We start from the raw sequence: 69,573 nt of genomic DNA, 5'->3' as shown, positions 1-69,573 counted from the left end.
GCGAGCAAACTACTTGAAGATACGCTGAGAGGCTGGGGCCCGAGCTCCGCCCAAGATGCAAGCGATAGCATGTGGCTCCTGGAAGCCCCCAACCCCCTCGTCCTGATGATGGTCGTCATTCCTTATTGGCGGCGGCGGCAGCGGAGGAAGGCCTGCGTTACCCTGGGGGCGGTCCTCGCGAGGCTGATCCCTCCTGGCGCCCTCGCAAGGCTGGTCCCTCCAGGCGCCCTCGCGAGGCTGGTCCTGCCAGCGATCCTCACGAGGTCAGTCACGCCACTCCTGGCGAGGGCCACGGTCGTCCCATCGTCCTCTGCCACGTCCTCCTCCTCCTCGGTCGTAGCCTCGGTCATTGCGCTCGGGCATCGACCGAAGCGTCCTTCTCGAACGGCCCTGAGCTCCTGGCAATCGTTGGTGTTGTGGGTGTGGAGGTTGTGGTAGGTGCAGAACGGTCGGCTGCCCTTGGACGACTCCGGCTGGTCCCTGCCGCGCTTCGTGTCTGGTTCCGCCGCGAGCATGGCTACTCCCTTGCGCTTCACGTCCTTGGCCTTGGTCTTCTTTTCTTCAGGGTCGGCAGCTGGGAGCTCGAGGAGGGAGAGGCATCCTGATACGTCTCCGTCGTATCTACTTTTCCAAACACTTTTGCCCTTGTTTTGGACTCTAATTTGCATGATTTGAATGGAACTAACCCGGACTGACGTTGTTTTCAGCAGAATTGCCATGGTGTTATCTTTGTGCAGAAACAAAAGTTCTCGGAATGACCTGAAACTCCACGGAGATTATTTTTGGAAAATACGAAAAATACTGGGAAAGAATCAAGGCCAGGGGGCCCACACCCTGTCCACGAGGGTGGGGGCGCGCCCCCTCCCCCTGGGCGCACCCCCCTGCCTCGTGGGCCCCCTGGATGTCCACCGACCTCAACTCCAACTCTATATATTTGCTTTCATGGAGAAAAAATTAGAGAGAAAGATTCATCGCGTTTTACGATACAGAGCCACCGCCAAGCCCTAATCTCTCTCGGGAGGGCTGATCTGGAGTCCGTTCGGGGCTCCGGAGAGGGGGATTCGTCGCCATCGTCACCATCAACCATCCTCCATCACCAATTTCATGATGCTCACCGCCGTGCGTGAGTAATTCCATCGTAGGCTTGCTGGACGGTGATGGGTTGGATGAGATTTATCATGTAATTGATTTAGTTTTGTTAGGGTTTGATCCCTAGTATCCACTATGTTCTGAGATTGATGTTGCTATGACTTTGCTATGCTCAATGCTTGTCACTAGGGCCCGAGTGCCATGATTTCATATCTGAACCTATTATGTTTTCATGAATATATGTGAGTTCTTGATCCTATCTTGCAAGTCTATAGTCACCTATTATGTGTTATGATCCGACAACCCCGAAGTGACAATAATCGGGATACTTCTCGGTGATGACCGTAGTTTGAGGAGTTCATGTATTCACTAAGTGCTAATGCTTTGGTCCGGTACTCTATTAAAAGGAGGCCTTAATATCCCTTAGTTTCCATTAGGACCCCGCTGCCACGGGAGGGTAGGACAAAAGATGTCATGCAAGTTCTTTTCCATAAGCACGTATGACTATATTCGGAATACATGCCTACATTACATTGATGAACTGGAGCTAGTTTTGTGTCACCCTAGGTTATAACTATTACATGAGGAATCGCATCCGACATAATTATCCATCACTGATCCAATGCCTACAAGCTTTTCACATATTGTTCTTCACTTATTTACTTTCCCGTTGCTATTGTTACAATCACTACAAAACCCCAAAATATTACTTTTGCTACCGCTATCATTACTATCATATTACTTTGCTACTAAATACTTTGCTGCAGATACTAAGTTATCCAAGTGTGGTTGAATTGCCAACTCAACTGCTAATACTTGAGAATATTCTTTGGCTCCCCTTGTGTCGAATCAATAAATTTGGGTTGAATACTCTACCCTCGAAAACTGTTGCGATCCCCTATACTTGTGGGTTATCAAGACTATTTTCTGGCGCCGTTGCCGAGGAGCATGGCTCTATTCTTTGAGTCACTTGGGATTTATATCTGCTGGTCACTATGAAGAACTTGAAAGACGAAAGAACTAAGATTTTTCCCTCAACTATGAGGGGAGGTAAGGAACTGCCATCTAGCTCTTCACTAGATTCTCCTTCTGTTTTGAGTAAGCTTGCGACACCTAAACCTGCTTCTGCTATTAATTCGGATATGTTGCATGTTATTGATGATGCCAGTTCTGCTATGCGTGATACTTATGATGAAACTACTTCTATGCTTGATACTACTGTGCCACTTGGTGAATTTCTTGATGAACAACTTGCTAGGGCTAGAGAAAATGAAATTATTGAAGATAGTGATGATGAAGGTTCTCCCCCTAAATATGAATTGCCTGTTGTTCCTGAGGGTTATGTTATGGATGAAGAAACTGCTAGAGATCTTCTTGCTTACAATGATAGATCTGATATTAAGAAGTTATTAGTTAAACTTAAATAGAAAACTCTAAATGCTAGAATGAAATATGACCCTGCTTTTGCTACTTCACGTATCTTTGTTACTGATAAGGATTATGAATTCTCTGTTGATCCTGAGATAATTGCTTTGGTTGAATCTGGTCCTTTTTATGGCTATGATCTGAAACTGTTGTGGCGCATCTTACTAAATTGAATGATATAGCCACCCTGTTCACTAATGATGAGAAATCCCGCTACTATTATATCCTTAAGATATTTTCGTTCTCATTAAAGGGTGATGCTAAAACTTGGTTTAATTCTCTTGATCCTGGTTGTGTGCGTAGTCCCCAGGATATGATTTATTACTTCTCTGCTAAATATTTCCCCGCTCATAAGAAACAAGCTGCCTTGAGGGAAATATATAATTTTGTGCAAATTGAAGAAGAGAGTCTCCCACAACCTTGGGGGAGGCTTCTCCGATTACTTAATGCTTTGCCTGATCATCCTCTTAAGAAAAATGAAATACTTGTTATCTTTTATAATGGACTAACCGATGCTTCCAAGGACCACTTGGATAGTTGTGCTGGTTGTGTTTTCAGGGAAAGAACGGTCGATCAAGCTGAATTGTTATTGAATAATATGTTGACTAATGAAAATAATTGGACTCTTCCTGAGCCAACTGAGCCAACTCCTGAACCTATTTTTAAACCAACTCCGAAGAAGAGGGGTGTTCTATTTCTCAGTCCTGAAGATATGCAAGAGGCAAAGAAATCTATGAAAGAAAAAGGTATTAAAGCTGAAGATGTTAAGAATTTACCTCCTGTTGAAGAAATACATGGTCTTAATCTACCACCTGTTGAAGAAACACATTGTCTTGATAACCCGACACAGGTAGTAAAGGTAAATTCTCTCTATAGATATGATAAAGTTGAAATCTCGTCTACTAAGTTTTCTAGCCAATGTTTAGATGAATTTGATGACTTTATGGCTAGACAAGAAAATTTCAATGCTTATGTTGGTAGAGAATTAAAGAGTAATGCTTACATGATTGGACACTTGAGTGATTATATGGCTAGAGTTAAGGGTGAACTTAAACTCATTAGTAAACATGCTTCTATGGTTAACACTCAAGCAGAACAAGTACTTAAAGCCCAAAATGATTTGCTTAATGAATTAAATAATAAACATGACTTTGTTGTTAGAGTGGCTACTAGAACGGGTAAAATGACTCAGGAACCTTTGTATCCTGAAGGCCACCCTAAGAGAATTGAGCAAGATTCTCAGAGAAATAATGTAGATGCACCTAGTCCTTCTAAAAAGAAGAAAAAGAAAAATGATAGGACTTTGCATGCTTCTAGTGAATCTGTTATTGACACACCTGAGAATCCCAATGATATTTCTATTTCTGATGCTGAAACACAATCAGGTGATGAACATGAACCTAGTGATAATTTAATGATAATGTTCATGTTGATGCTCAACCTAGCAATAATGATGATGTAGAGATTGAACCTGCTGTTGATCTTGATAACCCACAATCAAAGAATCAACGTTATGATAAGAGAGATTTTTTTGCTAGGAAACATGGTAAAGAAAGAGAACCATGGGTTCAGAAACCCATGCCTTTTCCTCCTAAGCCATCCAAGAAAAAGGATGATGAGGATTTTGAGCGCTTTGTTGAAATGATTAGACCTATCTTCTTACGTATGCGCTTAACTGATATGCTTAAAGTAAATCCTTATGCTAAATATATGAAGGATATTATTACAAATAAAACAAAGATACCGGAAGCTGAAATTTCCACCATGCTTGCTAATTACACTTTTAAAGGTGGAATACCTAAGAAACTAGGAGATCCAGGGGTACCAACTATACCATGCTCCATTAAAGGAAACTATGTTAAAACTGCTTTATGTGATCTTGGAGTCGGTGTTAGTGTTATGCCTCTCTCTTTATATCGTAGACTTGAATTGAATAAGTTGACACCTACTGAAATATCTTTGCAAATGGCTGATAAATCAACTGCTATACCTGTCGGTATTTGTGAGGATGTGCCTGTTGTGGTTGCAAATGTCACTATCTTAACGGACTTTGTTATTCTTGATATTCCCGAGGACGATAGTATGTCGATTATCCTTGGTAGACCCTTTTTGAATACTGCAGGGGTTGTTATTGATTGCAACAAAGGCAATGTCACTTTTCATGTTAATGGTAATGAGCATACGGTACACTTTCCGAGGAAACAACCTCAAGTTCATAGCATCAATTCTATTGGAAAAAGTCCAACTATTATTATTGGAGGTTTTGAATTTCCTCTTCCTACTGTCAAGAAGAAATATGATATTCTTATTATTGGGGATGTGCATATCCCCGTTGAGGTAACCTAGTGTTATTCGAAATTTCTTCGATTCCATGTTATTCGGAATGAGTTTGTTAACAAGACTTGATCAACCTTGTTAGTGGATTCCTTTTGATGATCATTAGATGGATGAAACTAGAAGGCACAATCTTCTGTACCCTCTTTTTACTTTCTGTTATTTAGAATAAATAAAGCAAAAATAGTATTTTCTGTCTGTTTTCTGAATTATCCATGGAATAAAAAAATATCCTGAAAATAAAAGTTCTCCAAATGCCCTGCCAATTTAATATGATTTTTTCTGGAATATTCGAGAATATCTAGCACTGAGAACACAGCAGGGGGAGCTGGCACCTGGCCACGAGGGTCCAGGCGCGCCCCCTGCCTTGTGGGCCCATGGTGGCCCCCCTCCACTTATTCCTGCACCCACACACTTCATCTTCCTCCCAAAAAAATCACCATCCAGCTCAAGCACGAGTTCTAGCTCATTTTGCTGTGATTTTCGATCTCCTTGCTCAAAGCTCCATTCACAAAACTGCTTTGGGAGATTGTTCCTTGGTATGTGACTCCTCCAATGGTTCAATTAGTTTTTGTTCTAGTGCTTTATTCATTGCAAATTTTTGCTGCCTAGGTGACCCTGTTCTTGAGCTTGCATGTCAAATTTATATGGTCCCAAGTAATTCCAATGCATGATATAGGCTCTAGGCACTTGTGGGAGTAGTTGCTATCAGTTTTGTTGAGTTTGATTCACTTTTATTTTAAGTTACTAAAAATTTCAGAAATTTTCAGAAAATGATTAAGAGATTTTTGAGGGGCTCTTCTAGCCAAGGCTCCAAGGATAAGCAAGCTAAGGAGAATGAAAAGCCCAAGTATAATCTCCCTCGTGTGGCGGAAGTGCGGCCGTGTGAATGGCCTTGTGATAATTTCTTAAGAGAAGTTGGGATTTATGATGACTTTTATTCATTGGCTGATAATGCGGGCCTCAGCGACTTCCTCCATGACCGGATCGAACAGTATCTCTTACTCACCAATACTTTCGTGCAAAACTTCTACTATTATCCTAAGAAATCACCTCCTTCAGTAGCTTTTCATTTATATGATGTGGCTAGGGAGATGTCATTACGTAATTTTTGCACAGTTTTCAAAATACCCTTCGAGGGCAGCTTAGAGGAACCACATTGTAAAGATGTGGATGGCTTTATTGATACTATTACTGTAGGGGAAACGAGGAAGGTTTCGGATGCGAGAATTACTAGCATACATTTTCCTGTTCTATGCTACTTTGCCATATTTGCTAGTCGATGCTTAATTGGTCGCGGAAACTGTGGAAACCTCAGTGTCCCTGATATCATTATTTTGTTCCATGCCTTATTTTGTGACAACTCTTTTAGTATGGGTGTCGTTATTGCTAAACGGTTAAGTATGAACCGTACAAAGGGCCCCATCTTTGGAGGTGTCTATGCTACACGCCTTGCTAAACATTTTAACATACCTATTAGGCATTATGAGAAAGAAGAAAAGTTGCTACCTTCTGTTTTTCTAGATTATAAGAGCATTGTAGCACATGAGTTTATAGTTAGCAATGATGATAAGATGCTTCTGTATAATTTGAGATTTAATAAGAAACACAATGAGACTATTATCTTGCCAGCGCCCTCTTTGTTTGATTTAACTGCAGGCCCTTATCTCGTCTTACCGGAGGCTGTCTACGCGCTCTGTGGCCAGACGTCAGCTCCAGAGCCTGAGCCGGAACCACAACTTGATCCTTATCGTCCATCATCTTATCAGTGGGATCCGGAGGAGATCGCCAGGCAGTGGCAATATGATGACACTCCTCAGTACACCGGAGAGAGTAGCTATGATCCATGAGCATAGACCAACTTAGGCCAAAAGCCTAAGCTTGGGGGAGTACGTATTTCTCACCGACATTTCATTTATGTTCACACACTTATTCTAAGTTGTCGGTGCTCATACTTTTTCATTGTACCATCCAAGCTAGTTTAATTTCTTTTTCTAGCTTTCTTCTTGTGTGTTTAATAAACCTTAAGAAAAAAATTAGTTAGTTTAATTTCCATGCTTGTAGTAGTAATTAAAATGAAAACCCAAAAAGATTTCTCATTCTTCTTTTGCTTATTGGGAGCTTTCCCGTATAAATAGTTTTATTTCTTTTCTTTTCCTTTGGGGGTCGAGAGGAGAAGACCATAATAAAAAAATTTAGTGGCTCTAATATGCATGATTGTTGATTTAACCAAGAGCCCATATTACCTTGTCTTCTCCCTTGAATTGAATGCTTGCAGATTCCAGCTTAGTCCAATGCACGTGCACTATTATTATTATACCCACCATTCGGTCGTGCAAGTGAAAGGCAATAATGACGATATATGATGGACTGATTGAGATGAGAGAAGCTGGTATGAACTCGACCTCTCTTGTTTTTGTAAATATGATTAGTTCATCGTTCCTGATTCAGCTTATTATGAATAAACATGTTTGCAATGACAATTAGAGATTATAGTTGCTTATGCCATGCTTAATTAGCTAGGAGTTTATAATGGTTTACCTTGCGTGCCAACATGCTATTAAAATGGTTGTGATGTGGTATGATAGGGTGGTATCCTCCTTTGAATGATTTGAGTGACTTGACTTGGCACATGTTCATGCATGTAGTTGAAACAAATCAACATAGCCTTCACGATATTTATGTTCATGGTGGATTATATCCTACTCATGCTTGCACTCGGTGTTGATTAATTTTAATGCATGTTCATGACTGTTGTCGCTCTCTAGTTGGTCGCTTCCCAGTCTTTTGCTAGCCTTCACTTGTACTAAGCGGGAATACTTCTTGTGCATCCAAACTCCAAAAACCCCAAATTTATTTCATATGAGTCCACCATACCTTCCTATATGCGGTATCTACCTGCCGTTCCAAGTAAATTTGTATGTGCCAAACTCCAAACCTTCAAATGAAATTCTGTTTTGTATGCTCGAGCAGCTCATGTATCAACTAGGGCTGTCTGTATCTTCCATGCTAGGCGGGTTATTCTCAAAAGGAGTGGACTCCGCTCCTCATTCACGAGAAAATGGCTGGTAACCAGGATGCCCAGTCCCATGCTTTATGCAAATCAAATCAAAATAATTCAAACAAAACTCCCCCGGGACTCTTGTTAGTTGGAGGCACCCGTTGTTTCGGACAAGCCATGGATTGATGTTTGTTGGTGGAGGGGGAGTATAAACTTTACCATTCTGTTTGGGAACCACCTATAATGTGTGTAGCATGGAAGATATCACCATCTCTCGGTTGTTATGTTGACAGTGAAAGTATACCGCTCAAAATATTATTTATCTCTATTTTAAAATCGAGCTCTGGCACCTCTACAAATTCCTGCTTCCCTCTGCGAAGGGCCTATCTATTTACTTTTATGTTGAGTCATCACCCTCTTATTAAAAAGCACCTGCTGGAGAGCACCGCTGTCATTTGCATGCATTACTATTAGTTTATATTGGGTATGACTTGACTGGATCTCTTTTACCATGAATTACAATGTTTAGTCAGTCCTTGATCTTTAAAGGTGCTCTGCATTTATGTTTTGCGGTCTCAGAAAGGGCTAGCGAGATACCATCTGTCATATCATATTAGGATTGTTTTGAGAAAGTGTTGTCATCCAAGATTTATTATTATTGCTCGCTAGTTGATTATGCCATTGATATGAGTAAACATGAGACCTAAGTGTTATTGTGAATATGGTTAGTTCATAATCTTTGTTGAAAACTTGAATGCTGGCTTTACATATTTACAACAACAAGAGCAAACAAAGTTTGTAAAAGTTTTTCTTTATCACTTTCAGTTTGTCAACTGAATTGCTTGAGGACAAGCAAAGGTTTAAGCTTGGGGGAGTTGATACGTCTCCGTCGTATCTACTTTTCCAAACACTTCTGCCCTTGTTTTGGACTCTAATTTGCATGATTTGAATGGAACTAACCCGGACTGACGCTGTTTTCAGCAGAATTGCCATGGTGTTATCTTTGTGCAGAAACAAAAGTTCTCGGAATGACCTGAAACTCCACGAAGATTATTTTTGGAAAATACGAAAAATACTGGCGAAAGAATCAAGGCCGGGGGGCCCACACCCTGTCCACGAGGGTGGGGGCGCGCCCCCTGCCTCGTGGGCCCCCTGGATGTCCACCGACCTCAACTCCAACTCTATATATTTGCTTTCGCGGAGAAAAAATCACAGAGAAAGATTCATCGCGTTTTACGATACAGAGCCGTCGCCAAGCCCTAATCTCTCTCGGGAGGGCTGATCTGGAGTCCGTTCCGGGCTCCAGAGAGGGGGATTCGTCGCCATCGTCATATCAACCGTCCTCCATCACCAATTTCAGGATGCTCACCGCCGTGCGTGAGTAATTCCATCGTAGGCTTGCTGGACGGGGATGGGTTGGATGAGATTTATCATGTAATCGAGTTAGTTTTGTTAGGGTTTGATCCCTAGTATCCACTATGTTCTGAGATTGATGTTGCTATGACTTTGCTATGCTTAATGCTTGTCACTAGGGCCCGAGTGCCATGATTTCAGATCTGAACCTATTATGTTTTCATGAATATATGTGAGTTCTTGATCCTATCTTGCAAGTCTATAGTCACCTATTATGTGTTATGATCCGACAACCCCGAAGTGACAATAATCGGGATACTTCTTGGTGATGACCGTAGTTTGAGGAGTTCGTGTATTCACTAAGTGCTAATGATTTGGTCCGGTACTCTATTAAAAGGAGGCCTTAATATCCCTTAGTTTCCATTAGGACCCCGCTGCCACGGGAGGGTAGGACAAAAGATGTCATGCAAGTTCTTTTCCATAAGCACATATGACTATATCGGAATACATGCCTACATTACATTGATGAACTGGAGCTAGTTCTGTGTCACCCTAGGTTATAACTATTACATGAGGAATCGCATCCGACATAATTATCCATCACTGATCCAATGCCTACGAGCTTTTCACATATTGTTCTTCACTTATTTACTTTCCCGTTGCTATTGTTACAATCACTACAAAACCCAAAAATATTACTTTTGCTACCTCTATCATTACTATCATATTACTTTGCTACTAAATACTTTGCTGTAGATACTAAGTTATCCAGGTGTGGTTGAATTGACAACTCAACTGCTAATACTTGAGAATATTCTTTGGCTCCCCTTGTGTCAAATCAATAAATTTGGGTTGAATACTCTACCCTCAAAAACTGTTGTGATCCCCTGTACTTGTGGGTTATCACATCCCTCCTCAGCTCTTGCGCACTTGGTCGCCAGGTTGAACAGCTCCACGGATGTGCACAACTCCTCGTGGATGGAAAGCTCCTCCTTCATCTTGACATCACGGACGCCATCAGAGAACGCTGAGATGATGGCCTCGTCCGTCACCTTGGGGATCTTGAGGCGGACGTTGTTGAAGCACTGGATGTATTTCTGCAAGGTCTCTCCGGGCTACTGCTTGATGCGGTGCAGGTCACCCACAGCCGGGGGGCGGTCGCGAGTGCCCTGGAAGTTGGCGATGAAGCGGCTACGCATCTCGTCCCAGGAGGAGATCGAGCCGGGAGGCAGGTTCAGGAGCCACGAGCGGGCACCGTCCTTGAGTGCCATGGGAAACCAATTCGCCATGACTTTCTCGTCGCCTTTGGCCGCCTCGATGCTCAGCTCGTAGAGCTGCAAGAACTCCGCGGGGTCGGGGGTGCCGTCATAGCGAGGAGGCAGGTCCGGCTTGAACTTGCCCAGCCAGGCGACGCTACGCATCTCGGGGGTGAAGGCGCGGCAGCCTGCTGTGGTCATCGGGGCCCTTTGCTGACACAGAGCCTGCTCTTCATGGTACCCGCGCACCGCTGCCATAGGCAGTACGCGATCTTGTCGCACCGGTGCAGGGAGCACGGGGGCGCCTTCTTCAGGCCGGGGGATTTCTTGATAGCTTCCTTCTCCTCGCGCGGGCGCCGGACGCGGTGGGTCACGCCCAGGGGCCGCGCGCCATGGCGCCAGGGTTCCGTCTTGGGGCAGAGGTGGTGGAGGCGCTCCATGAGCCACGTCACCCGTACCTGGCGGAGGGCGAGGCAAAGAGAGGGACGGTGCGGGAGAGCCCCCTGCGGTGCTGACGAGCTCGGTGATGCGAGTGAGCCATTCCTCGTAGAGCTCTTCGACGGGGCGGTATTGCAGGAGCTCGCGTGCCATAAGCAGCGCGGCCTGCACGGTTGTGGGGGCGCGACGAGCGTGGGACGACGAGCCGGCTGGGGTCAGCAACGGACTAACGGTGTGGCCGTCCCGATGCACCGAGGGGTGCGGCGAGGATGCTTGCTGCTCGTTCCCCACCGGGCCGGTGGCGGCGTTGGCGGCAGGCGACAGAGAACAATGGGGAGGTCCGCCGACAGGAGCCGTCTGGGCGACGCGTGCGGCGAGAGCGGCCCGGCGCTCAGCGCGGGCTCGGCGGGCGTCAGACATGGATGCGACGAAGCGATGGGACACGGATCAGCGGAAGGAAGATTTCGGCGCACCCCTACCTGGCGCGCCAAATGTCGGATTTAGGGTTCCGGCCAAACCCTTGAGGTTCGAACACTGGGGTGCGCACGAAGATTTCCCCCTACCGAATCTCGCTCTCAGCCTCGCCGCAATCTCTAAGCTTAGCTCGATGAACTCACAACACAAGAGACACAAGATTTATACTGGTTCGGGCCACCATTGTGGTGTAATACCCTACTCCAGTGTGGTGGTGGTGGATTGCCTCTTGGGCTGATGATGAATAGTACAAGGGAAGAACAGCCTCCTGAGGAGAGGTGTTCTTGAGCTGGTGTGGTGTTCTACTTGTTCTGGTTTCGGTTCTCTCGGGGTCCAGACGAGTCCCCCCCACTGTGGTGGCTATTCCTATTTATAGAGGCCCTGGTACTCTCCCAGATATTGAGCGGGAAGGGATCCAACAACGGCCAATTTGAAAGGGGACAGCTAGTACAAGCTATCCTGACTAAAGGTGGTCTTCGCCTCTCAAAGGCGCTAGTGGTGACGCTGTCCTGGGCTCCACGATGACCTCCGTCCTGCCGTCCTGCTGGTCTTGGTCTTGTTGCACCGATACGGAAACCTTTGCCTAATGCCTCAGTACTCCGCGCCTGCGCTTGCCCCCTTAGCACCAAAGGGGAAACAAGGACACTGCGCGCTGGCGCCCGCCTGGCCTTGGTTGTGATGGCTTGCGTCACGGGAACCTCACGAGGTACCCCTTGCCTTGATCTCTCCGCCCCCTCGCGAGCCCGCCTGGTGAGGCCGCTATTGAGGAGGCCTTGTGTCGTCTGCCTCGCGAGGCTTGGCCCCTCGCGAGGGTCTTGAGTGTTGGTCGACGAAGACGGGCCGTACCAAGCCACTGGTGGAGCCACACCGTGGGCCGCAGGCAGGCAAGTCTGGGGACCCCCGTTCCCAGAACGCCGACACACACAACTAGTTTGCAATCTGTTTTTCATTTTTATGAATTTCTCATGGATTATCTAGCCAGTTGCACAGTGGAACATCAGTAGTTGCACAGTGGCACATAATTAGTTGCACAGTGGCACATAAGTAGTTGCACAGTGCCACAGAGTACATTATCTTATTGGTTTTAAACGCATCCAACAAATTTTTTTTCCCCCACCACAGCAATGAGTGTGGTCTATTCGCACTGCTTAACGCCACTGAGTGGAACGGGAGCCTATTGCCCAACTATGAGCCCAAGGAAGTACTCAACATCAGGAAGAAGCTGGCATATGATTGGGTCACCAGTGCGCACAACTCCGCCCCATGGAGGAAGTTGCTGAGATACGACAAGGACTAGGTCAGTACTCTTTTTATTCTCTGTCCTTTTTTCAATGCCTTGCTGGTTTGCACAATTTTTCGACAGATTTGTAGTTGCATATTAGTAGTAATTCCGTTGCAACTCAATGTCATCACTTTTGTTGACACATTAGGAGCACTGGGCATATAATTGTTCAACAACTAAATGTTAAACCATTTTCCAACAAAGGCACAAATAGCAACCATTTTTACACACTGCGTGAACTAATTCAAGGAAAACAACTTAGAGAAGAGAAAGCATAGATGTTGAATGTGTCCACTTGATCCAAACATTGCTCAAAAACCATCATTCTTTTCCTTTTTCCCTTTTTTGATACAAATGATGCAAGAGAATCACAGCAGCCTGAGTGGACACACACCAGCAGTGTGCTCTGTAGATTGGCAGTGGCTGCATTTGTTTTTCTTCTTTGGGTGTAGCTCCAGCGCCGATTTGTACCGTCGACTCTTTGCCCTACCCTTTGTAGTAGACCTTGGAGGATCCCTGGGCACAAAATCATCAGAGGCTTGTGTAGGTGATGCAGCCTCCAACGGGGCAGTAGGACCAGTGTACGTGGGCGCTGGACCATCACGAGGTTGTGTTCGATCACCTGTGGAATAATCATATAAAAAGTTTAGTATTTTTTGCGCAACCAGGACTGATGGTCTCTGCAACCACACAGCTCATGTCGTGCAACTAACTGGTTGATGTGTGCAAGTTAAGTTGAAAAGAAAACCTGTAGTAGCACGGCCCGTCATGGCACTTGGATGGTAATCACCTATAGCCAGAACAGGAAAAACAAGTTAGTTGTTTGTCTTGATGTTCGAAGTAACATAGCACGCGCAACTGGGTAGCCTGTTATGTGCAATTGGGCACCATGATTTGTGCAACTGAAGTTACACACCTAGTTGCATGGGGAGTTGGGGCAGGTAATCACCTGGATGATGAGCCCCCTGAGTACTCCCTGTGGGGCCATTGGGAGGAGCACGCGGGGCACTACTTGTTGGGCCAAGCGGGGGAGGAGGTGGCAGAGCATGCCATGTAGGGCCTGGAGGTGGAGGAGGTCCTCGAGAGTTGCCATCACCTATAGCCAGAACAGGAAAAACAAGTTAGTTGTTCCTCTTGATACTCGAACTAACATAGCGTGCGCAACTGGGTAGCCTGTTCTGTGCAACTGGGTACCATGATGTGTGCAACTGAAGTTACACACCTAGTTGCATGGGGAGTTGGGGCAGGTAATTACCTGGATGATGAGCCCTTGAGTACTCCATGTAGGGCCATTAGGAGGAGCACGCGGGGCACTGCTTGTTGGGCCAGGCGGGGGAGGAGGTGGCGGAGCATGCCGTGTAGGGCCTGGAGCTGGAGGAGGTCCTCGAGGGTTGCCATCATCTGATGGCCCCGTAGTAGCAGTCGGTTTTTTTCTTTTTCTTGGACTTGTTCAGGTGGCCGATCTCGGTACGTGCTCCGCGCATATGCTTGTATACAATGGCCTGTGCTGCATCAGAGCCACTCGCAAACTTGGCTAGTTTCTGAAAATCGTATATCATGTTTCTCTCCCTTATCTGCTTCTTTGATTGAGGAGGCATTTCATCCGGTTGCTCATACCCAGTCCATGGCGCACTAGGGACAGCAGTAGGTGTCCACCGTCTAAGCATGTACCTTCCGGTATGACATCAACTCCAATATGGGTGAACACCTTCAGGATGTGGCAACAGAGGATGCCATCCTTGTCCATTTTACAGCACTCACACAAATAGGAACCCTCCTCCACCCTTGCCTCCACCAAGTAGTTTCGAGAACCATATTTGGCAACAAATTCCTGGTTCGGTCTAAGCTCAAATATATCAGCACCAACTTGGAATGCATTATAACGTCCAATCAGCTCAAACTCTTCTCTGAACTTGCGGTAAAGGTCTCTAGTGTAGGTTTCGTAAGCTTGCCTCTCTATTGGGAAGTTGGACCATAGGTGTTCTATCCTGTAATCATTGCAGCCTTCCTTGGCAAGGATGTGATTCTGATTTTTTTTCATATTGCTTGACGAAGTTCAGCATTGAGTTGTGTGGGTTCACATATCTTTTTAGGACGGCGTTGAACCCCTCACTACGCTGTGTAGACTACAGGAAGGGGAAGAACTTGTGTTTGAAGTAGCACGACACCCAAGTTGACCTGTATTCGCACAACTTCTCAAAGTGTGTGTGTGTCATAGCCTCGTACTTCATCATTAACCCAGCCCAATTATGCTCAAACTCGTTTGGAGTGAAGCTGAAGTCAACACAGTAGTTAAAATCATCAAAGAGCCCTGGATTCCGGCACAACAGCCAACCAACTTTTTCTTGTGCCTTTTTCATGATGTGCCATCGACAACAACGATGCACGGTGGTTGGAAAGATGCTCTCTATTGACTGCCTCATTGCACCATCCTGATAGATAATGAAGTTGTCAGGAGGTTTGCCATCCATAGCCTCTAGGAATGGTTGGAAGACCCAATCAAAGATTGATGCCAACTCCTGCCTCACAAACGCGCAACCCAGCATGAAAGATTGGCCATGTCGGTTTATTCCAATGAAGGGGGCGAACGGCATATTGTACATGTTGGTCATGTAGGTGGTGTCAAACGATATGCAATCTTGGTACGCCTCCGCATAAGCTTTTTGAGCTAAGCCATCCACCCAAAATATGTTGACAACTCTGTCTTCTTCATCATATTTTACCTTATAGAAGAAGTATGGATTGGTTTTCTGTATATCCTTGAAGTGCGCAATTGTCTCAATCATGTCACCCTCCTTTGTGTCATCTCTACGGAAACTTGTACATAGATTTGTTATTTCCTTTGATCCGAACGGCACCATCATCTCAGATCCATATAACTCTGCCATTATATGCATCATACGTCCTGCATAATACAAAAAGAAAACAATATATCTTTGTTTAGTCGCACGAATGCACACATCCAGTTGCACAGTAATAGGACATGTGTGGGCACAGAAGATAATTGCAGGAAATGAACACCTAGCTGCACCTTTAAAAGCACTTGCACTTTGCACACAGGACATTGTGTAGTTGCACGTAATCTAGTTGCACAACAAGCACCAAAGTGATATAGAAACAACATGGGAAGTTGGAAACTAGTTGCACACTTAAGACATTTTAGTTGCACAAGAGTACCATAACAGATGCACAATGGACTGCCTAGAGGGAAACTTAATTCTGTAAGGGATATAGAAACACACATGTAGTCAAGTTGCAGTTGTACAAGATGCGCAAAAACTCCTTTTCATCAGGAGAGATGCCTTGGTGGGATCTCAAGTATTTGGACAACAAAAGTTTGTTCACCAGTGGATGACTGTGGTCACGAACAAAGTGCGTCACCTCCCATCGCCCATCTAGCAGCTTCACCAACATTTTTGCCTTGCATTGAGTTTGCTTTATTGTCTCATGTTTTTGTTTCTTCTTTTTCTTACTAGGACCAGCCTCCTCTTCAGCAAAGATTGGAGTCATCTTTCATTTCCTCATCACTGTCAACAGGTTTTGGATTTGGTATAGGGTCCAGGACAGGAGGAGCCTCAGCTCCTCCATCATCAGCTTTGGGCTTCTTGAACTTGTTGCGGCAAAACTGTTGTTTTACCAACACATTGGTGTGAGGTGTCCGCCTAGAGGTGTTCATCTTGACAGAGAAACCAATTCGTAGGGCGTAGTTGTTGTAGTGATCCTTAGCAATTTGAAGGTTGTCAAACCTCATGCCAACATAGGGTTCCATGGGCTGAGAACCAGCCTCAATCCTCTCCTTCTTCTCCTTGCACAGCACCGTCAACAGCACCAGCTCCTAGATCAGTCCTGGTTTGACCAGGAACATTTGCCGCGGTTCATGTGTCATCAAGAGTATGGCTCTCTGACTGCAAAGACACCACTACAGGGGGACCACGGGTTGATGACTGTCATGCCACATTATCATTGCCCATAGGGTTAGGACCACGACTTGTCTGCGTGTAGCAAATAGATCGCCCATTTTCTGTCCAAATTCCTTGTGGTATGATGGGTTGCTGGTAATCCATATCATGAGGAAGCTCATTGAGATCAGGAGGCAACTCATTGAGATCAAGCATCTTTTTCCCCTTTTTTTGGCTGCTGCCACACACTCCCTGCACATAAAAAAGAAGGAAGTGATGTCACTAGTTTTAATCATGCAAGAGTGTTTCAAACAACCTAAAAACTTAGTAAATAGGCAGTTACACACCATTATGACAATCTTAGTTGCAAAAGCTACATATCTATAGCAGAATCTTTATTATAACAGGTATGTATTTTTTGTTTGCACAGAGTTCTTATGTTAGTTGCACAGTTTGCAGTAAATAGCTGGCAAGAACATGACTTTTTTTTACTACAGAGTTTTTCTGACTTTTTTCCTCTGCTTTTTGCAATGATCCGCAGGTTTTTTGTTTGGCAAGGAGTTGATTCAGATTTTTCTGCACATCATTTGATGCTACAATTGAGATGGAAAATCCAGGTGAAAGAAGAAGGAAGAATTGGATGACAGATTATAGTTATATGTTTTTCATCGTCGTTTCTGTTTTTACTTCTAGTATATTGAACATATTTTTACACTATAGCTTTGCAATAGGTGTGAGACCAGATTATATGTGTGGGACAAGAATATATGCGTGACTATTTTAATATGGTTTGTGGTTTAATTAGCTATGGACAAAAGTTCTTGTGTTTTTGCTGTTGTACTACAGATTTTTGGTTTTGGCTAGAATAGATGTCTCAGTTGGCCAGGATGCATTTTTTCAGTTGGCCAACATGCATGTTCAGTTGGACAGTCAATGTGTTCAGTTGGATAGAATAGATGTTTCAGTTGGCCAGGATGCATATTCAGTTGGCCAACATGCATGTTCAGTTGGCCAGAAAACATGTTTTTATTGCACATATACTTCAAGTATTCTAAAGCCTATCTAAAGTGTTCACTCAGAAAATAGGATACATGTTCAGTTTGCCTAGCATGCATGTTGAGTTGCCAGAATACAGGATTCAGTTGGCTGGAATGTATGTTCAGTTGCACATATATGCATTTTGGGTTGCACATATTCTTTGGACAGTCAATATGTTCATTTGCAAACAATAACTACAACTTGGTAGAATGCATTTAGTTTTTGGCTACTTTGCTTGTTGAGTTGGCTAGAATCATGTTTTAGTTGGCCAGAAAATATGTCTTAGTCGGCTAGCTGAACACCTCTAGTTTAGAAAACGTGTTTAGTTTTTGCAAAACTTGATCTCAAACCATGTTTAGTGTGCAGATGCACTCATGGGCGGGTGGGGGTGGTGTGATGTTGACAATGGGGTGATGTGGCAGATCCACTCCTTTTTTAAAGCAGCTTCTCCATGGATTTGCTGATAGATCCATGGAGAAGGGGGTTTACAGATGCAGTACAAGAAGGGGGGAACTGAAGAGGGGCAGAGGGGAGTTACTTGCCTGATGTTGCTACCTGTTATTGCTTTGATCACACCGCCCTTAGAACAATTTCTTGAAGCAGTTTCTTCTACTATTGGATTGCCATGGCGGCTGTACAGGAGGAGGAAGAAAGGCCTTGGATCCCCTTCTGGCGTGGAGAAGGGCCTTGGATCCCCTTCTACTGTTGGTATGGCTCTGATCACACTGTCCTTAGAACAATTTCTTGAAGTAGTTTCTTCTACTGTTGGATTGCCATGGCGGTTGTACAGGAGGAGGAAGAAGGGCCTTGGATCCCCTTCTGGCATGGAGAAGAAGAAGGTAGCATGGAGAAGGGGCTGGGGCGTAGGGGCGAGCGGGCGTGGGAAGGGCTGGGACGCTAGGGACAGCTGGCCACGTGGGGGGGCGATTTTTGTTCGAAATTGGCCGCTCCATCGGCTCGGTTTGGTGCCCGCCTGTCCCTTCCTTTTCTGTTTAGGGAGGGACAGGGCTTACCTTTTTAGGTCGGTCGCTCGATCGTACTAGTGGGCAGCCGGTTGCCCACTAGACGCGTCCATTGATATATACCCTCCCTGCGCATGGCGGTCAGTCACGGGGTGCTCTCCCAGCATGAACTCTACAATAAAATACCAAATCATCGTCTAGTTCTTATGCAATCCGAGGGCAGATCGCGCGACACCCCTGCACATACACAGAAACTAAATATGCATTGCCATCGGGAAATCTGACCTCGGAGCCCATCTGGTGCTTGTGGGTCGTCTTTCCCCGTCGACTGGCCAAAGTATTGACGCACTGTCACTGTCCGGCAGCCCATTCAGATCTACTCCCCCATTTCTAAATATAACTCTTTTTAGAGCTTCGAATATAGACTACATATGGATGAATATATACGTATTTTAAAATGTAGATTCATTCATTTTGCTCTGTATGTAATTCATATTAAAATCTCTAATAAAAAATTATATTTAGAAACAGAGGAAGTATGACCGACGACGCCAGACCGAAATTCTCCGGAAGAGCTACTCGCCGCCGGCGGCCCCCAGCCATGCACGGAAGTATGACAGCGCACCCCCCTTCCTTTCCGGATTCCCCGCTCGCCAGCGGCAGAGGGAATATGCGGTGGAAACCGACATCACCACTCGGTGTACGACATGCGCGGAGGGCATGAAAAATCAACGGATCAACGAAGGAGCTTTTAATATGGAAAATCAACGGATCAATGGAGGGCATGGAAAATAAAGTGGACGACTCACCTGTCCACTAGATCTGAAAAGAACTCAAATCCATTAGTATTTTTTTTGTTCCAACTTTTTTTTGTTCATTCTTGCTGCGTTATTTGTGGGAGCTTAGATGTGACATCCTTAAAAAACATTATATGTGAATTAGACAAACTGAATCCATTAACCATCCTCCATGTCCGGTTAGCAAATCTCCCTCGGTGGGTACCCGGAGAGAGGAAAGGTCCGACGCAGCCCAGTTTATTTTCCCCTCTTTTTTACTCCGTGCATCCCAATCCACACGCCCGTGTATCTCCATTTGAGCCCGTGGCGGCACTTTATCCATGCCGATGTCACGTACTCCCTCCCCCTGGATGCATTGGGCGTCTAATAAAAATTGAATATTGCAAACCAGTCATCATACGTGGAAGGAGCTTCTCATTTCCGGTGATCATTAATACTCATTTTGGATAGTACTGGTATTTTCCATCGGCTAATGCATTAAATACTATTTGCATGTTCCTCTTTGAAATTAATGACATGTAAAATCAACGTAGTGGTTGGCTCCTCCCAATTTTTCAAATGGGCCAAATGGGAGTTATTATTGCCATTGATTTTTAGTTTAATATCTTCAACCCAATCTCCACAACCTAGATTATGATGCAACTCCTTAGGTTGGTCGTAATGAAGAGCCCCCTTCCCCTCTTCCCTCTCGCGGCGCTCCCGTGGGCGCCCCGAGGGGAACCCATCACGGCCGCCGCCTCCCTCCCCCTCCTCTGCCCACCTCCCTCGCCGCCGCCCGATGGGGCCGCCGGGCAAAGCCTGGCCTGCTGGGGCGGCGGCGGGGCCTTCCTCTCCCCTATGCCCGTGGTCCATGGCTGGCACGGGATGGCTTCCCAAGCGGGGGCGCTACCCTATGGCGGGGGGCTAGCGGCGCGGCGGCGCTCCGTCGGGGTGGTGTCGGGTCCCCTGGTGGCGGCGCGGCGGCGACCGAGTGGGCGGCTGCGGCAGGTCAGATCGGGCGGTGGCGGGCCGGCGCGCCTCTGGTCAGATCCTCGCTGATTTGGTCCCTGCGGCAGCGGGTGTCGCGGGGTGGTGGCGGAGGTCCTCATGGGCTGTGCGTGGAGGTGGCTTGCGGCGGCGTGGCTGCAACCACATGGTCGGCCGGTCTGCGCGCGGCGGCTGCGGGACTTGCTCTGGCGTCTGCTTGTCGGCGGCTTTCTCGGGTGGGCTTCCTCCCTCCTCTGCGGATTCAGGTACGGGCTTGACAGGCAGGGGTGATGCCATGGTGTGTTGTTGGTCCGCGCGAGGGCTTGCCGGAGGTGGCAGGGGACTTCGGGAAGGGGGCTGGGGCGCCCCTCCATTGCATCTGGCGGCTGCACCGTGTGGCTGCCGGAGTTCCCCTGGCCCAGATCTGTCCGCCGAGGCCACCAATCCTACCAAGGTGTCCGCTTTTGGGGCGGAAGGGAGTCTTCTGCCCCTTTTCGGTCGGCCGCATCTGTACGGTGTATTCATGGTCGAGAGATGGGCTTGGATGCTTCGGCGGCGGCCCGAATGGTGGTGGCTGGGGTGCTCGTGGGCGGAGCACGCGGCTCGGTCGCTGTCCAGTCACCATGGTCGTGTGGGCGGCATGGTGATTGGGGTATGTTGTTTAATGGTGGTGGCGCGGTGGTCCGTACCCCAATTTGGTGACGGTGAGTGTTGGCCGGGGTGAAAGCCCGCTCTATGTGGTCAGGCCGGCGGCGTGCTAGCGTCGTCCCCTTCTTGAAGGTGTCGTCGCAGTATCTCACCTGTTGCCATGGTGCTCTAGGGGAAACCCTAATCCTTGGATTGGGCGGTGGCGGCGCTCCAGCGTCGTTCCCTTCCTGAAGGCACCGCATTGGAGCCCATTGTTCGTCATGCATGGCTTCTCCTCAGCGTGGTGGCTAATCCACGGTTGAGGGTTCCAATGACTTCATAGTAGGGCTTAGAGTTCATCCGATGTTTGCTTGGAGTTGTTTGGGGTGGTGTTGCTGTTTTCAGCGTCCTTGTATCTAGCCTTGGGTGTGTGTTGTTGTGTTGTTGTGGGATGTGTGTTTGTATCAGCTTGTTTGGTGGTGATTGCTTTATATATAAAGCGGGGGGAAACCCTTTTTCGTGGTCGTAATGAAGAGTAACATATACTATTATCGTGCATACGATAGTAGTGTACGATACAACATTCGTAGTGCATAATATCATATGTTGGTATCGGGTTCGGCTCCTCCGCAGTTCAGTGTTACTGCGCATGTACTGTAGTAACAACATCCGTCACCCCTGCCCAATCCAACGCCCATAAGAAACTGCTCGTTACCGTGAAGAAGAAAAAAGAACGAACCAGCTCGCTGCTCGCCGCACACACACTGAACTCTTGGCCAGAGAGCGGAGAGATAGAGGAAGGGGGAGCGAGCAGATGAACTCTCCACCACCAAGGATTAGGCTCTCCGACCAAACCCTCTACCTCCCCGGTCGACGGTGCGGCGGCTGGACCTCCATGCACCGCGGCAGTGTCCTGGCCTTCCCAGGATTCGCGACAGGATGCTGTCTGCTGGCCTCACGTGCCGATGTCAACGGAAGCAAATGAGGAGCCTTTGTCACGCCCGCCTTCCCCAGGTTGCGCCACCCGACGACCTTGACCTCGACGGACACTACCCGACGCCTTCGTCTTTCTCAGGGCAGGTTGCCCATTTCCTGCCCTAACGGCCTCCCACCGCACGATACCCTCCCCAGGCTGCGGACCCGAACCACTGTCGACCTTCCCGCGTCGCCCGCTTCCTTCGCCCAAACGACCTCGCCGCTCGCCGTCGGGGAGCTGTCTGATGTGGACACTCCACCTTCAGCAGCAGTAGCCTCTCACTCGCGCATGCGATGTATACGAAGTAGAGGATTTGAACCTTGCGGCTCAGCACGAGAGAAACAATCTGGACGATGGCATCTCACGTGCAAAACAATTTCCCCGCGGAAATCGCAACAAAGAGATTTTCTAAAGCTATCTCAAAAACTTGATACCTCGAAAACACATATCTATTTCATATAAAGGTATAACCTTCTATTTTCCTTTTTGAAAGAAGTATACAAATCACCCCAAATCCAATCGTTGGGATATATACCCCCCTGAACTGAAAACCAGGACAAATCACACCCTCAAATTACTAAAACCGGGTTAATAGCACCCTTTAGTGGTTTCAATCAAATCTTGAGCGGTTTTGTCTCCCGTGATGTCAATTAGGTGCTGACAGGGCAAAAAAAACTTTGAGTGGGTCCCATTAGCCAGTTGCCTCTCTCTTCTTTCTTTCCTTTTCCCCTCGTCCCCTTCCTTTCCTTTTCCCCTCGCCTCCAGAATCGCTCTTCCGTTCGCTAGGGCTCGGTCGTCGCCGCCGTCCGCCGTCGCCGCCCGCCGTTGTCTGCTACTTGCCTGTCTCCGAACGAAACAATGTGTCCAGGTGCGTGCGCCTCCATCCCCGCTGCTCCTCTACTCCATTTCTGGTGTCGTTCGTCAGCAGAATCACGAGCGCCAGCGAGATACTGTCAAGCTAAATACCGATGCTGCCTTTCAGGCCGAGTCGGGTGATTCAGCAGCAGGTGCAGTCGCTAGGGATAGCAAAGGCCATGTGTTGGTCTCATTATGCAGAAGCCTGACTGCCAGCCGATGTGTGGAGGAGGCCGAGGCAAAAGCAGCACTCGCCGGACTGACTGCACTACTCCCTCCGTAAACTAATATAAGAGCGTTTAGATCACTACTCTAGTTGTCTAAATGCTCTTATATTAGTTTACAGAGGGAGTATTACAGAGGGCATGTGATTCTGGAAATGGATTGCCATACAATCGTTAAAGAAGTGTCTGGGCGGGAACAGCCACGTTCTCAGTGCTACGCTTTGATAAAGGATATTAAGCAAGCACTGGCGGAGTTTGCAAGCTACAACGTAAACCATGTGACTAGATCATGTAACGTGCTTGCCCATGAGCTTGCGGCGGCAACAAGAACTGCAGGCGACCAAGAGATCATAGCCAACGTTCCGGAAGGTCTCCGACCTCTGATGGTGTCTGAATATGTATCTCTTGTAGAGTAGTCCCTACTCTAGATCTCAAAAAAAGAAAAAAGAAAAAAAGAATCACGAGCGCTGGTGTACGATCGCGTGTGGGTTTGGGTGAGGGGAATGGGGTGTGCAAAATTCTACCCATTCCGCAGTCAGCCTCCTCACATGAAACTGTAGCTTGCCTACTGTCCAACTTCGTTGTGGTTTTTACTGTACCACATGAGAGCAGCCGCTGACAGCTTGCTCTGTTCAAGTGGCAGCGATAGGATTTGTGGCATGAGAGCAAACTGCCCTGTTCAAGTGAAAAGAGGGATTATCCTGTTCAAGTGCATTGTCACAAGTGAAAGGTCTAGGAAAAGGAAAATACAGAAAAAAGCCTATGAGGCAGAAAATTCAAAGAAATCAAAGGTAATGTGTTGAATATAAGTAATTTCAAAATTTTACTGCATTGTCACATGTCATACTATACCCATGTAGTCCATAAGTTTTAATGTGGTACACTTTCACATGTCATAGGTTGAAGAAGTTGCAAGGCAGAGCAAGGGAAAGGCTGCAGCTCAAGACCTACAAGTGCATGAGCCCAGAAGACCTACAGGCATTCAAATTAGGGAGCCAAGTTCACAACCAAGCTCATTGCATGTGTCACAGCAAAGATCATTGGTTCAGAGAAGTGCTCCAGCTAGCAAGCCTAGATCAGCAAAGGTTCAGAGAAGTGCTGCTACTCCATTTGTTCCACCTAAACAAGTTACAAACTTGCCACAACATTGTTTCAATCTAGCTGCATACAAGGAAGCTAAGAAAGGCAGAGCAGGGCCTCCAGTTTGATGTTGAACAAGTCTTTTTTGTATCAGGAGTCATGTCATGTAATATATATGTTTAAGGAGTCTTTTTTGTATCAGGAGTAGGGCCTCTAGTTGCAGTCATGTAATATCTGTACTGCCAACCAACTATATATCAGGATTTTCACATACTATTTTGTTCTGGATTGAACACCAACTATATATCAGAATTGTCACATACATAGATCCTGATTGTTTTCATAACATACATTCAGGGCAAATTCTTAATTTTGCATAACATTACACAGTACAAATTCTGCATGTTTTCATAGTACAACATACATTCAGGACATCAACTTCTCCAGCATACATTCTGAATCTTGCTTAACAGCATGCATAATTGAGTCATTCACAAACTAATTTTTTTATGATGTAAATCATTTCCAAAAGAAGGAAATGGCAAAATAGAACAGCAACCACAAGGCAGAACTGCAGATTCTGAATCTTCTTCTTCAGGACAGCAACTTCTCCATGATGCTTGACTTCCAAATCACACACATACGCATCCAACATCTTGTTCTTCGACAAGCTGGCGTTGAGCAAGCCATTTTCATTCCTCAGTTGATCCTTCAGTCGATACACAACATCGCGCAAATCACCAAGCAACATGCTCACAAATGGACTGTGCGGATCATCATGCCAAAGAAAATATCTGCAGTCGACTCCCTGGGTTCACAAGATCAGAAGCAACAGATTAACATGTGCACACGCAGAGAATTCAGATATACATCATCATTTTATAATTCAGAATTGGTAACTACATGACTAGTACTACAGCCCCAAAACTGGGAGGAAATACTACTATTTTTTCAGTGCATACTAATTTCCAAAAAATTACTTGCTCCTACAGACTCGAGGCTACTTGCCCCTGCATACTAATTTTTCAGTACTACAACCCCAAAACTGGGACAAAGATTTTTCAGTCCATTCATTCAGTGCATACTTGCTTCTACATACTCGAGGCTAATAGCATAACAAGCGAAAGAAAAAATACCAATGCTTTGCCGCAGTTGTAGTACCTCCTCCCTGGGTTCTTCGGGCTCCATGAGATCCATCTCGGGGCTTTCATGTCACAGCGGCAATACTGCGGTGGCTCTTACTCCATTGGGCCATGTCAGTACGGAACCGGCGACTGCGACGGCGCCTGCGTGCCCTTGCTTCCGCTGGCCGACACCCGACTCGTGGAGGAGATCCCTGAAGACGCCATTGCTTGGTTGACGGCGAAAGGCGAGAGGCGAGGCGGGGCGAGGCGCCGGCGACTGGCGAGGCGGGGCGAGAGGCGAGGCGGCGCGGGGCGCCGGCGAAAGGCGAGAGGAGAGGCGGGGCGGGGCGCCGGCGACTCGCGAGAGGAGAGGTGAGGTGGGGATTTTCTCGGCGTGAGAGACAAAGGGGAACAGAGGACGGAGGAGAAGCAAGGGGGCAACTGGCTAATGGGACCCACTCAAAGTTTTTTTGCCCTGTCAGCACCTAATTGGCATCACGGGAGACAAAACCGCTCAAGATTTGATTGAAACCACTAAAGGGTGCTATTAACCAGGTTTTAGTAATTTGAGGGTGTGATTTGTCCCGGTTTTCAGTTAGGGGGGTATGTATCCCAACGATTGGATTTGAGGGTGATTTGTATACTTCTTTCTTCCTTTTTTTCCCAGGCCCAATAAAAAGTAACGGCCCAAGCGTTAACGGAAGAACATAGCCCAAGCCCGTGAGCGAAAGAACATTCTAATAAGGAATTTTGACGAAATCTTTAGTGCGTACCCCAAATTAGTACCACCTCGTTTATCGAAATCACTAATTAAGGAGTACTCGTTGCAAGGAACACCCCACTTTCCCTGGTCGCGACAAGTGGCGCACATGCAGCGCGCCACTTGTCGCAACCTGGGAGTTTTCCCTTTTTTCGTAGATCCGTTTATTCAAAACGTTTTATCTCTTAAACCGTGCGTCCAAATCTCGAATCGTTTTCACCATTGGATTCCTCGCGTCGAGATCTTCAAAACTAGATCCCATGTTGATAGATTTTGACGAACTTTCTTTTTCACGAAAAAACCGGACGAAAAAAACCGGGCGAAAAAACCGAACCGGGAGCATGTTTTTTCCCTTTCCGAAAGAGGCACGCCCGTGCCTCTCGCGAAATCACAACCGTGCCTCTCGTGGAAGCAAAACCATGACTTTCGTGGAAGGAAAAAAAACAGAAAACGCGTTTTTTTTTTCGTTTCCGAGTGGCATGGCCGTGACTCTCGTCAAAGCACAACCGTGCCTCTCGCGAAAGCAAAACCGTGACTCTCGCGAAAAAAAACAGAAAACGTGTATTTTTTCCCTTTCCGAGAGGCACGGCCGTGACTTTCGCGTAAGCACAACCGTGCCTCTCGCGGAAGCAAAACCATGACTCTCACGAAAGAAAAAAAAGCAGAAAACACGTTTTTGTTTTTCCCTTTTCGAGAGGCACGGCCGTGACTCTCGCGAAAGCACAACCGTGCCTCTCGCGGAAGCAAAACCGTGACTCTCGCGAAAGGAAAAAAACAAAAAACGCGTTTTTTTTCCGTTTCCGAAAGGCACGGCCGTGACTCTCGCTAAAGCACAACCATGCCTCTCGCGGAAGAAAACCCGTGACTTTCGCGAAAGGGAAAAACGCGTTTTTTCACGCAAAAATTTTTTTTCAAAATTTTTTTGATCGAAAAGCTAAAAAAGACCGGGGGAAAACCAAAACGTCAAAAAAACCCGGAAAAAAACCGTTTAAAAAGCCGAAAACGCGTGCGGAAAAATAAAAAAAATCCAAAGGGAGCGTCCAGAGCGCGACACGTGGCGAATGGATGAGAGCGCGCCAAGTGGCGCTGATCGTTGCGAGGCTCCCGAAGGAGCGCTCGTTAACTAGTTGCTCCCCTCGTTTATACTACTATTTTGTCCATACAAATCGTGAAAGCGTATTATGACATGAGAAAAAAGCGTATTGTGACGGTGAACCCACGGAGTCAATCCGTGCTTTATTATTACTAGGAGATATGCATGTGTGTTGCTACAGAAGAAAATGTCACATAATTGTAAGCCCATAAGTATGCATCAACCCCTCCCCCACCCCAAGCAGGTCCACACCTTCTACTTCAACACAAAGCACTCAATGGCCTAGGCTCGAATCATCTCTCCTTCTCGGTTTCTCCTTCTTTTCCGGTCACCTCAAATGCGAATAAAAGCAAAGCCCAAATCAATCTTCCATCTTATTTGAATGTTTTTTCTGCATCAAACTTAAAAAGAAATCTGCCCGTGAATTTATGCATCAAACTTGCAAGTTTGTAAAGTTTGAGCATATTTGATGTCATGAAGTTTCAGATTTATTTCACCAAAAAAATGAAGTTTCAGATTTTATTTAATATTTGTTTTCTATCTTTTGAAGTTACTGTTCATGAGGGTGTAGGGACACCCTGAGCTAAAAACCAATCTCTACAAACTCACCAGCCGTTTTTGAGGACGGGCGTATGTATATCAAACCTGCATGATTTACACCATTGCATACATCAGGAGATACGTACTGTGTGTATGCAGAGACAAAAATAAAACAAAAGCAGATGATAAAGCTTCCACCGTCAAGTACTTGCCGTCACCTCCTTGCATACACGTGTAGAGGACAAACCAAAATAGGATGAGATGATGATGAAGTTGTCGTCCACTCCGAGCATGCATGCTCCTAAGGTCAAAGAGACGTCGATCAACACCACGACATAAGCACGCAACGCCATTCTTTCACAAGTACCTGATGGAAGTTTGGGGTTGGAGAGAGTTCCAGCTTGATGGCTGGAGAGGGCACGGTTTTAGCTGCTCCAGTGGTGGCTGTTATCTGCCTCCTCGTCGTGGCACCGGCGAACAGTCTACGGCGGCTCCGTGCCGGCGAGATCGACACGGGCTTACCATAGGATTGTAGGAACATGGCATACCACTACCTCCATCGCTCCACATTGCCTCGCCCTCGGCAGATCGTTGCACAAAGTAGAACTGATCACAACTTTCGACGGAGATTAACAGGCACATCGATATACTATATGTAAACAAACAACTGCATCCAGCATGGATGAGAATCAAGACACTCAGGGGAACTATACGACGTATTTATCTGCCAATATCCATGTAAAACTTGTAGAGGACCACTCGTAGTTGGAGAAGAAGAGCAATAATTGGGCCTCGGAGGTGGCTTTGATTGGCTCGTAGGCGGCCTTTAGTAAGTCGGTTCGGCCAATGCTACTGGCCCTCTGCTCGTCCTCATCTGTTCCCAGGTTCTGGCACTATTTGTCGTCATCATCATCATGCTGGACGTCGATCCTGGGTGAGTGTTCCTCCTCCACATCCAGACCAGCATAGGACGCGATGAATCCACGAAGCGCTCATGGTTCACCACCACCTCTAGTCTGCGGCTCTATACCGATACAGCGCTTGGCCATGGAGCTCGATCGTTCCTTCGCGCACGTTAGGGACCGTGCTTGCCCCGGTTGCAGTCGAGGAAGGATCTGCGCTTGCGGGGACTCGCGACGGCAGTCAAGCCGAGCCGATCGATGAACCCTAGTCTCTGGAGGAAAGAGAAAGGGAGAGATGGATGAGACGCGGTCCGGGAAGAGAGGTTCGGGCAATTTGATCGTGGAGTCAGGTGCCCTAGTTTATATCGACGCAGAGAACCGGGTCTTTCCCGATTGATTGCATGAGTCCGTTACTTATACGATTTGATGATGCAAACACACGAATCTTTTCTGATTAGGCTAGCGGGGCAGGAGCTGAAGGCCCAAGTAGACATGGCCCAGTTGATGGTCGCAGGTCCAGCCGAGCAACACATGAATTTTCTCAGCGGAAAAAGCAGCGGACAAGCAACTTCAGCGGAAATTTAGTACCACCTCGTATTACGATTTTGTCCATACAAATTGTAAAAGCGTATTATGACATGAGAAGAAAGCGTATTGTGACGGCGCGTATTATGACACGAGAAGAAAGCGTATTGTGACGGTGAACCTGACAAAGTCAATACGTGCTTTATTATTATTAGGGAGAGACTACATGTATTTTGCAAATATTAAAAAAAAAATAGCACGTGCAATAGGCCGCACTAACTACTGTCCATGCCCAGTGAGGGTACTTATTATAACATATTTAGGCTAGCTACTCCTCCGCTCGCCGCCCATCTCCGCGGTCACGTGTGTCGTCCTCACAGTCAACGGCTTCGGCAAGGCAAGGATGGAGGCTTCCCGTCCGAGTGCGACAGCACGTACCACGACGACTCAGAGATGGTCGTCGCGCTCTCCATCGGCTGGTTCAGCGGCATGTCCCGCTGCGGCCGCAGCATCAAGATCACCGTGAAGGGTGGCAGCTCATCCGTGTACGCCAAGGTGGTGGACGAGTGCGACTCCGTCCATGGTTGCGACGCCGAGCACAACTACGAGGAGTGATGCGCCTACAACGGTCGTGGACGCTTCGCCGGCGGTGTGGGATGCCCTGGGCCTCGACCAGAACATCGGTTTGCAGGATGTTACCTCGTCTGACGAGTGATCAGTTAGTTTGACCATATGGATATTCGTGCTCCCACTAAGTATTTATTTTATATTTTTTGTTCCTTCTAAAGTTTATCATTATTCCTGTAGTTCTATTTTGATCCAAATATTTTTTTTATCGATGGTTGTTCAAGAGTGAGATTCTCGTGTTTCATTAAATTCATTTTGAACCCACAAGCTCAGGTCTATTATATATTCTTACCCCCTGTGTAAAAAGAAGGTAAGAGTGTCCCATATTAAAATTTGCTCACAAAAAGATACGCAAGACTGATTTGATGTAGGCGTTTTTAAAGTGGACATAAGATTTGTCTTAAGGCTTCTAAAGTCGACCTTGGCGAGTTTTATACATTAAAAAAGGTGGGCCTTAAGCTAAAAAAAGCAAAGACCGAGTCCATAGCACGTAGCAGACAATTGCTTCTCTTCCACTCTACATGTGAATTGCCTCCCAATACACGACCTAAACTGCCTCTTGGGTCGCTTGAGGGCGACTACGGAGGCCGCCGCCACTCCTAGAGGCCTTCACCACCGCTTCCCTCCCTCACGTGTTGAAGGAGGTCCTCGGGTGAGTTCTCAAAAAAAAGGAGGCCCTATGGCTAAGCCCCACAGCGGAGGGCGACGGCAAGGACGTGCGCTGCCTCACCTTGGTGCCTCCAACTCGTCCCTTAGATCCAAGGTCCCGCAACCGCCATCTGCTCTCCGGCTACTCACACTCGTCGTTGCCAATGCAGAGGCCATGTGTGTTCATTGTTTTTGTATCCACATAATACTTTGTTTTGAGTCAATAAAATTCACCCTTTGTCAAAGAAGAAGAAGAATACATCTAACAACATGTTTCACCAAAATCTACCTTTCAAAGAAGGAGTTAGAATCATGTCGATCGTGCAAAGAAATGTAAGACTTTTGCGTGTTCTCGAAAAAAGAAATCTTGTCAACCGTGCTACAGAAAATGACTTCAACAAGACGGATGGAGCTCAATTACTTCTATTACTATGTTGTGGAGACTATGATAATGATACATCTTTTACATACTCTTCGATCGCTTCATGCGTTCTTTAACCCCTAACAAGACATTATGGAGACAACCCATATGAATCTGCCGCGGTTACATTGTTACCCAGTATACTTCTGGAGTAGTAGTGCTTCGACCATTCAGCAACATCTTTCATAAGAAGGAAAAGAGAGACCTTGTGTGAGTATTTAATTAAATAAACAATGGTATATACAAAAATTAACCAGAATATAATGTGTGCTTGCGTACCTTATAAGATACACTGATGAAGACAGTAGGCCATCCAGCATATGGCAGGTAGCTGTTAGCATTGGACAAAACACAAAAATTAACAATGCAAAGACATCAATCAATTGAAACGGTAGAGCGAGGTATATATACAACCATATTAACACGCGTCCAAAATCAATAGTAGACGCATGATAAGAGAACAACCCACCCTGCAACCCGTCCAATAATGTCATGCGGTTGAAGCCAAAGCTGCCCGCTCGCATAGAGAAATCGGTCATCCACTAAATTGTTGTCTCCTTTGGTGAGTATTCGGATTTCTCCAGTATCTCGATTCTCGTGAACCTAGAATAATTTGAGAAGATTATTTTCAAGGCAAGCAAAATATGGCATGTAAACTTTTAGTGATTTGATTGGTGTGTAGCAAGAGATACTAGAGGGCTTGCTGTTACCTTGATCACACGATGGACAACTGGATGTTCAAAGCCATCAACCTTGAAAAGAATGATCTCTCCTAAGCGGAAAGGTTCATTGCTCATGTTGTGCACAAACACCATATCGCCCTGCAAAATAAGCACATATCCCATGCATGCATCTATCAATATGTCGATCGAAATCAAAGGGGGCGACAAACTGAAGCCCACATTTTAAAAAAAATTGTACCTTTTTAATTCCGGGCTCCATACTTTCTGATAAAACCGCCATCGCCGGTGTCTTGACACCCGTCACTAGCATTATTCCCTCGGGCACCAGCACCAACAATGCAACGACCATAACTGCATTCCAAATTTAATTAAAAATTCTCCAAGAAGAAGAACAGATAGAAGCAAAATATCAACGCTGAAGAACACTGAAAAGAAGAGGCCTGTATATGTACCGAGGAAGGTGACGGATTGGGTGAGCACATGCCGGATCTTCATAGCCTCCTCTCGGCTGTACGATGGAGAAAACAAAAACTTGTTTTCTAATCGATTCTAATATGTTTCCAGCGAACGTTCAGCCTTGCTTTGCAGCTAGGTAGGTAGGTTATGAATATATAGGCAAAGCTGCGCGGAGTACTCGACGAGTACTCACTCGATACGAATCGGTGACGGACACCAACGATCACCACACGTACGGGATTCGGTTTCCGTGTCCGACTCCGACCATGCAATGGAATCATATACGGTGTCCGTACATACGTGCGGTTTGCAACTGATTTATCCCGTGGGTTTATCATTAATTACGTGCGCGTGGTAATTACACCACTATCACGTGCCTGGCGAATAGCTGTGAAGGTCTTGCCATTTGTTCAAGGTGCCTGAGCTTGCCAAATGCCCATGGGGCGACGGTATTGTACGCCAGGTTGATGAAGTTGTTGACTCATATGAGAACAGCAGTGGACGGCACGACGGCCAGGTTCCAACAATGAAACGGCCAGGTCGATATACATACACCTCGCGTACGCTTCATGTCAGTTCAAGCACAGTTGAGCCTAAGCATTTGAAGAACAAGTTCTGGATGCAGCCGCAAAGCTCAAAATCATGGAGCTGGAGATCCACCCCGCGAAAAAGGAGAAGCAGAGAGAGAAACTTGGTGTCTCTGGCCTATTCCTTCAGCAGGCAATCCTGGAAGCCCGGCTCCCGCTCTTCCCGGTTGAGGTTTCTGCTGATGGGCACGATCTCGTTCATGCGCGGCACATTCAATCTGTTGGGAGATCCATGTAAAGTGTCATATACACTCATTGCAGATGGATAACATGGAAGTGGTCCATAACGAGAGCGCAGCAGAACACATAGCAATTTGTTCTCCCATCTGTGCAAATCTGAAAGAAAAACTTGCATAAGCTTATACATATGAGGAATCTTCGAACAGGCCAAGCAATTGTCCAGTGGCACTCTAGCATCAAGAGCATAATCCTTGATCCAGATTAGGAGTAAAAATAAATTGATTATTAAGGTAACTTGGGCATGGAGACGCAAGATTGAAATGGCGAATAATAAGTAACATGAAAGGAAAGAAAGGCTGCTTTCTTTATAGACGAGAGATGCCTTTCCTACCAACAAATAAATTTGTATGACTGTTTGGACACACTGTATCCCTTTTAACATGCCACTAAAAGAAATTACGACATTGTTTTCACCAGTATAGATTATAGGTTAGAGACTTAGAGTAGCACAAACCTGAAAGGCAAAGCATTGAGACATTCCACTGATAGAGAGTAGTCCCTTCATCCGGCATATGTCAGCACTGCGTTCATGAGGAGAATCAATTGTGAGATGTTTGTTCCGATATATACAACCCCATCATGTGCAGGGCCATAAATAAATACCTAGAGATTCATCTTGGCTATCTTGAGAAAATATATAAATGCATGCCAGACAATTTTAAATCTGACCTTTTTACTTTTAGAGATCCATCTCCCCTTCGCAAAAAATGCTTACGGAGGAAACACCAGGGTCATGGGTGTGATCATGCTCATGATGGTCTGCAAGAAGCAAACAACATTGAGTTCACTTCTTGTTATGACAGCATTACCACGACTTAAGATATGGCATATTACGTATACTGCATTTAAGTGAAACATCAAAAACTGTCTGTTAGAGTACGTAATGGGCCTGGGCTGGCGGTATAGCCCGTTAGTCTTAGGGTGAACTAGAGATAAGGGTCGCTTGCTTAGGGTCAAGTAAACCTCTCTATATAAGGGGAGGAGATGTATCAATCTAATCAAGCAAGAATTAAGAAGGAAATCCCTTCCCTCTTGCCCGGCCGTGGGCAAAAAGGCCCCCGGCCGGCCCTCTCGCACCCTCCTTCTAGCATCACCATAACAATTTGGTATCAGCTAGCTTCGGTTCGATCATGTCTTCACCGCCGCCAACCCCGTCTCTTCCGCTGCCGGTCACCTCGTCGCCTCCGACGACCACCACAACCGTCGCCCCGCTCCTGCCCGCGCCGGGATCCTCCGTCGCGCCCGCCCCCGCCGTCGTCACCCCGGAGGAGGTGTCCGGGGCGCTGCGGGACCTAACCCAGGCGGTCCAGGAGATCCGACTGTTCTTGGCCGGGTCCTACGGGCCGCACCCGGCGGCCTCCGCCGCGCTCGCCGGGTCGCACCCGGCTGCGCCGCCCATCGCCGCCACCACACCAGGCGGCCTCCGCCGCGCTTGCCGGGCCGCTCCTGGCGGCCTCCGCCGCGCCCGGCGCTCCGCCGCAGCCACCACCGGTCAGCTCCGGCCCCGCATCGACCGCGCCGGCGGGAGTCCCGATCCAGCAGATCAAGTTTCCGCCGTCGCCATCATCGCTTCCCCAGGGCGTCCCCATCCAGCAGATCAAGTTCCCGCCATCGCCGTCACCGCTTCCGGCTTGGATCACTACCCGCCACGTGTTGGCGGCGGTGAGGCTGCAGGCTGCTGCGCGCGGCCTCCTAGCGCGTCGGTGTGTGCGGGAGATGCGTGGTCTGCAGCTGCCGCTCCCATCTCTCCTTTCTGAACAGCATCCAAGGCTCCAAGCAGATTGACAAAGTACATTTCTTAATTTAGGATTTTCATTCCAAGTAACTATGAAGTTTTTCCTATGTTTCCAGGCTCCCTCTATCAACAATAGAGATCCCTTTACTCATGAATCCAGAGCCATGCAGAAATATATAGTCATGTGTTTGGAAAAATCATGGCATGGGCGCCCTTTGTACAAGGTTATTATTGTAACACAGAATCTACATGAGCATCAGCAATTATAGTCTTTTCACAAACAGTAGGTTGTCATTAAGTATAACTGTACAAAGTAAAATGTATTTGAAAATGGATAGACAGTTTCCTTTTTCAAGGGCCGCCGTCTGGGCATCCACGTGATAACGGAAAGAAAAGTGCTTCTAAAAAATGATCATTGAGACACGAAACTATTTTACACGAGTTTCAATGCTTCATAATTTGATGGTAATCACATTTATGGTGATGGTCATGGTCATGGTGATGCCCATGCCATGCTCATCATCATCATCATCAAGGCAAAAACATAAGAAAAAACAATTTTTATGCATTGCTGGTCCACCCTCCTGCCCGGGCCCGCGCCTCCGCCTCTCCCCTCCCTGCCCGGGCCCATGCCTCCCACCTCTCCCCCCGCCCCTCTCACACCTGCGCCCTGCTAACCCTATGCACATCCTAACCTATGCTCCTAGTCCTAAGCGCTCTACTTCTCTTCTACTGCTACTTCGTGATGACTCTGCTGCTGCCGAGCTAAATAAACCGGTGAGAATCAACATAAATTCGCGATGTGGGACTAAAAAGACTCATCAGGTGGCCGGAGTTCTGTCTTACCCGACTGGCCGCCGTCCTCCCGCTCCACCCACCCCCTTCCGGCCATCGCTGGTGCACCGCGCGGGAAGAAGGGGCACACGCCGACGCCTGGCCTCCATCTTCCTCCCCATCTCAGGCGGCCGCCGGCGCAAAGCTCCGGCCACCGCCTGCCCGACCGCTCGCGCCGACGCCGGTGCATCGAAGCAATCCTCCCGTCCGCGCGCTCGAATCAGGCGAGGGATTGGGAAGGGGGGGACTAGATTACACGGCGGAGCACTCCGGCGAGTGTGATTTGGGGGAGGAGTTGGACGGAGATCGCGATGAGCTTTTTATTTATTTTAGAACTTAGATCGCGATGAACTGGGACTGATGAAAGAGAGAGCACGAGCAGTAAAGTAGGCCTCCGTTGGGACTGTGAGTCTGTATACGGGCCGAAAGGAAGCCCGGCACAAAGCCTCTTAAGGCCAGCCCAGGTCGGGACAGTAAAGAGAGTATACTGGCCCCGACTCGATCTCGGAAGAAAAAATCCGGCCCCGACCCGACCCTCCGCCGCCGCCGCCGCTCGCAGCGCAGCCGCCTCGCCCCCGTCGGCGGAGAAGTTGGCCTAGCCGCGGTCGCACGAGGAGATGCTCGACATTAACCTCTTCCGCAAGGAGAAGGGCGGCGACCCTGAGCTCGTCCGCCAGTCGCAGCGCAGCCGCTTCGCCCCCGTCGAGCTCGTCGACGAGGTCATCGTCCTCGACGAGGCGTGGCGCCAGAGTAAGGCCTCCTCCGCTCCCACCCCAGAACCTTCCAGATCCGCGGAGCCTGACCCCCAGGCTGTATCGTCTCCGCAGGGCAGTTCGAGCTCGACAAGATCCGGCAGGAGCTCAACAAAACCAGCAAGGAGATCGGCAAGCTCAAGGCCGTACGTCCCGCGTCGATTTCCTTTGCTTTTCTTTGGTTTCCTTTTTAGTCCTCGGGGCGCTCTGGATTTGTATGTGACGGCGGGCATGTCGCTTGGCAGAAAAAGCAGGATGCGACGGAGCTGATACAGAGCACGGAGGAGATTAAGAAGAGGCTGGCCGCCAAGGAGACCGAGGTGCAGGAGGCCAAGACCACCCTCGACGCCAAGCTCGTTACCATCGGCAACCTCGTGCATGAATCCGTGCCCATCAGCAACGACGAGGTGCGTTGAAAAGTGCCAACCCCACAATTCCTGGTTCTTCAGACTACCAAGGCAACATTGGTTTTATGACTTTGTGAAAGATACTACTAGGAGTAGCCTTTTTTAGTGATTGTTTGGAACTGCTAGCTCTAATTTAACCCACTTCTCATTCCCCTGTTTCTGCTGTCAGTATTCCTATGACAATTTAGGTAACTATAGTAATACAAGAAACATCACTGCATTACATTGAGTTGGGTTTGGATCTGCTTGTGAGCAACTGGATGTACCTATTCTAAAAATATGAAATGTAGATTTGCTTCACAGAATTGATGTAAAGGCATCTCAAGTTACTTAATAGTTCCTTCTCACAGGCAAACAATGCTATTTTGCGGACATGGGGAGAGAAGAGACTGGAGGAGAAATTGAAGAATCATGTGGATCTTTGCATAATGCTTGACATCGTGTCTTTGGATAAGGGTAAATGCTCAAAAACAATCCTGTGTTGGGCAAATGCTTTCTCACTGTGCTGGCATTAGTTTGGTTCAAGTTTAATTGAAAGTTGAATGCATTTTTTTTACCTGCCTACAGTTGTCGTAATGAAGTGCTTCTTTTGTTTTGCTTGCTGTCATTCTAGAATGGCCGTCTGTGATTCTGTTCTACCTCTCTGTGACACAACAATTTTTGTTCCGAACTTCGGGAGAACCAGCTTACTGACAACTATAGGTTTTGTTTTAGGGTGACAAATATAGGTTTTCTCTTTGACGAATTTTTAATAATCAGCACAGCTCTGCAATTTGTGTGGGTCTTACGTTAAACACTTACCAATAGTATTCTGTGTATTTGACTATAATTTCTGGTTTCAACTAGCAATGCTGTATCACTATCAACAACTGAAATTTCTGGTTTTAAGTAGCAACGTTGAGTCTGTTGTGTTAGCATGTTGGCCCCAGTACTTGGTATCACACAAATCATTATACAATTGCTGTGCTTGATACATAGATGGGATGGGATTGATAGATCCCTGTATTCCTCTGTCTACCATATTATGGAACACCAGATCATCAAATATAGTACTCCGGTACTCTCTTGAACTAAAACCCTGACACTTATTTTGGATGAGAGGGAGTAGCAGAATAGTAACAACTTTTTATGTTTGCATCTACTTGCACTACGTTTAAGCTTATGAAAAAACGTTGTTCATTTGAACTTAAGAAGTTTTTTTCCCCTCATAGCACAAGCTCGCTGGAGTTACTAAATTTGTGGAACCCCTGCTCTATTAAATTTTAAGCTACCTCTCATACTTTGCCCACTCATTCGCAGGTGCTGATGTAGCTGGTGGAAGAGGTTTCTTTTTGAAGGGCGACGGTGTTCTCCTGAACCAGGCGTTGATAAATTTTGGGCTATCATTCCTGGGAAAACGAGAATTTACACCAATGCAAACTCCTTTTTTCATGAGAAAGGAAATCATGGCAAAATGTGCCCAGTTGGCCCAATTTGATGAGGAGCTCTACAAAGTAAGTCCAAAGAGGTGTCCCTTGCATATTCTGGTGTTATTGATTAATTGTATTTTCATTTGTTTCTGTATTTAAAACTAAGGCCATGCTTTCTCGGGGTGTGGTAATGTATTGTCTTGTTAGTTTGCCGCTGTATGTTCACAGCTTCAGTAAGCACCTTCCATTTCCAGTTCTAACTATCTAGCAAGTCTTCACATGTACAGTTCTGGGCAAAGTTCAAAGCACCATTTTTTGTTTATATTCTGTTGGTACACTGGTTCCTCATGATCATTGTTGATTTGAACTAATGATGTTTCAGTAGTATTAGTTTGAGTTTCATTTCATCCAACATGTGTAATAATATGTCCATGACCATTAGTTGCATTTGGCAGGTAACAGGTGACGGAGAGGATAAGTATCTCATAGCAACATCGGAGCAACCGCTATGTGCTTATCATCTAGGTGATCGAATTTATCCTGCAGATTTGCCGATCAGGTGGGTAGTGCCTAATTTTAGGTAGCTTGTCTTTAGTCACTAGACGCAAGTAATTTGATAACAAACTTTGCGTGTTTAGATATGCTGGGTTCTCCACGTGCTTCCGGAAAGAAGCTGGTTCACACGGGAGGGACACAGCTGGCATCTTCAGAGTCCACCAGTTTGAAAAGATCGAGCAGTTCTGCGCCACAGGTCCAAATGACAATGTATCCTGGGAAATGCATGAGGAGATGATTAAGAATGCAGAAGATTTTTATCAGGCGGTAAGTATCTGAAGCTTTGCGAACCTTAAACAACACGGTGTTGATATCCTCGATTGCGCGTTGCTGACTTGTATAAACATTGCTTGCAGATTGGGCTACCATATCAACTAGTTTCGATTGTCTCTTGTGCTCTTAACGATGCAGCAGCTAAGAAGTATGATTTGGAAGCATGGTTCCCTGCATCAAAAACCTTCCGAGAATTAGTATCCTGTTCAAATTGCACAGATTATCAGGCAAGGAGACTTGGAATAGGCTATGGCCAGAAAAAGGTAGGAGTTGCCCTTGTTTAAATGGATGCTTGTGCCTAGTGTGAGTAGATCAAAATGTCTGACCACATGATGTATGTATGTTGAATTGGCAGAATGATGAGCAATCGAAGCAGTTTGTTCATATGTTGAATTCCACGCTGACTGCAACTGAGAGGACCCTTTGTTGTATTCTGGAGAACTACCAGAGGGAGGGTGGTGTTGAAGTGCCAGAGGTGTTGCGGCCGTTCATGCTTGGAATAGATTTCCTTCCTTTCAAGCGGCCTCTTGTTGATAGCAAACAAGCTGCTGCTGACTCCAAACCCAACAAGTCTAAACCAAAGGTATTTTTGCCTTTTCCAGTTTCCGAAGACAGCATTTTAACCCATCCAATAATCTGATCGTTTATTTTGTATTCTGGCAGGGGAATGCGGCTTGAGCTGTAAGGGTAGCAAAATGAAAATTGTTTCCAGGCAGATAATGATGGATCCTTCCTTTTATTAATCTCTGAATCGTCTGTGGCATGGTGATGATTTGGTGTCCCATTTTGGATGTTTGGTTACAAAATATTGCAATCCAGGGCACAGTTTACCACAAAGTATATTAGTGTTTTTCATGACTATTACACCCATTGCACTAATTAATTGCTTATAGAGATTGAAGTAGCGATAACTTGATTTATTTTGGTATTGCAAGCTGACGTGTAAATCGCTCGTTACCTGAGTAGCAGTGGCACTTGTGGGACAGAGATGAAAATGCTAAGATTACCACATGAGCCCTCAGCCTAAGGTGTTCATTGCCTGGTCTTCAATGCTTTGTGACTTGTGAGCCAATTAAAGGTGGCGATAGTTAGGGGGTGATGCCACCGCTCTGTTTGCTCTTTGTTTACATTGGTAATACCGACTTCATATGCGTTAGTTTTTCATTGCTCTTTTGCTCTTGTATCAACTCCTTGGTATGTCAGATGAGCGCTGTTTCTTCATGCTCATGTCTTTTCACTTCTCGACGTTACTGTAACCCTTGATGCATTTTTTGTTTGAGCTGATTCCTTGATGCATTTGGGTAGCCTTCAAACGCGAGAAGGATCTACTTACCCTAGTTACATTTGAATTGATTTACCTATCTATTTCAGAAAAAGAAAACTTGTATTTTGGCACACGGCAAGTTTCTGTCAAAAGTAAACTGAAGCACTAAAGTTGACATGCGCGTCATTAAACTTGCCATAAAAAACGTTCTGAGTTGTAATGTGCTCCTATCTTGTGTGTCACTTATCAGGGTCCTAATTTCCTTCAAACCGAATGAGCCCCTAGAATAACGGTGCAGCGTGACGTCTAGACTCTAAGGGCGTGGTGGCACGCAATTGGCATCTCCAACGGAAACACACTTGCGTTTGTTCAGTTGAGTCAGTTCGATTTGATTTCGCCATGCGATAACGTCTCTGGCCAGCACTTATCATGGCGTTTGCTTATCCCACCCAACGGTTGAGCAAAAAGTGGCACTTCTGGTGAAGGAAGATGTCTCAAAAAAAAAAAAACTTCTGGTGAAGGAATGACGTCGATGGCTGCAGGTTTGCAACTGCATTGGGAAGTCCTCGGGGATATAAAAAGAAGGGATAAAATGGGTGAACAATCTATCTTTCCCAGCCACATACTCGTACCCTCACGAATTGAATGCTCATCGAACGAATGAATGCTCATCGAACGAATGAATGCTCGGATATATGTTGGTCTCTTCGGACCCAAAAAAAGTTCGAACTGGGTACTCACTAGAAAGTTTCTGAACTCGATGCTGGCAGATTTATGTCCAGTTTTACCCGCCTCGAGGAACGCACCTCATCCACCTTATCCAGGAAATTTTGCCAGGAATTTTCTGACCCGGATTTCTGTTTGTTAACCTGAACTACGCAAGTAAGCATCAGTTGCCCGCAGATCTTACGAACTGCTACAGCACTTCTCAACTGACCCCGGCCCCATTTCACTGCGCGGAAGCTGAAATCTTTTCGGTTACAAAACCTTCTCAATTTTCTTGGCCTGATTTACACTGTTCTCGTAGATGATGGTTCGTGATCACACACACTATCTCATTTCCACCGCTAGAAACTAGAAAGGATGGTGTTTATTTTCCCCTAGCTCACCTAGCTAGTTTTGCGTCTGAGTTCTGAGGAATTCTGAAGCTCAGCAGGATAACTGACAGCCGTATTGGCCGGTGCCTTATCATACAAGGCTGGCTCCATCACTCGCCTTTTGAGCTCACCGCACCGGCCGATAACAAACGGAGCATTGAAGTCGAGCGCACCGGAACATGTCCTGCAAGTTGCTCACCGGCATGCATGATGCATCCTGCAGCACACTATAAATACCTGGCCAGAGGCACCAGCTGAATCCATCAGTTCTCCATCCTCCTCTTCCAAAGCACAGCTAACTAGAGCTCAAGATAATCATGGCGAACAAACACCCGTCCCTCTCCCTCTTCCTCCTCCTCCTCGGCCTCTCGTCCAGCTTGGCCTCCGGTCAAGTCCTGTTTCAGGTAAGCATAAGATATTGTCCGCCGGCAAGCGCCGTCTCCGGCTCGTCGGTTTTGGACTGAGTTTTGAGTTGTGCGTGCGGCAGGGTTTCAACTGGGAGTCGTGGAAGCACAATGGCGGATGGTACAACTTCCTGATGGGCAAGGTGGACGACATCGCCGCGGCCGGCGTCACGCACGTCTGGCTGCCCCCGGCGTCGCAGTCCGTCTCCAAGCAAGGGTACATGCCTGGCCGGCTCTACGACCTGGACGCCTCCAAGTACGGCAACAAGGCGCAGCTCAAGTCCCTCATCGGGGCGCTCCACGGCAAGGGCGTCAAGGCCATCGCCGACATCGTCATCAACCACCGCACGGCGGAGCGCAAGGACGGCCGGGGCATCTACTGCATCTTCGAGGGCGGCACCCCCGACGCGCGCCTCGACTGGGGCCCCCACATGATCTGCCGCGACGACCGGCCCTACGCCGACGGCACCGGCAACCCGGACACCGGCGCCGACTTCGGGGCCGCGCCGGACATCGACCATCTCAACCCGCGCGTGCAGAAGGAGCTCGTCGAGTGGCTCAACTGGCTCAGGACCGACGTCGGCTTCGACGGCTGGCGCTTCGACTTCGCCAAGGGCTACTCCGCCGACGTGGCCAAGATCTACATCGACCGCTCCGAGGCCAGCTTCGCCGTGGCCGAGATATGGACGTCGCTCGCGTACGGCGGGGATGGGAAGCCCAACCTCAACCAGGACCCGCACCGGCAGGAGCTGGTGAACTGGGTGAACAAGGTGGGCGGCTCCGGCACGGGCACCACGTTCGACTTCACCACCAAGGGCATCCTCAACGTCGCCGTGGAGGGCGAGCTGTGGCGGCTGCGCGGCACCGACGGCAAGGCGCCGGGCATGATCGGGTGGTGGCCAGCCAAGGCGGTGACCTTCGTCGACAACCATGACACCGGCTCCACGCAGCATATGTGGCCCTTCCCTTCCGACAGTGTCATGCAGGGATACGCGTACATCCTCACGCACCCAGGGACCCCGTGCATCGTGAGTCATCCTACCAGTTCATCGTATCTAAATTGGTCTTCTTCTTTTTTCGTTCATAACAAGAAACCATGCATGACCGAACTGATGAAAAATAATTGTGACTCTTCAGTTCTACGATCATTTCTTCGACTGGGGCATGAAGGACGAGATCTATCGCCTAGTGTCAATCAGGACCCGGCAGGGGATACACAGTGAGAGCAAGCTACAAATCATGGAGGCTGACGCCGACCTTTACCTTGCCGAGATCGACGGCAAGATCATCGTCAAGCTCGGGCCACGATTCGATGTGGGGCACCTCATTCCCGGAGGCTTCAAGGTGGCCGCACACGGCAAAGACTATGCCGTATGGGAGAAAATATAAGAAAATTACCAGAGCAGCTCTGCAAATTAGTCATGTTGTCCACATAGTACGATTTTAGTACTTCCTCCATGTAAAAGTGAGGATGAGGGACGTCCATTGCATTTTTCATAAATAATAATCAATAAGCGTTTTGCTATTCATGGTTTACTCAATGTTCGTTGACCAAAAGTTGCATAGAGCATGACCGTGTGGGAGCGTGCAACCTAAAGCTTGAGGTTTTGATGGTACGAGCTCTGCCTTTGCATTAAGGATTAGGGCTCTTCTAGGATCAGATACCGACCAGAAGGAAGAGGGGGGGGGGGGGGGGGGGGGGGACTTCGACAATTTCTTCAAAAAAACGAGTTTTTTCAGCAATAACAGAGTACATAGAACAAATGCAGATCAGAATAGAGAATAAACTAAACTGAAAAGAGAAATAACTGAGGTTAATATAAGTAGCAATGCACACAAAACTAAACATGGCATAGGCAGCGGAATATCAGAGTGCTCAAAATCGTCTTCGTAACGATCACAGCGAAATAAGACGGGGAGAAGTTCTTCGAACGCATGCATGTTACATAAGTAAATGAGTTCGATAAAGTAAAAAACCCTATAAGCTTAACGAAGACATAGATTTGTTCGACCAGTCCGAGTTGCTGGCACAACTCTATGAATTGTTTGGAGGGGCCGAGATTAAACTCGGAAGACAATGTCTTTATCCTATATTCCTTGAGATAAAGTCACTTAGACTTCACTCAGTCACTCGTGATAGATCTTCGATGTAGATCTCCGAGACCTTCACAGACTTGTTCTTCGGTTGCCCACAATTACCATCAGGCTCTTAGAACAGACACCTAACCGTCTAGTGGATGCACGACCCACAATAGTAATAGGTTAAGTTAAGTCTCAGCTAGTTCCTCAGTGTTGCCAACAATAATAGGTTAAGTTAAGTCTCAGCTAGTTCTTCAGTGATGCTTAATCACTTAGGGCATTTCTAACCGATCTCTAATCCGGCCGTAAGCAAGTAAATTTGGCTCTCTTTTTTCTCCTCTAAACCGCACCTAGCCGATCTCTTATAACCGTTAGTGGAGTAAAAAATTTACTCCATCCCTAATCTTCTCCTTATATTTACTCCGGCTCGCGGCGGCCCAGTAAAAATTCCCCACTCTCCCTTCCTCTTCCCCGCCTCCTCTTCTCCCCATCGCCCCACGCCGGCACGACCCCCGCCCTGATCCGCCGCCCTCCCTCCTCCCGATGGCCGGACGCGGTGGCCGCCGGTCCCCTCCACCGATCCGCAGCGCGCCGCCACGCCCATGGGTCGTCGTCCGCGGCTGCTTCCTCGAGCCGCCGCCACTCGGTCGATAGCCCGCCGCCGCGCCCCTCACGCGGTTTGAGGACTTCTCGAACCTCCCTCCGTCACGGCCGCCGACAAGGAACTACATGGGCGTCCGATGGCGGTCGTGGGGGACGTGGGCGGACGAAATCACGGACCTCAAGACCCACAAGCGGAAGTGGGTCGGCTCGTTCCACACCGCCGCGCGAGCTCGCGGCCATGTAATACGACCGGTGGCAGGCTGCGTTCCACGGCCGCGCGCTGCTCAACTTTTCGTTTGGTATGGCTCCGGACCGCTTGGATGACGCGTGAGGACAGGGAGGCGAGGGAACGCCTCCAGGCCGAGGCCGCCGCCGAGGCCTACATGGATGAGCTCTGCCTGCAGTACCCGGAGCGAGTGATCTTCGCCGTCAATGACGGCCAAGTTATCGTCATCTCTGACTACGAGGGCGGCAACGCGGGCAGCGAGCTGGGCGGCGACGATGGCACCGGTCCGGACCCAGCTCTCACCAAGGGTGGCCTCACCCGGAAGGATTGGCTCGACATCCATTTCGGCCGAAACTAGTTTAATTTTAGTTTTAGTTTAAATTTATGTTTAACGTTTGGTTCCGAGAACTTTTTGTGTTGAACTTATGTTTAAATGCATCCTCTTTCGGTGCAAATTTGATTGAATTTGTGCAAATTGAGTTATACTCTGCTAACTTTAGGGGATCGGCTAGGTGCGGCGAAATTTTAGTGGAGTACATATACTCCACTAAGGTATATACTCCGCTAACTTTCAAGGGATCGATTAGAAATGCTCTTAGCAGGTTTTAGGCTTTGCGGTTGTTCTCTCTTAGGATTCTCAAAATCTCTTTGGGGAGGATGGGTTGCTCTGACAAGCTCTTGTCAGTTCTCTTATGGAGCAGCCAACCAGTCCAGGTTGGAGTGGGGTAGCAATTATAGCTGGAACAATCCCAATGTGTGGCATGTTGCAGCTAATTTTGAACCAGGTTTCTATCGCGAGCGCATAGCGATTAGGTGGGCAGCAGATTCGTGATCGCAGTCTCGTGCGTGAGCCTGTCAGCGGCCAGAAGCCGATTTTGTACTAGAAGCGCGGGGAAGAATTTGGTTTTCCTCTCAATTCCGAGGCTCCAATTTTTTCTCAAGCTCCGGTCTAGCTATTGATCCCAGAAACTTGCTAGAGTATGCACAAACTAGATTTTCGATGCTGTCCAATTCCAGCTTATGTCATCTTGTTCAGTGGTAGCCATCAACTCCCTTCATCCAGCCGCCAATGACAAGCACTTCAGCGACCGTGTGATTTTTCCTTCTAGCAAGCAAGAAAAGACCGGTGGCGATACGTTTTACCTTCTTTTTTAAACCACAAAAAAAAATGTGATTAGCAGCTAGGAACACCACCATACATGTATGGAATTTGCCATCATTATGTGACTGGAATTGCCATAAAAAAAGTGTCAGAGCCTGAGTGTCACGTTCCTGACGTGTGACACATATCATTTGCGAATTAAACGGAGGAATCAAAAGTAGTATAGAAACATGATAGGATGACACTTGCCATTTTTAGGAATTGCATTGCCTCGTTTCTACGCAAAAAATGAGTTTTGAGTGGACGTGTAGTTTCCTAAAAAAACGTAGAAACCGAGTAGTATTTCTAAGAAATTTCTATACTCGTTTCCTACAAACCGAATGCATCTACAAGATTTTTCTCATTCCTATGTTTTTCCTATGAAAATCCTCCAAACCAAATGAGGCTTAGTAAAATATGTGAACATCTACGATACTAAATAAAATGAAATATGAAAATATTTGTGCTGATTTGAAATTGTATGTATTGATATTTCTCTCTATAAGCTTCATCAAAGTCAGAATAGTTTGACTATTCAGAAAATTAAGACACCTCCTATAGTTAGAATGGAGTATCCCTGGATCACAAGATTGCACCATAGCTCATTTTATTAATCTAGTACCTGGTAACCTAGATTTTACTTTAGTTTGTTAATCTACCTAGTAAGGGCATCTTCAACGCTAATCCATAACAAACACTGTATTTGTCCGTGGACCAACGCTATACCTTAAATTTATGTTTTTATTCACTTAAAAAAAAAACAGCAAATACACCTTCCATCAAATCCTTCAGTCAAATTAGTAGCCTTCCGTGTGATTACATGTCAAATGCTTCCACCAACTAGTTATTTGGAGCTTACACCGTCCAGCTACGCGATGTGCCCTTTGCGATTAGGAGCTTCCGCTATCCAACGAAGCAAAGCAAAGGAGCTTTCGTCATTCATTCCTATGTGATCAGTAGTGCTACGATGTGTGCTATGTGATTGGGAGCATCCGCCATCGTGTAAGCTAGGATTCACCAAATCCATCGTCTACTTCCTCCAAATCCTTCAGTAGCACTACTAGCTTCCGCCAAATGCTACCCTAATTAGCAGCCTTCCATCATGTGTTAGTGGCTTTCGCCAAATAGCAAAAAAAATAGCAGCGCGTCCGGACGAAGAGAGGATACGTGGTGGCTTTTGGTTGGTCATGTGGATATTCAGACTCCCGCAAACCCCCTCTAGTTTGCTTCTTGTTTGAGGGAAACGGCCAACCGGACTGATCCCTGGACAGATGCAAAGTGCGTTGGATGGCAAAATGTTTCTGGACCGCTCAGCCCGAACGGTCGTGGGCGGTTTGAGGGTCCGCGTTGAAGATGCCCTGACCAAGCATTTAGTTCATTTTGTTAATCTACATGGTAACCTACCTTTTAGATTGAGCATATCCGAGCAATGCCTTCAAAAAGGAAACGACACAAAAAACATCGTCATTGTCTGGTATAACCAACATGAGTCAAACCTAGGGTTTCACCTTGAAGAGCTAGACCAAGCATATCTGAGCAATGCCTTCGATGAGATAACAATGCAAACCTTCGATGAGATAAGAATGCAAAAAAACATCATCATTGTTAGGTATAACCAACATGAGTCAGACCTAGGTTTTCATCCGACATTTGTGATGAGATTATTTCCTATCTTGTCCTCTAGTAGCTCTTGGTCAGATTTCCAGCCCTCAGGTAATACCTCTAAGTTTACCACCAAAGTCATGTATCATTGGTTGGAGCACATTATTTCTAGTGATAAATTCAAATGCGTTTAACAATCTAATGTTCCTTTGAAAATCCAAATCAAGTCTTCAGCAGATATTTGGAGAAGAGATATCATAACTAAGTGGAATTGGTTAAGCTCACTCAGTATTCACATCCATAATACTTGTTTTATGCTTAAACATCTCCGAAAGGTTCATCAGCCAAGGTCCACTCCTTGGGAGACCCAGTTTTCCACTCCATATCGATGGTCAGACAGTCGGAACTTGGGCGAGCTTCGTGCTCTGAACTTCGTGGTGTGGAAGGACATTGCCTTCGGCTTGGCCTTTTGTTGCGCCATCACTTCTCTTAAGATCGGTAATGGCATGCCCATGTCCTTCTGGATTGACATTTGGCTATATGGCTGCACACTTGACTCACGCTTCGCCGCTCTTCTCTCTCACGCAATGCGACTTAATGCTTCTATTGCTAGGGTATGAGGATCGTCAGAACTTACGCTCGACTTGTGCCTTAGGCATTTCTGTTTCGCCGTGTCCATACTTGGTTCCATTTTGTTATTAGCCAATGTAAACTTAATTCACAGGTACCAGATGTGTGCACGATTAGACTCTTCGACAATCTATCCTTTATTGGGTTAGCTTGCGATGTTGCATTTTCTTCTTGAGTGGTGGACTAGCTTGCTCGTGCAACTAGAAGAACTTCGCCCCCAAAAAATGCAGGTTGTTCCTCTGGCTTGCCCTAAATAAGAGGTTGCACATGAATAAAATCCGGCTTAGAAGGAGAATAGCCCCTTCTGACCTTTGTGCTCATTCCACATAAATTTTGAAACTACAACAGATTTATTGCGAAGGTAGGAAACATTTTAGTCTCAACCAATACTTATTTAGCTTAGAAAAGAAAGTTCAGGATGCATGAATGACCTCCTTCAGTCCCCTTTTTTGAAGAAGAGTTTTAGAAGGAATTTTTCACTCTTACTCTGATGGGCCCTGACCCTGATGGAATTCCTTTCCTATTATATCAAAAGTTCAGAGATCTAGTTAAAGCTAATCTTATGAACATGTTTGATGACTACATAAGGGTACTCCAGACATATACATGCTTAATTTTGCCATTTCGACAGTAATCCTAAGGAAGTTGATGTTACTTCTATGAAGAATTTTTTACCAATTAGCTTGCTTAACTATAGCTTTAAAATCTTCACCGAAGTGTTAACTAATAGGATTAGTCTCATTCTACAAAGAATGGTTGCTAGGAACCAATCTGCCTTTCTAAAAGGAAGATTCATTTTAGAAAGTGTAGTTGCACATGAGGTGTTGCATTAAGTCCATTCTTCTAAAGAGCAAGGACTGTCGCTTAACTTAGACCATGAAAAGGCCTTTGACACTGTCAACCTAGATTTGCTCGGAGAATTGTTCCGGTGTAGATGCTTTGGTGGTAAGTGATCCTCTTGGATCCACAAAATTATTCATGGGGGTCTGTTGATGTCAAAATTAATGGTTGTAAGAGTAGTTTCTTCAGTACTGGCAAAGGGCCTAGACAGAGGAATCCCCTCTCCTCCCTTCTCTGTAATCTAGTGGTAGATGTTCTTACTAGGATGTTAGCTAAAGCAGCATTGCATGATCCAGTTAGAGGGTTCCGCCTTTCTGTTTGCACTGGAGGCATGGTGTATATCCAGTATGCAAATGATACCATATTTTTCTTAGACAAAGATGTAGAGAAAGCAATAAATCCTTAAAATGGATCTATCTTGCTTTGAGCAAGTTTCTAGGATAAAGATAAACTACAACAAAAGTGAGTAGATACCCATTAATATGGTAGAGGAAGAACTTTAGGTCTTTGTAGATATTCTTAGTTGAATAAAGGCAAATTATCTATTAAATACCTAGGTATCCCTCTCCATCATGATAAGCTCAGGAGAGAGGACATCCAACCATTGATAGATAAAATTCTGAAGAGGGTTGTTGGCTAGAGAGGCAAGCTTCTCTCCTATAAAGGAAGGCTGGTTCTTTTCTAGGCTTGTCTTGCGAGTATTCTCATTTACCTTCCTTCCATTTTAAAGTTCCCAAATGGGCTATAGAGTTAATTAATATTTGAATGGCTCACTGTTTGTGGAATGACTTTGAAGGTCGTAGAAAGCTTCACCTAGCAAATTGGAGGCTTGTTTGTATGAAGAAAGAATTTGGAGGATTGGTTATTCCCGATCTCCAAGAGCTTAACCTCTGCCTCCCTTGGATCTAATGATACTCTGAGGGGGAAGGAAAGGTTTGGAAGACCATAATTGATCCTAAATATAGAACCAACAAACCAAATATCTTTACATGTGCTACTACTAACACCTCTAGATTCTGGAAAGGGGTAATGAGTGTGGTTAAAGCCATCAAGTTTGGTTATAGATGGCTCGTGGGTAATGGGGAGAAAATTAGGTTCTGAGAGGATAGCTAGTTTTGTACAGCCCCTTTAGCTGTTCAATTCTACCCAGTGTACGTTATTTGTAATGAGTCATCCAAAACTATTAGAGAGATTTGTGATGATCATCAGGTCAAGCTCACCTTTAGAAGGAATTTTTACAAATGGGTATGAAACAATGGTTCCAACTACTTAAAATTGCTAACACTGTTAGGCCTTGTTTGTTTCAGCTTTAGAAAGCACATTCTCGTAGGGAAAAAAATCAGAAGTTGAAACAAATAGCTATTTGGAACCAACTTTGCCAATGAAGACAGACCATCAGTGAAATTGCCTGAAGCACGTCAAGTGTACTTCAGTGGCAAAGCTGATTCTGTAAATCATCCTTGCTAGTGAAGTGAATCCATAGGTGACTCGAAGCTAACCAAAGCTGAAACTAACATGACCTTAGTTGTTGGGGAACGTAGCAATAATTCAAAATTTTCCTACGTGTCACCAAGATCAATCTAGGAGATGCTAGCAACGAGAGAGAGGGAGTGCATCTTCAACCCATGAAGATCTCTAAGCGGAAGCGTTACAAGAACGCGGTTGATGGAGTCGTACTCGCGGCGATTCAAATCGCGGAAGATCCGATCTAGCGCCGAACGGACGGCGCCTCTGCGTTCAACACACGTACAGCCCGGGGACGTCTCCTCCTTCTTGATCCAGCAAGGGGAGAGGAGAAGTTGAGGGAGAACTCCAGCAGCACGACGACATGGTGGCGATGGAGCTCGTGGTTCTCCGGCAGAGCTTCGCTAAGCACTACGGAGGAGGAGGAGGTGTATGAGGAGGGAGGGCTGCGCCAGGGAAGAGGTGCGGCTGCCCTCCCACCCCTCCACTATATATAGGGGCAAGGGGAGAGGGGGAGGCGCCCTAGGGTTTCCCCTAGGGGGCGGCGGCCAAGCAGATTGGATCTCCCTAGGAAAAATCCTAGGGAGACTTGCCCCCCAAGCCAAGCAGGTGGAGGCTTGCCTCCCAAGCCAGGTGGAGGCGCCCCACCTCCCCAAGTAACGTGGGAAAGGGTGTGGGGGCGCACCACCCCTTAGTGGGCTGGTTTGCCCCTTCCCCTTTGGCCCATGAGGCCCTCCAACACTTGCCGGGGCTCCTGAAACACCTTTCGGTCATGCTGGCCATAGCCTGGTACCCCCGGAACACTTCCGGACTCCAATACCCTTCGTCCAATATATCGATCTTCACCGCCGGACCATTCCGGAACTCCTCGTGATGTCCGGGATCTCATCCGGGACTCCGAACAACCTTCGGTAACCACATACTATTTCCCATAACAACTCTAGCGTCACCGAACCTTAAGTGTGTAGACCCTACGGGTTCGGGAACCATGCAGACATGACCGAGACACCTCTCCGGCCAATTACCAATAGCAGGATCTGGATACCCATATTGGCTCCCACATGTTCCACGATGATCTCATCGGATGAACCACGATGTCGGGGATTCAATCAATCCCGTATACAATCCCCTTTGTCTATCGGCATGTTGCTTGCCCGAGATTCGATCGTCGGTATCCCAATACCTCGTTCAATCTTGTTACCGGCAAGTCTCTTTACTCGTTCCGTAACACATGATCCCGTGGCTAACTCCTTAGTCACATTGAGCTCATTATGATGATGCATTACCGAGTGGGCCCAGAGATACCTCTCCGTCATACGGAGTGACAAATTCCAGTCTCGATTCGTGCCAACCCAACAGACACTTTCGGAGATACCTGTAGTGCAACTTTATAGCCACCCAGTTACGTTGTGACGTTTGGTACACCCAAAGCATTCCTACGGTATCCGGGAGTTGCACAATCTCATGGTCTAAGGAAACGATACTTGACATTAGAAAAACTCTTAGCAAACGAACTACAAGATCTTGTGCTATGCTTAGGATTGGGTCTTGTCCATCACATCATTCTCCTAATGACTAATGATGTGATCCCGTTATCAATGACATCCAATGTCCATGGTCAGGAAACCATAACCATCTATTGATCAACGAGCTAGTCAACTAGAGGCTTACTAGGGACATGTCGTGGTCTATGTATTCACACATGTATTATGGTTTCCAGTTAATACAATTATATCATGAACAATAGACAATTATCATAAACAAGGAAATACAATAATAACCATTTTATTATTGCCTTTACGGCATATTTTCAACATTAGTTACACAAGTGACACCGACTCTCTTATTTGGCAGTCAGATAGCAAAGGGCATTATTCCACTAGCTATTTGTACCATACCATGTCATTAATTTTCGAGGAGTGTGGCCTGTTTATATTCCTTCTCTCTGGAGCTTGAATGTTCCTCCTAAAATTCATATATTTCTCTGGCTAATCTTCACAACAAAGGCATGACTAGAGATAAGCTCAGGAAGAGGCACATATCAAACCTTTGGATTGTGTACTCGACTTTCAAGATGAATCAGTACATTATTTGATGTTTGAATGTGTAGTCTCTAGTTTTGGGAAGTAGTCAATTGACACTTTGATATCTCTCTAGGTGTTGATTACCCTAAGTTTGGCTCTCTAATAAGAAAAACCTTGCCCTAATACTGCATGTGCAACAACTATGTGGTGTATTTAAAAAAAACTTTTTTTTGCGAAAATGATTAAATGTATTATAAAGATTCATCGGAAGTACAAAGCACCCCAAACATAATAAAAATTACATCAAGGTCCATGGATCACCGAGCGACCATTGCCACCACTAGAAAAAGCTGCTGACGCGCCGCTATCGCCACTCTCATACCGGAGCCAGTCTGACCTTGTCGATGACAGCCGGGAAGTCTTCATGCACATGCCCCTAAGGACCAGCGTCCCAGAGCCGCAGTCGTCGTCATTCAATCCTTGAATCGATCTGAAGAACTTGACACCAAATCTCGCCATTGCGTACGCACGACGAGAAACCCTAACCTCGCCGCTCCGAGGAGCTGGCAGGAATCTACGCCAGAGCTCCGTCTAATCCTTCTTGACGAACGAACTTGAGGAGGATCGAATCCCGGAAGACTGACTCAAAGAAGTGTCGCCATCCATCCGAGCGCCGTCTCTGCAAGGACTAAAACCCTACCTATCTAAGCCATGGAAATGTAGAATTCCATATTTTAACAACACCATATGGATATATGTGAACCAAGTGATATGGAGTATTCTAAGGAGAATCAAGAACTGGATGATTCTCTCTTCAAAATTGGTGAGATTGAGACTGGAATCTTTCTCACAATTCCTGACATATCCTCTGAGAATGCCTATGCAGATCCGGGTGGCTAGAGGGTTGCCTGACTCCGCCACCTTCTTGGCAACTCATCTCCACATAGCTCTAGGACAAGCTCAAAATTTCTGACCTGAGGCAACCTCATGTAGGATCTCCTAACATGAAGGCCAAGCTAGGATCAATTGTTAGCCCGACATTTGTTCTGAAACCCAGTTGGTCCCTCCATTTTTATATACAAGGCCACAAACTTAAAATTAGGTACCAAGGTAAAATTTAATACATGTTTTGCAATCCAACTTTTTTTCTCGTTTATTGGGACCATTAATACACTCCATGCATGCAAAAAAAAGTAAATGGAAGAACTAGTTGAGTGTCATTATGACTGCTTGCATGCAAGTACGTATTAAACAAGTTGCTAGTACGAAGAACATTATTAATTTTTACCTCGATTACTGTTGATGACCTTGTATAGATGCAAAATGTATATTTCATAGTGGTCTTGTATAAGTAAATGAAGGGAGTAAAACATATTCGCGTGTTGGCACATTGCCCCGGTCTTTTCTTGCTTGCCATAAGGAAGGATCATATGGTTGCTGAAAGCACTCTTCGATGGCCACTAGATGAAGGGACTCCAACGCCTCCATTTGGCTGCTGACCTTGGAACTTCTATATGGCTGCAAATTCAGAAGAAAAAAAATCTGCTGTGTTCTCTCGACATACTCTAGTCAGTTCCTTGGATCAATTGCTAGACCGAAGCTTGAGAAAATATGGAGCCTCAGAATTGAGAGGAAAACAAAATTGTTAATTACTCTTGCTTCTACTACTTCTGTTTTTAAATGTAAGACGTTTTGACAGTTCAAATAGTGTAGTACAAAATTGGCTTCCCACCACTGACAGACCGCATGCAGGAGGCTGCGATTACAACCATGTTTGCTTTCTTTGTGACCAGCTACTAGAATTTGCAGCTCACTAATCCACCGCTATCCGTTCGCCACAGCGTTCAAACTTAGCTGCAACATGCCACACTTTGGTGCAACTTAGATGAACAGCTTCAGTTCCATCCAAGAATGGTGGTACCACCTCTTCTCTCGCCCGAAGAAGAATGCAACCGCGGCATTATACTTTGCTCGGCACATATTTTGAATGAAAGAAAGCGTCGGGGTTTTTTTTTGAAAAAAAAAAAGAAATAATCAGATTTTCTCCAACACATAGCAGCTCTGATCAAAGTTGATTCAGAACTGATAGCTGGAGCATTGTATAACTAAGCTACAGACATCGCCTTGTGAAGATTTCTTCTTCTCCTTTCCCATGCTTTCTTATGTAGAGCCCTAATCCTTAATGCAAAGGCAGAGCTCCTACCACCCCAAGCATCAAGCTTGGAGGTTGCATGCTTCCGCACGAGTCACTGGCCGTGCGCTGCATAATTTATGGTCAACAAACATCGAGTAAACCATGAGTAGCGGAAATACTTATTGATTATTATTTATATAAAAAATACAATGGATGTCCCTCATCCTCACTTTTACACGGAGGAAGTACTAAATCGTACTACGTGGACATCATGAGCTCCGGTAATTTTGCTTATATTTTCTCCCATACGGCATAATCTTTGCCGTGCGCGACCACCTTGAAGCCTCCGGGAATGAGGTGCCCGACATCGTATCTTGGCCCGAGTTTGACGATGACCTTGCTGTCGATCTCGGCTAGGTAAAGGTCGGCGTCAGCCTCTATGATTTGTAGCTTGCTCTCACTGTGTATCCCCTGTCGGGTCCTGATTGACACCAGGCGATCGATCTCCTCCTTCAGGCCCCAGTCGAAGAAATGATCGTAGAACTGAAGAATCACATTTAGTTTTCATCAGTTTGGTCATGGTTTCATATGAACGGAGAAAAAAGGACAATTTAGATATGATGAGTTGGCAATAGCACGATGACTCACGATGCATGGGGTCCCTGGGTGCGTGAGGATGTAGGCATATCCCTGCATGACCCTGTCAGAAGGGAAGGGCCACATGTGTTGCGTGGAGCCGGTGTCGTGGTTGTCCACGAAGGTCACTGCCTTGGCTGGCCACCACCCGATCATGCCCGGCGCCTTGCCGTCAGTGCCGCGCAGCCGCCACAGCTCGCCCTCCACGGCCACATTGAGGATGCCCTTGGTGGTGAAGTCGAACGTGGTGCCGGGGCCGGAGCCGCCCACCTTGTTCACCCAGTTCACCAGCTCCTGCCGGTGCGGGTCCTGGTTGAGGTTGGGCTTGCCGTCCCCGCCGTACGCCAGCGACGTCCATATCTCGGCCACGGCGAAGCTGGCCTCGGAGCGGTCGATGTAGATCTTGGCGACGTCCGCGGAGTAGCCCTTGGCGAAGTCGAAGCGCCAGCCGTCGAAGCCGACGTCGGTCCTGAGCCAGTTGAGCCACTCCACGAGCTCCTTCTGGACGCGCGGGTTGAGGTGGTCGATGTCCGGGGCGGCCCCGAAGTCGGCGCCGGTGTCCGGGTTGCCCGTGCCGTCGGCGTAGGGCCGGTCGTCGCGGCAGATCATGTGGGGGCCCCAGTCAAGGCGCGCGTCGGGGGTGCCGCCCTCGAAGATGCAGTAGATGCCCCGGCCGTCCTTGCGCTCCGCCGTGCGGTGGTTGATGACAATGTCGGCGATGGCCTTGACGCCCTTGCCGTGGAGCGCCCCGATCAGGGACTTGAGCTGCGCCTTGTTGCCGTACTTGGAGGCGTCCAGGTCGTACAGCCGGCCCGGCATGTAGCCTTGCTCGGCCACGGACTGCGACGCCGGGGGGAGCCACACGTGCGTGATGCCGCCGGCGGCGATGTCGTCCACCTTGCCCATCAGGAAGTTGTACCACCCGCCATTGTGCTTCCACGACTCCCAGTTGAAACCCTGCCGCACGCAGCAGAACTCAAAACTCAGTCCAAAACAAAACATGATCGCAGCCTGAAGACAGTTCTTGCCGACGAAGAAGATAATACCTGAAAGAGAATTTGACCGGAGGCCAAGCTGGCCGACAGGCCAAGGAGGACGAGGAAGAGGGGGAGGGACGAGTGTTTGTTCGCCATGTTCTTCAGCCCTCTCTACTGTGCTCTGGAAGAGGAGGATGGAGAACTGATGGATTCAGCTGGTGTGTCTGGCCAGGTATTTATAGTGTGCTGCAGGATGCATCATGCCGGTGATCGAGCAACTTGCAAGACATGTTCCGGTGCGATCGACTTCAATGCTCCGTTGGATCGATGGATATGTCGGCCGGAGTTTGTTATCGGCCGGAACGGTGAGCTCAAAAGGCGAGTGACGGAGCTAGCCTTGTATCAGAAGGCACCGGCCAATACGGCTGCCAGTTATCCTGCTGAACGTGAGAATTCCTCAGAACTCACACGCCAAAATGGGGGTAAATAAACATCCAAGTGCTGTAGCGGTTCGTAAGATCTGCGGGCAACTGACGGTTACTTTCGCATTTTTCAGGTTAACAAACAGAAATCCGGGTCAGAAAATTCCTGCCAAAATTTCCTGGATAACGTGGATGAGGTGCGCTCCTCGAGGCGGATAAAACTGACATAAATCTGCCAGCATTGTTCAAAAACTTTCTGGTGAGTACCCGGTTCGAACTTTTTTTCAGTCCGGAGAGATCAACATATATCCGAGCATTCATTCGTTCGACGAGCATTGAATTCGTGAGGGTACGAGTATGTGGCTGGGAAAGATAGATTGTTCACCCATTTTATCCCTTCTTCTTATATCCCCGATGACTTCCCAATGCAGTTGCAAACTTGCAGGCCTCGACGTCATTTTATTCACCAGAAGTTGCACTTTTTGCTCAACCGTTGGGTTGGATAAGCAGGCGCCATGATAAGCGCTGGCCAGAGATGTTATCGCGAGGCCCAAAGCAAATCGAACTGACTCAACAGAACAACTTGACAAGAGTGGCAAGCTATATCAAAACAAAAACAAAAAAACCGGCAGAGTGTACCCTTTCAAGAGGGAGATGCCAATTGCCACAATGCTCTCTAGTGTCTAAACGTCACGCAGCATTGCTATAGTAAAATATGTGAACATGTACAATGCTAAACAAAAAAAAATAAGGAAGTAGTGACACCGATTTGAAATCGTACGTATGTATTGATATTTTTCTCTATAAACTTCATTAAAGGTAGAAAAGTTTAACTATTCAAAAAATTAAGACACCTTCTATAGTTGGAACGGAGCATCCGTGGATTACAAGATTGCACCGTAGCTCATTTTGTTAATCTACTACCTGGTAACCTAGATTTTAGTTCAGTTTGTTAATCTACCTAGTAAGGGCATCTCCAACGCTGACCCTCGTAACGGACACTGTAGTGTCCGCGGACTAGTCCGGATCAATTCGCGGACACTGATATGGGAGCCGGGCATCCAACGCCAAATCCTTTCGTCGTGCACTTGAGGAGAAGAGGCTTCGTGATGCCAAGAAAGCCGAAGATCGTGCTATCATATTCATGAATCCAACCATAATAGGTGAAACCGCAAGAAAGTATTGGGAGCTCTCACTCGTGGGGAGATCTTGACCCAAACGGAAGTCTCTCTTCGGAATGGTGGTGGCGGTGCTGGTGGTGGTGATGATTGTGGCTGAGAGGATGGTGGTTGCCGAGACGTTGATGGCGGTGATGGTGTCCGAGAGGATGGTGGTGATGGTGATGGTGGCCATGTGTATGATGGTGTCGGTGCTGATTTCTTTGGAAAGGAGGTTGTTTGAGTTCGCTCATGCCATTGGTTGACCTCGACCCACAACATAACACATGCTATATTTGTGGTGATTTTGGATCAAACTTGATCGGTGAAGTGATGCCTTTTGGATGAACTATGCATATTTTAATTATATGCTTGTTAATGGTTCTATTGTGAAACTATATGCTTGTTAATGGATGAGTTATGCATGTTTGATGATATATATGAAGTTTTTTAAGTTCATGCGGCTAGGACAAAAAACTTAACCATTTTTTTACTCCACTAAGTTTAGGGGATCGGCTAAGTGCAGCCATTTATACAGGAGTAAAAAATTACTCCACTAACTTTACTCAGCCGGATACTCCTCTATTTTTTAGGGAATCGGCTTGGTGCGGCCATCTTAGGAGTAAGAATTTACTCCACTAACTTTACTCAGCCGGATACTCCTCTATTTTTTAGGGGACCAGCTAGAGTTGCTCTTAGTAACCTGGATGGTTTGGAAAGAACACAACGCATGAGTCTTCAATGCCGCCAGCAGCACCTTTAGCCAGGTCTTTGGAAGGATTATCGAGGAGGCAAGTTGCTGGCTGGAGGCGGACAATTGCCAACTAGACCGGTTATTCGGCCCGCCCTCAAGTACACCCATTGTTTGTACTTGAAACATGCTTTCGACCCGCTTTATATGTAAACAATAAAGCAACACATGGTGGAGCGACATGATTTGTAACCTTCCTGCGAAGGACCCGCTGGCATATATGGAAGGAGCGTAACTGATCCGTATGTGGTCGTTACTCACTCCGACGAATGCCAGGGAGCGTATGGTTACTGGGTCTATTCGGTGGGAGACGGTAGCCTGGGCTATCTTCAACCGGTTTGGATGGCGGTCATGTAATAGTGTTGGAAATATTAGCACTTTCTCGATTAATCTAATCCACGAGTAGACAGTAAACATGGCAAATACGGTATACATCTCATACCGATACCTAAGCATGTGAGCACGTACAGTACATAGAACCGAACCATCTATGAACAGCATATATACGGCTACCACATGAACAAGCAAACAGGGGATGAACGAGTCATACCCTCCGGTTGGCCAGGACAACGCGGCGGCGGTAGCAGCAGCCTCGGCATCAGCCAAGGCCTTCTTCTTAGCGACTTCGTCGTCAGCCATGGAGTCGATGTACATGAAGTAGTGGAAGCAGAGACGGACGAAGACGGGGACGGATTGGGAGCAGTCGCGTTGAGACGCTCCCCAAAAACCTTATTGTCGTTCTCCCGGACAGGATCTCGAACGACAGGGTTCCGGAGGCACCTGCTCTCCCGACCAACCGTGCACGCGGTCGTCGGGATGGGATCGCCGGAGGCAGCACAGTGAGAGGAACAGTAGATGACGGCTAGGGTTGTACGAGAGGGAGTGAGTGAACCGAGTTAGGGTTCACTCCACAAGCCAGCGCCTTCTTATATAGGCCGTCAGGTAGATGGGCCTGGGCCAGGCCCACGACCGAGTCCGCGAACAGCCCACGGTCCAAAGTCTCGGACAGTGGCGCTTCTGTAAGCGACTCGTTAATTAATTAACCATTCCTGAGCGGCAAAAATAAGCTTTGGCTCGGATCATTCCCGCAACCCGCGGCGCGCGCGCGTTGTGACGAGGCGAGGCGTGGCGAGGCGGGCGGCGGAGGAGGAGGAGCACGCGTATACATCTCCTATTCCCAAGCTCCCAATAGCAAGTGATGGAGCAGCCCTTATAAAGAGGTCTCACTCTTCTTACTGTAGCAGTATGGGACTAAACTTCCCACACTTCCCACCACTTGCCGTACACATGCATGGGCCTTAGAGATTAACTAGGGATTATTGTCTTATATGGGCCTAAGTTTGTCAACTGTTTTCAACTGTTCCAAACGATGTTTGATATACCAGAATTTTCAGTGGAGACTGTTAAGTTGAACTTCCACGTAGAGCAATAGGATTAGACTTCTTCACAACTGAACAATGACTATGCCTTGAATTGTCAGTTTGGCGTGTAGAAGTTTCGCCTATTGTCAGCTGATACGTGGCTGCCGAAGGCTAAACCCCACGGGTGGAGCTTATTAGTCATACTCCGTACCTTCTCATGAGCTTCCTAAGATCACCCAATCTCATAGACTGTGACCAGCAGTCGGGCTCACATAGGTGTGTTCCTCCAAAGAATGCTCTGTAGGTTAGCATCTTGCTTACATAAGCTTTGGAACATATTAAGACAAAAGTCAGCCTGCCTTACAGAATTGAGAGTATTATTGCATCTCCAATGGAGTGGGTTAATTAAGGATACTCTCCTTAGTTGACCGCTGGATTGTTTTCCCAGGTCCTAATTCACGGGATCTCCGATCACATAGGTTGGGTTACCCCCATGGCAACTTACGTGGGTCTCATACCCATCTCCCTCGATGCATTTTCTATCACAATCTGTGATAGCCCTTTCGTAACAGGGTCTGCCAGATTCTTAGCCGTCTGGATATAATCCAACGCTATTACTCCGGAGTTTCTTGATTTTCTGACAAATTTTAATCTTCTTCTTATGTGCTTTGTGGATTTCAAGTTTTCCTTTGAACTCTTAGCCTTGGCAATCACTGTTTGATTGTCACAGTTCATAAGGACAGCTGGGACTGGTTTATCAACCATGGGCAAATCCATCAAAAGCTCTCGAAGTCATTCTGCTTCGACGCATGATGTGTCTAATCCTGTGAGTTCTGCTTCCATGGTCGATCTCGTTAAGATCGTCTGCTTGCAAGACTTCCAGGAAACAGCACCACCATCAAGTGTGAAGACATATCCACTTGTGGCTTTCATCTCATCAGCATCAAATATCCAATTTGAATCACTATACCCCTCAAGTACCGTTGGGTACCCAGAATAGTGAATTCCATAGTTCACAGTACCTTGCAAATAGCGCATCACTCGCTCAACAGCATGCCAATGCACATCTCCCGGATTGGAAACAATCCGACTCAGTTTGCACACAGCAAATGAGATGTCAGGACGAGTAGCACATGCTAGGTACATCAGTGAACCAACCACTTGAGAATATCTCAATTGATCTACAGCCATACCTTCGAACTTTCGAATCTGCACGCTAGGATCATATGGTGTTGCAGAAGGTTTGCAGTCCGAATATCCAAAATGGCTCAAAATCTTCTCAACATAGTGGGATTGCAAAAGTGTAATTCCACCCTCAGTGTCTCTCAGTAGCTTGATGTTCAAGATAACATCAGCCACGCCCAGGTCTTTCATCTCAAAGTTATGGGATAAAAAGGCATTGACCTCCTCAATGACCTTGAGGTGGGTCCCAAATATCAGTATGTCATCGACATACAGACACATTATAACTCCTTCGCCCCCACCATAGTGATAGTATACACATTTGTCAGCTTCGTTAACAACAAAGCCAGCAGATGTCAAAGTTGTATTAAACTTCTCATGCCATTGCTTAGGCGCTTGTGTCAGGCCATACAAAGATTTCACTAGCTTACACACCTTTCTTTCCTGACCATTTACTACAAAGCCATCCGGCTGTTGCATGTAAATTTCCTCGTCTAGCTCTCCGTTAAGGAAAGCCGTCTTAACGTCTATCTGATGAATGAGAAGACCATGCGAGGCAGCCAAAGCGAGTAGCACTCGAATGGTTGTCAGTCTAGCCACAGGTGAGTAAGTATCGAAGAAATCCTCTTCTTCTTTCTGGGTATAACCCTTGGTTACAAGCCTAGCCTTGTACTTCTCAACAGTACCATCGGGCCTAAGCTTCCTCTTGAACACCCACTTACATCCCAATGGTTGGCAACCATAAGGACGATTAGTGATCTCCCATGTCCCGTTAGCCATGATGGAATCCATCTCGCTACGAACCGCATCCTTCCAGTAGTCAGCATCTGGAGATGCATAAGCTTCTGAAATGGAACTGGGAGTGTCATCATCCACGAGGTACATGAGGAAATCATCACCAAAAGACTTTGTAGTCCTTTGTCTCTTGCTCCTAACAGGAGCTTCCTCGTCATCCTCCGTGGAACTTTCATCACTTTTGTGTTCATAGTATTCCATCGGAATGGCAGGTTCAGGAGTCTCATCAGATTCCAGTCTAGAAGTGCTTTGCATATCTCTCATGGGGAAATATCCTCAAAGAATGTAGCATCCTTAGACTCTATAATTGTACCGACCTTCTGGTCAGGTACCTCAGATTTCACTACTAGAAATCTATAGCCAACGCTATTCTATGTGTATCCCAAATTAACGCAGTCCACGGTCTTCGGACCAAGCTTACGCTTTTTGGGGATTGGCACATTGACTTTCGCCAAACAGCCCCAAGGCGCAAGTAAGAGAGTGTAGTTCTTTTCTTTCCCCATTGCTCATAGGGAGTAGTCTCATTATCCTTTGCGGAAACTTTATTCAGGACATGACATGATGTCAATATAGCCTCCCCCACCATGCCTTGGATAAACCCGATGTATCTAACATGGTGTTAGCCAAATCAGTTAGAGTAAGGTTTTTCTATTCGGCAACCCCGTTTGACTGGGGTGAATAGGGAGGCGTCCTCTCATGAATAATACCATGTTCCACACAGAATAAATCAAACTCACTAGAAAAGTACTCTCCACCACGATCAGACCAGACTCGTTTTATTCTTCTCAAGTTGGTTCTCAACTTCAGCCTTATAGATTTTAAAGTAGTGTAGAGCCTCATCCTTTGTATTGAACAAATACACATAACAGAATCTAGTGGAATCATCAACCAAAGTCATGAAGTATTTCTTTCCACCTTTAGTCAACACACCATTCATCTCACAGAGATCTGAATGTATGAGCTCTAGTGGTGCCAGGTGTCTCTCCTTCGCAGGCTTGCGAGGCTTACGAGGTTGCTTTGCTTGCACACACACATGGCACTTAGAGCCTTTGGCTAAAGTGAAACTCAGGATTAGATTCATCTTAGCTAGCCGCGTCATACAATCGAAATTTATGTGACAAAGACGTGAATGCCAAACCTCACATTCGTTCACATTGGAATGAATTTGGTTCACGACTTTATTATAGAAATCCTCCAGGGAAAGGCGGAACAAACCATCACAATCATATCCTTTTCCAACAAATAGTCCATAACGAGATACGACTACTTTGTTAGACTCAAATACTAACTTAAACCCTTCATTACATAGAAGGGAGCCACTAACGAGATTCTTCTTGATGGCGGGGACATGCTGCATGTTCTTCAGTTGCACGATCTTTCCCGAAGTAAACTTCAGATCTACTGTGCCAACACCATGAATGGGGACATGCTGCACATTCTTCAGTTGCATGCGAGTCGTTCCCCATCAGGACGGAACAATATCGTGTGACCTAGTAAGAAGAAAACAAAGACACATATGCACACACATGAATATTGGCCCCAGTGTCAACCCACCAATCGGTGGACTGACAAACTGAAAGTACGGTAAACAGATTACCATACCCAGATGCCCCATCATTGTTGCTCAAAGTGACATTGACAGACTTGGGGTCTTGTCCTGACTTCTTATACTTGTTTGGGCACTTGTTGGCCCAATGTTCAACCGAACCACAAGTAAAGCAGCCCTCATCCTTCTTGTTCTTCTTGAAGGTCTTCTTACCCTTCTTCTTAAAGGTAGTATTCTACTGGACAGAGTTCTTTCCTTGAACTTGTGGGAGTTCTTCTGCACCATATTGGCGCTAGAAGAACCCTCTGCCCCTTTCACGTGTGAGTCCTTTGCTCTCGAGTTCTGCTCAACACTTAGATGACCGATGACATCCTCAACAGAGAATTCACGTCTCAAGTGCTTGAGAGAAGTAGCAAAGTTCCTCCATCCAGGAGGGAGTTTTGCAATAATGCAACCCGCGACAAACTTGTCCGGTAACTCACACTTCAAGAGCTCCAGCTCCTTAGCGATGCATTGTATCTCATGGGCCTGGTCCAATACAGAACGGTTATCAACCATTCTGTAATCATGGAACTGCTCCATGGCATACAACTCGCTTCCAGCATCAGTTACGCCGAATTTAGCTTCGAGCGCATACCACAAATTCTTGGCAACACGCATATGGAGATATGCGTCCACAAACTTGTCTCCGATCACAGTAAGAATGGCTCCCAAAAAGATGGTGGTTGCCTCCCCAAACGCATTCTCTTGTTCAAGAGCAATCGTCACCGTAGGAGACACACCACCAACCCAGAACACGTTCATTGCTGTGAGCCACAAGGTGGTCCTCGTCTGCCAATGCTTAAAATGCGTTCCAGTAAACTTTCTCGATTAATCTAATCCACGAGTAGACAGTAAACATGGCAAATACGGTATGCATCTCATACCGATACCTAAGCATATGAGCACGTATAGTACATAGAACCGAACCATCTATGAACAGCATATATACGGCTACCACATGAACAAGCAAACAGGGGATGAACGAGTCATACCCTCCGATTGGCCAGGCCAACGCGGCGGCGGTAGCAACAGCCTCGGCATCAGCCAAGGCCTTCTTCTTGGCGACTTCGTCGTCAGCCATGGAGTCGATGTAGAGGAAGTAGTGGAAGCAGAGACAGACAAAGATGGGGACGGATCGGGAGCAGTCGCGTCGAGACGCTCCCCAAAAACCTTATTGCCGTTCTCCCAGGCAGGATCTCGAACGACAGGGTTCCGGAGGCACCTGCTCTCCCGACCAACCGTGCACGCGGTCGTCGGGATGGGGTCGCCAGAGGCAGCACAGTGAGAGGAATAGTAGATGACGGCTAGGGTTGTACGAGAGGGAGTGAGTGAACTGAGTTAGGGTTCACTCCACTGGCCAGCACCTTCTTATATAGGCCGTCAGGTAGATGGGCTTGGGCCAGGCCCACGACCGAGTCCGCGAACAGCCCACAGTCCAACGTCTCGGACAGTGACGCTTCTGTAAGCGACTCGTTAATTAATTAACCATTCCTGAGCGGCAAAAATAAGCTTCGGCTCGGCTCATTCCCGCAACACGCGGCGCGCGCGCGTCTTGACAAGGTGAGGCGTGGCGTGGCGTGGCGAGGCGGGCGGCGGAGGAGGAGGAGCGCGCGTGTACAGCTCCTATTCCCAAGCTCCCAATAGCAAGCGATGGAGCAGCCCTTATAAAAAGGTCTCACTCTTCTTACTGTAGCAGTATGGGACTAAACTTCCCACACTTCTCACCACTTGTCGTACACATGCATGGGCCTTAGAGATTAACTAGGGATTATTGTCTTATATGGGCCTAAGCCCATCCATAATCCATCTAATAGGATAGGTGTTTAGTTTCCTATCTTCTTGTTTGCCTGCCGATTGTGGCTATCCCGTTCTTTTGCTTATGCTCTATGTGAGCCTTTTTCCTTTTTGAGACCTGAAGACTTTGTTGAACCATTTTGCTTATCAATAATATGGTTGTATGTATCGTTCTGATGCAGAGGCCGGGGGATAACCTCCTTTTTGAAAAAAAAAAGAAAGCCGGAGATCGTGCTATCATGTTTATGAATCCATGCACAATGGATGAAACCACAAGAAAGTATTGGGAGCTCACTCGTAGGGAGATCTTGACCCAAACGGAAGGCTCTCTTTAGAATGGTGGTGGTGGTGGTGGTGGCGGCCGAGAGGATCGTGGTGGTGGTGGTGGTGATGGTGGCCAAGAGGATGGTGGTGGTGGCGGCGGTGATGATTTCTTCGGCGAGGAGTTTGTTTGAGTTTGTACATGTCATTGGTTGGTTCGACCCACAACATACACATTTATGTTTGTGGTGATTTTTTGGATCAAACTTTGTGTTTGAAGTGGTGTCTTTTGGATGAACTATGCATGTTTCAATCTGAACATCGCGATGATGAAACTATATGCCTGTTAACGGTTATGTCATGCATGTTTTAATTTGAATTTTTTTATGATATATATTGTGAAGTGTTTGAGTTCATGCGGTTAGGACACAAAACCTATGCAATTTTTTTACTCCATTAAGTTGAGCGGAGGCACAAAGGGGCCCCTATTTTCAAGCAGGAAAGTCATTTCGATCCAATCCACAACATCTTTTTATTACGATTCACTCATTTTGAAGGGCTGATCCGCTAGAAATGTTGTATTTCGTTTTGGTGCGGCCACTTACACAGGAGTAAAAGTTCACTCCATTAACTTTATTCGACCGGGTCCTTCTATATTTTTTAGGGGATCCAACCAGAGTTGGCACAAGAGCTCTAAAGCATTTGTCCAAGCTGGGACTCTCATAGAAGCAACAAAGCACGATCCATGGCCATTATTCCTGTGCTTCGGAATTTATTATGGAAACACCGGAATTCAATAGTCTTCTACAAGAATTTGAAGATTTGAACATCGCAGCTAGAAGATGTGCCGATGACCTCGTTCTTTGGTCAAATGGCTGCTCCAACAAGTTAGCAATTCCTTGATTAGAGCATGCGTTCCTTTCCCGGGCGAGCATGCTATGCTTGCGGAGAGACTGGAGGTCTCACGACTGGTGCCTATTGTTGGCCTGCTCGCTTCGCTGTTTTTGATCTCGTGCAGGTCTGTAACAGCATCTACAGCCGGATTTGGCAAATCCAACCTCTTAAATGTCCGCGGACGAGGCGAATCCGTGACTAGTCATGTCTCAAAAAATGCATTTCACATCAGGATATCTCAAATTAAAAACCTCAAATCTATATTATTATATGCAACATAACGATCTTTAACCGGAGCTCGTCCGGTCGCCCTGGCCATGTCCGCGTCCGGCTGCGCCCCTCAAGGTGTTAGGCCCGGTCGTCGACAAGGTAGAGTAGGACATGGGACACGAGCCGGCTCACGGGACTCAAGGCGCCGCCGTCTCCCATGCCCTACTCTTCCTCGTCGGGGCCCGAAACCCGTTGGGTGCCGGTGGACGTCAGATCGATGATGGATCCGTCCGGGGACGAGCCGCTGACGTCCACCACGATGCGGTTGTGTCACCCGGACTGATGCACCATACGGGGCGCCGGAGAATGCGACCTCGCCTCACCGACGACCACCGCCACGAGGGCTGCCGCTGCCTCCCGCGCCCGGTGCCTTGCACGGCGGGCAAACCATGCCATTGCCTCGTCGAACGAGGCCCATGGTGCGTTCCGATGCTTGGCACGCCAATGGAGGGGTTGCACGTCCGCCAACGCGTTCAGATGTTAGATGGACCGCACGGCCTCTGGCGAGGCAGCTACGACTGGCCTCGTGCCGGATCCATGCGTCATTTGGGCGGACGCAATGGATTCCCGACGGATGGAGTACGAGCGCAGCCATGCACGGGCCTCCTCCCGGGCGCGGCGGAGCGCAGGCCGGACGGTCATCTCCTCCTCGTGGCCGCGTGGGATGAGCTCGAGGTCGACGAATCTGGAGGCGAAGGAGTCGGATACACTGTTCGCCATGCCGGAGACGGCCGGAAGAAGCCGGAGACGAGATTGGGTGGTGGAGGAGAGGGGTGTGAAGTGGCTAGGGTCTGGTCCGGCGAGCGGATGGGAAGAAATTTATGTGGAGTCGGGTGAGTGAACATGGGATGGGTCCGATGTGGCGGGCATGACCAGGTGCCCCATATCCACCTCATATTTGAGCTGGATATGAGGAGTGTAGGTCAGCTTAGGCGTTTGAGGAGACCGCCTGGGTCAAAAAATCATGACCGGATGGGATGGGTCTGATGTGGCGGGCATGACCAGGTGCCCCATATCCGCCTCATACTTGGGCTGGATATGAGGAGTGTAGGTCAGCTCACGCGTTTGAGGAGACCGCCTGGGTTAAAAAAGGAGACCGCCTGGGTTAAAAAATCGGCGTCCGGCCGTAGATGATCGGCTGTAGATGATGGTTTAATCTAGACGATGCTGAGTAGCTGAAACTGAGGATTCATCTCCGTACGTTCAGATGTGATAGCAAAGATGTAGGGTACGACCGCTGTTCCGTTTATAATAATCTAGAATGGGCATGTATCCGAGTAACAGTAAACAGTGATCCATCGAGAAAGCTTATCATCATCGTCACAATACACATCGATTCGTACCTAGTGTTCTCCTTCTCAACCAAAGAAAACGAATTTCACTCGAGACACTGACTGAAACCTCTGCTGTTCGTGTGGTAGTTCTAGGTAAACAAACTCCTTCCCAGTAACAATCCCACCAAATTGCCACCGCGAACACAACTAGACTCTTTTATTAACCGTTGATCTTCAGCCTTGTACAACTAAACTCTTTTGATGCACGGGATGGCAATCCGGCCTTCTACAACTTGGACGGCTTGGGGAAGATGTCCGGCGTGAACTTCTGCGCGGCGCTGATGCTCCCCTTGATCTTCAGCTTACCCCTGCACAGCACAGCAAGCAAGCACGGTATCGCCACGATCCTTTAATTTGGGGGAAAAGCTGCAAATCAGCAGAGAAGTTTGTGATTCTTCTCTTGGAGGTAATTTACCGGATGAACGCCATCTGCGGGTTCAGCTTGCCACTGGCGATGGCGAGGAAGTCGTCGTCGGTGAAGGTGAAGGCCGCGTCCGGGGTCCCCTCGTACTTCCCTGCCCGCCCAAACCACAGCAGAGGGGAATTTCTTCAGGAAACACGGCCCAAGAAACCGAAATTCAGAACCCACACGAGGCGAATCGAGCGGCGGGGGAAGCTGGGACCTGTGGAGACGGCGCCCTTCTTGAGGTCCACGACGAAGATCTCCTCGTCCACGCCCATCTTCTGTTATCAGATCGAACCCCCGAGGCCGAGGGCACCAAGCTTTAGGCGGATTCCACGGGGTAAACAGAGGGATATGAGGATGCCATACATACCTTGGGCGAGATGTTGAGCTGGTAGACGAAGCCGACCTTGTTGGCAATCTCCTTGCCGGCGTCGGTGGCGAGGTGGGCGCTCATCTGCTCCAGGAGCCTGGCCGCCTTGAGCTTGCTCGCCTCCATCGCGGCGCACGGGGAGTAAGATTTGGGAACAGGGGAAGGGAGGGACGGAGGACGGGAGGAGATGGGGCTGGGATCTTGGGACTGTAGGAGATGGTGCTCCTCTCCCTCTATAATGGCTCCAACCACCGGGGAGGGGAGGGGAGGGGAGACGTGCAGGTACGGGAGTCGCCTCGGCAGGGGCTAGGGTGGCTCTGTTGCGGTGGTTAGGCGTTGGCGCCCATAACTTGCATTTGCTCGCAAGATTACAAGATTGGATTGTAACAATCGGGACACTTCACGCAACTTTTAGTAGTAGCTGTCAAAAATCACAGTTTGAGAATTGCAGGATACCGTGCCCGTCGGAGCGACTGCAGGGCAACACGCCGTACACGTAGTCTTGAGGTACACATTTTCCCCCCTCCCTCCTCTATTTTTTTAGATAGATTTTATTTCTCATGTAATCGTGGTATCGTTTACAAGCAAATGAGCAATAAAGTCGGAGGTCCACGCAAGAACTAGAAGATCTGGAGCTAAAGGAGTTTCTACCTAGTTCAACGGTTATTTGATTGGCTTTATCGCCAAAAAGAAAATTGATTGGCTTTTCGGAAGACATGCTTGAAAGGGAATCTGATCCCTAAAACGGACACGGTATCTATTCGCGGATGCGGATGGATGGGTCCATGGACAGTGATATGGGAGCCAGCCATCCAACCATGCCCATGTACATTTCAAACCAGATTTGAATAAATCGCACGAATTACATGCAAACCGGATGATTTTCATATAAACCGGAGCGCAATCATTACATGTTTGACATATTTCATTAAACAAAAGTGGTCGGACCTAAACCTAGTCTAAATCTATGGCGACACCCATCCTCCAAGTCCTTCTTGTTCCCTTTCGTGCACATGTCGGATTACCATGTCCATGTCCGCGGAGATGAAACCCGCGAAGTGAAGTGTGGTCACCGGCGAGGAAGATTGGGACATGAGACACGGGCCGGCCCACTTGGGACTCGAGGCCCTGCCACCTCCCATGCCCTACTTCTCCTTCTCGGAGTCTGTGACTTGCCCGTCGCTAGTGGACGCGAGCTCGATGACAGACGGACGGAACAG

At 47.2% G+C, this 69,573-nt stretch overlaps 6 protein-coding genes and 1 long non-coding RNA gene across 7 annotated transcripts; 3 read left to right on the top strand and 4 right to left on the bottom strand.

Moving 5' to 3' along the window:
- Nucleotides 1-24,424: 24,424 nt before the first annotated feature.
- LOC120966604 (uncharacterized) lies at nt 24,425-25,644 on the bottom strand. Its single transcript, XR_012188123.1, has 2 exons — nt 25,213-25,644; nt 24,425-24,884 (listed from the first exon to the last, which is right to left on the bottom strand). It is a non-coding gene; the product is annotated as an uncharacterized lncRNA (long non-coding RNA).
- Nucleotides 25,645-29,308: 3,664 nt separating this feature from the next.
- Nucleotides 29,309-29,635, top strand: LOC109750099 (putative ripening-related protein 5). The gene has a single exon (XM_020309056.1). The coding sequence runs from the start codon at nt 29,309-29,311 to the stop codon at nt 29,633-29,635; it is 327 nt and encodes a 108-aa protein (XP_020164645.1).
- Nucleotides 29,636-30,568: 933 nt separating this feature from the next.
- On the bottom strand, nt 30,569-35,535 carry LOC109750102 (uncharacterized). Its single transcript, XM_020309059.3, has 9 exons — nt 35,264-35,535; nt 33,352-33,441; nt 33,137-33,203; nt 31,852-32,778; nt 31,638-31,750; nt 31,427-31,537; nt 31,186-31,319; nt 30,996-31,047; nt 30,569-30,896 (listed from the first exon to the last, which is right to left on the bottom strand). Exons 4-9 carry the CDS (start codon nt 31,892-31,894, stop codon nt 30,840-30,842), a joined length of 510 nt encoding a protein of 169 aa, XP_020164648.1. The 5' UTR covers nt 31,895-32,778; nt 33,137-33,203; nt 33,352-33,441; nt 35,264-35,535; the 3' UTR covers nt 30,569-30,839.
- Nucleotides 35,536-35,729: 194 nt separating this feature from the next.
- Nucleotides 35,730-39,511, top strand: LOC109750101 (serine--tRNA ligase, cytoplasmic). Its single transcript, XM_020309057.4, has 10 exons — nt 35,730-36,001; nt 36,079-36,149; nt 36,249-36,410; nt 36,761-36,866; nt 37,710-37,903; nt 38,275-38,378; nt 38,458-38,641; nt 38,731-38,910; nt 39,003-39,230; nt 39,311-39,511. The coding sequence occupies exons 1-10, from the start codon at nt 35,869-35,871 to the stop codon at nt 39,323-39,325; spliced, it is 1,377 nt and encodes a 458-aa protein (XP_020164646.1). The 5' UTR covers nt 35,730-35,868; the 3' UTR covers nt 39,326-39,511.
- A 1,773-nt stretch (nt 39,512-41,284) lies between these two features.
- LOC109750104 (alpha-amylase type B isozyme-like) lies at nt 41,285-42,937 on the top strand. Its single transcript, XM_020309061.4, has 3 exons — nt 41,285-41,412; nt 41,496-42,440; nt 42,550-42,937. The coding sequence occupies exons 1-3, from the start codon at nt 41,326-41,328 to the stop codon at nt 42,799-42,801; spliced, it is 1,284 nt and encodes a 427-aa protein (XP_020164650.1). The 5' UTR covers nt 41,285-41,325; the 3' UTR covers nt 42,802-42,937.
- Nucleotides 42,938-54,430: 11,493 nt separating this feature from the next.
- Nucleotides 54,431-56,153, bottom strand: LOC109750103 (alpha-amylase type B isozyme). The gene is made up of 3 exons (XM_020309060.2): nt 55,838-56,153; nt 54,804-55,748; nt 54,431-54,698 (listed from the first exon to the last, which is right to left on the bottom strand). Exons 1-3 carry the CDS (start codon nt 55,922-55,924, stop codon nt 54,447-54,449), a joined length of 1,284 nt encoding a protein of 427 aa, XP_020164649.1. The 5' UTR covers nt 55,925-56,153; the 3' UTR covers nt 54,431-54,446.
- Nucleotides 56,154-67,521: 11,368 nt separating this feature from the next.
- LOC109750107 (sterol carrier protein 2) lies at nt 67,522-68,735 on the bottom strand. Its single transcript, XM_020309063.4, has 4 exons — nt 68,354-68,735; nt 68,201-68,261; nt 67,993-68,092; nt 67,522-67,885 (listed from the first exon to the last, which is right to left on the bottom strand). Exons 1-4 carry the CDS (start codon nt 68,477-68,479, stop codon nt 67,804-67,806), a joined length of 369 nt encoding a protein of 122 aa, XP_020164652.1. The 5' UTR covers nt 68,480-68,735; the 3' UTR covers nt 67,522-67,803.
- Nucleotides 68,736-69,573: the final 838 nt, after the last annotated feature.

Source organism: Aegilops tauschii, chromosome 6, assembly GCF_002575655.3.
Source record: "Aegilops tauschii subsp. strangulata cultivar AL8/78 chromosome 6, Aet v6.0, whole genome shotgun sequence".
NCBI classification, from domain to species: Eukaryota; Viridiplantae; Streptophyta; class Magnoliopsida; order Poales; family Poaceae; genus Aegilops; species Aegilops tauschii.
Note: the sequence above shows the minus strand (reverse complement) of the source record. Positions and strands in the feature narration are given on the sequence as shown.

Excerpts from the sequence above, each read along its gene's own strand:
- LOC109750099 (XM_020309056.1), top strand. The coding sequence starts at position 29,309 with ATGCCCAGTGAGGGTACTTATTATAACATATTTAGGCTAGCTACTCCT.
- LOC109750102 (XM_020309059.3), bottom strand. The coding sequence starts at position 31,894 with ATGAAGATCCGGCATGTGCTCACCCAATCCGTCACCTTCCTCG. Across the intron at positions 31,048-31,185 it reads ATTATTGGACGGGTTGCAGG|CTACCTGCCATATGCTGGAT; the intron begins GTGGGTTGTTCT and ends CAATGCTAACAG. Across the intron at positions 30,897-30,995 it reads TCATCAGTGTATCTTATAAG|ATGTTGCTGAATGGTCGAAG; the intron begins GTACGCAAGCAC and ends TTCTTATGAAAG.
- LOC109750101 (XM_020309057.4), top strand. The coding sequence starts at position 35,869 with ATGCTCGACATTAACCTCTTCCGCAAGGAGAAGGGCGGCGACCCTGAG. Across the intron at positions 36,002-36,078 it reads CGACGAGGCGTGGCGCCAGA|GGCAGTTCGAGCTCGACAAG; the intron begins GTAAGGCCTCCT and ends TCGTCTCCGCAG. Across the intron at positions 36,150-36,248 it reads AGATCGGCAAGCTCAAGGCC|AAAAAGCAGGATGCGACGGA; the intron begins GTACGTCCCGCG and ends GTCGCTTGGCAG.
- LOC109750104 (XM_020309061.4), top strand. The coding sequence starts at position 41,326 with ATGGCGAACAAACACCCGTCCCTCTCCCTCTTCCTCCTCCTCCTCGGC. Across the intron at positions 41,413-41,495 it reads CCGGTCAAGTCCTGTTTCAG|GGTTTCAACTGGGAGTCGTG; the intron begins GTAAGCATAAGA and ends TGCGTGCGGCAG. Across the intron at positions 42,441-42,549 it reads ACCCAGGGACCCCGTGCATC|TTCTACGATCATTTCTTCGA; the intron begins GTGAGTCATCCT and ends GTGACTCTTCAG.
- LOC109750103 (XM_020309060.2), bottom strand. The coding sequence starts at position 55,924 with ATGGCGAACAAACACTCGTCCCTCCCCCTCTTCCTCGTCCTCCTTGGC. Across the intron at positions 55,749-55,837 it reads CCGGTCAAATTCTCTTTCAG|GGTTTCAACTGGGAGTCGTG; the intron begins GTATTATCTTCT and ends TGCGTGCGGCAG. Across the intron at positions 54,699-54,803 it reads ACCCAGGGACCCCATGCATC|TTCTACGATCATTTCTTCGA; the intron begins GTGAGTCATCGT and ends GTGATTCTTCAG.
- LOC109750107 (XM_020309063.4), bottom strand. The coding sequence starts at position 68,479 with ATGGAGGCGAGCAAGCTCAAGGCGGCCAGGCTCCTGGAGCAGATGAGC. Across the intron at positions 68,262-68,353 it reads AGCTCAACATCTCGCCCAAG|AAGATGGGCGTGGACGAGGA; the intron begins GTATGTATGGCA and ends ATCTGATAACAG. Across the intron at positions 67,886-67,992 it reads CCGCAGATGGCGTTCATCCG|GGGTAAGCTGAAGATCAAGG; the intron begins GTAAATTACCTC and ends TGTGCTGTGCAG.